Source organism: Oppia nitens, unplaced genomic scaffold (assembly GCF_028296485.1).
Source record: "Oppia nitens isolate AA-2021 unplaced genomic scaffold, nextdenovo-longstitch-racon4-pilon3 scaffold7_pilon_pilon_pilon, whole genome shotgun sequence".
NCBI lineage: Eukaryota > Metazoa > Arthropoda > Arachnida > Sarcoptiformes > Oppiidae > Oppia > Oppia nitens.
Genome location: NW_026533251.1, coordinates 1,756,807 through 1,821,821, shown reverse-complemented (window position 1 = coordinate 1,821,821; position 65,015 = coordinate 1,756,807). Strand labels below are relative to the sequence as shown.

General features: G+C 29.5%; 8 protein-coding genes and 1 long non-coding RNA gene across 9 annotated transcripts in view; 5 read left to right on the top strand and 4 right to left on the bottom strand.

Annotated features, from left to right (window-relative positions):
• LOC128963165 (uncharacterized) overlaps positions 1 to 410 on the top strand; it is a 1,349-nt gene extending 939 nt beyond the window's left edge. The window contains exon 2 of the mRNA XM_054309656.1: positions 1 to 410. This exon is cut by the window's left edge and continues 742 nt beyond it. Within this exon, the coding sequence (XP_054165631.1) occupies positions 1 to 407 (407 nt within the window). The 3' untranslated portion in view covers positions 408 to 410.
• Positions 411 to 4,919: 4,509 nt separating this feature from the next.
• LOC128963519 (uncharacterized) lies at positions 4,920 to 5,588 on the top strand. Its single transcript, XM_054310034.1, has one exon. It carries the CDS (start codon positions 4,920 to 4,922, stop codon positions 5,586 to 5,588), a length of 669 nt encoding a protein of 222 aa, XP_054166009.1.
• An 8,195-nt stretch (positions 5,589 to 13,783) lies between these two features.
• Positions 13,784 to 14,303, top strand: LOC128963399 (uncharacterized). The gene is made up of 3 exons (XR_008484658.1): positions 13,784 to 13,940; positions 14,021 to 14,185; positions 14,247 to 14,303. It is a non-coding gene; the product is annotated as an uncharacterized LOC128963399 (long non-coding RNA).
• Positions 14,304 to 17,912: 3,609 nt separating this feature from the next.
• LOC128963518 (cysteine dioxygenase 1-like) lies at positions 17,913 to 18,760 on the bottom strand. The gene is made up of 4 exons (XM_054310033.1): positions 18,576 to 18,760; positions 18,395 to 18,512; positions 18,189 to 18,312; positions 17,913 to 18,139 (listed from the first exon to the last, which is right to left on the bottom strand). Exons 1-4 carry the CDS (start codon positions 18,758 to 18,760, stop codon positions 17,913 to 17,915), a joined length of 654 nt encoding a protein of 217 aa, XP_054166008.1.
• Positions 18,761 to 20,121: 1,361 nt separating this feature from the next.
• On the bottom strand, positions 20,122 to 22,575 carry LOC128963517 (putative uncharacterized protein DDB_G0286901). Its single transcript, XM_054310032.1, has one exon. It carries the CDS (start codon positions 22,573 to 22,575, stop codon positions 20,122 to 20,124), a length of 2,454 nt encoding a protein of 817 aa, XP_054166007.1.
• Positions 22,576 to 22,612: 37 nt separating this feature from the next.
• On the top strand, positions 22,613 to 27,843 carry LOC128963516 (uncharacterized; the record flags this gene model as incomplete). The annotated part of the gene is given in 10 exon segments (XM_054310030.1): positions 22,613 to 22,970; positions 23,121 to 23,519; positions 23,580 to 24,140; positions 24,219 to 24,977; positions 25,064 to 25,357; positions 25,436 to 25,591; positions 25,637 to 26,070; positions 26,272 to 26,394; positions 26,449 to 26,994; positions 27,382 to 27,843. Coding segments are annotated over 10 exon segments (4,092 nt in total), but the record flags the coding sequence as incomplete, so codon positions are not given.
• A 147-nt stretch (positions 27,844 to 27,990) lies between these two features.
• Positions 27,991 to 28,443, bottom strand: LOC128963515 (basement membrane proteoglycan-like). Its single transcript, XM_054310029.1, has one exon. It carries the CDS (start codon positions 28,441 to 28,443, stop codon positions 27,991 to 27,993), a length of 453 nt encoding a protein of 150 aa, XP_054166004.1.
• Positions 28,444 to 28,513: 70 nt separating this feature from the next.
• Positions 28,514 to 32,458, bottom strand: LOC128963514 (mucin-4-like). The gene has a single exon (XM_054310028.1). The coding sequence runs from the start codon at positions 32,456 to 32,458 to the stop codon at positions 28,514 to 28,516; it is 3,945 nt and encodes a 1,314-aa protein (XP_054166003.1).
• A 23,299-nt stretch (positions 32,459 to 55,757) lies between these two features.
• Positions 55,758 to 56,509, top strand: LOC128963512 (uncharacterized). The gene is made up of 2 exons (XM_054310027.1): positions 55,758 to 56,345; positions 56,412 to 56,509. Exons 1-2 carry the CDS (start codon positions 55,760 to 55,762, stop codon positions 56,507 to 56,509), a joined length of 684 nt encoding a protein of 227 aa, XP_054166002.1. The 5' UTR covers positions 55,758 to 55,759.
• Positions 56,510 to 65,015: the final 8,506 nt, after the last annotated feature.

Sequence of the window (65,015 nt, the reverse complement as noted above, 5' to 3'; positions counted from 1 at the left end):
CAATATACCATAAGTCGTCACACGGACCGGGCTATCATTATGTTGAAGCCGACGGTTCAGTTATTTGGGATAAATACGGCATTTGTGGACCAAAACTCATACATTGTACTCAATTGAAATTAAATGCAAAATCCTATTTCCCGCACGCATACGCCGGGTATGGATATGGATTACAAGAGCATAGTTTAGGATATACTAGAAAATTGGATTATAAAATACCTGTTCCCGAACCCATTATTACAACTGTGACGACTACTATATCAAAAGATTATAATTCTGGACTGGCTTTAGGTGAAGATCATTGGAATCATTTAGGATGGGGTGGTGTTGGCTATGGATTGGGTGGTATTGGTGTCGGACACGACTCTTATGACTTGTATCTGAAGAAAAAGAAAAAGAAGAAATAAGTCTTTTCTATTGTTTTGTTAGTTTTTTATAATAATTATTATATTTTAAATAATTAATATTAGAAATACTGCCAACTGTTGTAAATACAGTGTCTTTGTATATAATAACAATAGTTTAATAGTATTTTAATTATAGCTATCCATCAAATAATATATTATTGTGACTTTATTTTTTAATGATTATATATATATTTCAACATTATGATCATTAAAAAATTATATGATCAATATATTTGTTTTAATGGCTCATTTAATAGTTATTTATTTAATAAGGAAATTATATCCCTCTGTATTAAATTATAATAATTAAAAAATAATAATTATTTTTTTTATCAATGTCTGGATTTTTGCCCATTTATTATAAATATATATAATATTGAAAATCGAAGGATTTTTATTGACGATGAATTAGTTTTTAATTCAAATTATTGGCTGTTATATATAATTTTTATTTTATAATATATTATTTTTTTATCCTTAAATATTTATTATAAAAATACTTAACCAAAAACTAAGTTATTATAATAATAAAACTATAATTATAATGCAGATCTATAATGAAATCATATATTTTTGTTTGTTTTTTCAATAGTTTTTTTTGCAAACAAAATGTTCTAAAATTTAGCTTAATATGAATACTACGTTAAGCTTATAATTAATTTTTAAGTATTACATTTAAAACAAAAATAATTGAAAAGATTTTTAATTTTCTATACACTAGAAGAAAAAAACATACTTTAGAAACAAAATCAAACTCTAGTGTAAACTAATAACTTATTTATAGAGTATTTATACTGAAGTCTAAGTGTTAAACAATTTTGTAAATAAAAATACAATAGAAATCTCGAAGTGAAAATCATATAAATTATATTTTTTAAAAATAAATGTATAAATATATTAGTATATCAAATATATTATCAACAATAACAATATGTAGAATAAATACTTATAACTATAATTAAATTAATAAAATAAATAATGAAATACGTATATTATATACATATTATATTTTATAATCAAAATAAAAGTAATAACTCCTAAATTAAATCTATAAAAAATCAGATAACATATACTATATACTGTATTAAGGAAATTACTTTAAAACTTTGAATATAATTTGTTTATAATTGACCTTGGTAGTGCAGTATAAATTATTTTACAAAAACAAAAAACAAATAAATAAAATATTTTATTAATTTCATTATTATTATAATTTATAAGATTAATGTTATTAAAGTTTTATTTTAAATTATTTACAGTATATCATAAAGTATTACAACAAATAATGTCTAAATTACTTTAATAAATTCATAATAAATTCATTTACACATATTATAAGCTAAATTATATTTATAATTCAAATAAAATAATAATATCATTAATTAGTCAACAAAACAATAATTCTATTATTAAAACACAATAAAGTTTATAATTTTTGTTTAATCAGTTTAACTAAACAAAGTTAACTAAAAAGTAAATTGTTATTACTGTATATTCAATTATTTTTAGAAATATTATTTATATTAGGTATGAGTTATTATATAATATATAAAATTAATTTATTAATATAAATCTCTTGTAATAATAATTAAAATTTTTAATTTTTGTTGTTGATTTGAACTATACTATGGAACTACTCAATCAACTACCTGTACGAATGAAAAAGAAAAATGCGATCCAAATACTAGTTGTGCGGATCAATAGCTCAGATGTTTGCCAACAAATACATCAGACCCGACATATGAGAGCTAATGTGTTATAATCTGCAAAACGGTGGGTCAGATGTGCGGTCCTATCGATGGATTCGAGTGCTGTAATCATTTGAATCTTAAAAATTTTAATGTAAAAAATGTTGCGATTTTGCCGGAAAATGTGTCAAAAATTATAAGTTATATACAGTATATAAAGGTTTTGAATAATAATTTCATTATTTTGCATCTACTCTAATAGTAAAATAATAAAGTATACATAATTTATATATTAAAATAAAGTTTAGTATAAAATAATATATAATTACAAAATTAATACATATATACTGTTTATGAAAATAAATAAATAATTAATTAATTTAATATTAAAGAGTATAAATTGATAAATAGTTCTCATTTTAAATAATAATTATATTATTTTATAAAATTTTGTGTTTTTAACTATAAAGTAGTGTTATACTTTTTAAAATATTGTTATTTACTGTATATGCAAACCAATAATAAATTACTTTTTATTTTGTCATTACTTTTGTGATGAAACACAAATCTTTTATTTATAAATATATATATCTAATTAATTAAATTAAAAAACATACTTACAATTAAATGTTTACATACATTCACATACACACACACATACATACAAACACATGTATACACTGTAAGCCGCCATTACAGGGGCGTTGACTCAATACGCTATAGCAGTGGAGAGTCAACAGTGCTTAACATTATATGTTGGGGTACACTGTACTATTAATGTGTACACTACTATATAGTGGTACAGTGCTCCCATTTATATAAGTATACAATACTTACCATATATAACTGATTGAAATTCTCTATTTGTTGTAAATCTTATTTAGTCAATAATTTAGTAATTTTTAATGTTTTTGTAGACTTTTTGTTATATTCGTGTTCTAGACTTCACACTTAACACAACTATGTAACACACAACACACAACTAATTATACTTTATTAATTATAACCAAATATTACATTTTACATTATAACTCCCATAGACCTGTCAATCATAGCATTCCTATGCTCTGGTTGCGTCACTGTATCTACAGTTGCGTAACTATAGAATATTCTGGAAGCATAGCCTTGACAGTACATTTATTGATTAGTAGAATCACTATATAATAATGCTTTGCATCCATTACTTGATCAGTTACTCGCTTGCTATCAAAGAGCACGCATCTCTTGCTTTTCATTATATAGTTATCCTATATTCTATATATTATATTGTAATGGAACACTATGTACTCCCTATCTATTTCAATGTGTTTTAACTTTAAATAAAATTCAGTTATATTTCAATGTTATTATATACACTTGTGACGGCACCTAATGAACATTCGCCTTAATTAATATTATTTATTAATTATTTTGATCTCATTCATCAACAACAACACTCAACATTGGCTTTTCATCACAGCTTCGCTTCAATGACGGGAAAGTCAACCCCACACCCGTCACATTTGGCGCAGTCGGCAGGATCCGTTTGAGTTAAGTGAGTAACCGTACTATTCATAATTTGGTTAAATCAGTATAGTCATACATTTGGTATATCGGTGATACATTCACGTATGTTATCGGACACATAGTTAATGATAAAACGCTAGTCTAAGGGACGTGAGGCATAGTTCTATTGCACTCCCAATATACTAAGCAAAGTAATCATAAGCTATAGAGCTCAATAGAGTGGCCGATAGCGCTGTGCATATATGTATCACTGCTTATATTAAATTCATTACGCTGTACTGATACGCCATTTTGTGTACTCACTGCTCACTTCAACGCATGAGTGGAGCATCGATTTGAAGCCAACACCTAGCAACGCATAGTAACGTCTAACAACGCATAGTTAAGTAATTATTTTAATAATGGCTGACGATAACGGCATCAATGGTCTGTCCACACCACCCGCCACGGGAACGGTAAATGCAAACACAAATACTACTACGCCATCTACTGGTACATCAACGCAAACGCATTTCAACACAACACCTGGTCATGGGCTACCTAAACTTGAGAAATTCAATGGTAGTGATAAATCAATTCGGGTTCAGACTTGGTTGAAATTATATTATGACCACACCGAGAACATGGAAGAACAAGACCGAATACGTAACCTCAAGTATTATTTGACTGGTCAAGCACTCGAATGGTATGGTGAAGAAGTCCTAACCTATAATTGGTCTACTATACCAAACCCACGTAACTTCTTAACTAGTCTTATGATACAGCGCTTTGGCGCAGACTCGTCTACACCATTGCTAGACGCGCAGAGGCGTTATCTAAGACGTGATGAGTCGGTACTTGACTACTATAGAGATAAACTTAGACTATTGCGCTATACTAGACTTACAGTTACCGATATAGTACAGCAGCTTACTGATGGTCTCCCGCAGCACTGGAAACCATACTTTATTACTTTAAGTTGTGCTACAACCAATCGTTGGTTAGAAGCGGCGCAATTAATTGAAACTAATATGAAAACTCAATTTAGATTCGGTAAACCGAAACCAAAGCTAACTCCTCGTACTATGAATGCTAATACTAGTACAGCACCGAAGTGTAGATTCTGCGAAAAGTTAGGAACTGTAGAATTTCATTGGCACCAAGATTGTCCGAACAATCCGAACCGTCGGTATGGTATGTCAACCACTACCGCACGTAACCATAGCACTGGTTACTCTCGTACCCCTCGTACATCAATTAACCGTAATTCGAAAACTCAAGTAGCAGTTCAAGATATGGTGGTCAGTGACCATCCCTCGCATGAGACTTTAAACTAAACATGCGATCGATACCCGATTTCATTGATCTTGTCGTCAAAGTCAACTCACATCCCGCGCGCGCATTTATCGATACTGGTAGTACAGTTAACATCATTTCTCAACGACTGGCCAGTCAATTAAAACTACCTATCGATACCCATCACCCTATCAATATACTTCAAGTTGACGGCAATATCAAAAGTATTGGTCGCGTATCTACTCAACTCTCAATGGGATCACAAACACATTTAATTACATTTCACGTACTGGCTAATTTCCGGTACCCGCTCTTACTTGGACTTGATGTTGGTAAACGTTTTGGTTTAACTGTAGACCTAAGCACTCGTAAAGTTACCGCTCGCATTGAACAGGTAAAGCCTAGCATTCTAAACATAGAAACAAGAGAAGACATTACGCTAAAGAAACTACTCGCAAGACATAGACAAGTTTTCGCACAACATGACACAGACATTGGACGAATTCAAGTTGTCAAACACAAGATTATTACGGTTCCGCATCCACCAATTCAACTACGTCCTTACCGCCGACCTCAACATGAATACGACGAGATTGTAAAAATTATACGAGAGGCGGAGGCCAAAGACTCGTACGCAAAAGCAAAGACAGCCAATGGGCATTCCCAGTTACTATGGTACCAAAGAAAGACGGTGGACAACGCTTATGCATAGACTACAGAAGACTTAACGCTATTACTATTGATGACAAAATGCCTATGCCGAGGATCACTGAAGTGTTAGACCGTCTACAGGGCGCTCGTTATTTCACAACACTTGACGTGGCCTGGGGTTACTGGCATATCGAGATGGACTCCGATTCAGTTGACAAAACAGCTTTTGTCACACATGAAAACCATTATGAATGGCTAGTCATGCCATTCGGTCTCAAGAACGCACCCGCAACATTTCAACGCATTATTCAACAAATATTGGGTCCTCTTCTCTACAATGGTGCAATTAATTATTTAGATGACATAATATTATACACAAAAACACACGAAGAACATATAACATTATTAGAAAAAGTATTTAACATTTTAAGACAACACAATATCAAGCTAAAACAAAGTAAATGCCACTTCGCTATGAATGAAGTAGCTTATCTTGGACATGTTGTTTCATATCAATCCGTCAAACCATCTGAAGACAAAATTAAGGCAGTGAAAGAGTTCCCGAAACCAACTACCCTACGACAAGTCAGAAGATTTCTAGGACTTACTGGTTATTACAGACGCTTTATTGCTAACTTTGCTAATAAGGCTAAACATCTTACAGCCTTAACAAAGAAAGGTGTTACATTTCATTGGGGCCCAGATCAGGAAAAAGCATTTAAGATATTAACAGATGACATAACTAAACCACCAGTGTTAACTTTATTTGACACTAATAAACCGTGTCGAGTATATACTGATGCCTCAGGTATTGGTATCGGAGCTACGTTAACTCAAATAGGTGATGACAATCAAGAACACGTAATTGAGTATTTTTCACGCAAACTCAATACAGCACAACAAAACTATAGTGCTACTGAACTTGAATGCCTGGCGGTCAAGGAAGCTATTGAACATTTTGAAGTTTATCTCAACCGAGAGTTTGAGGTCATCACTGATCATAAAGCTCTACAATGGCTTACTACTCTTAAGAAACCGAAGAAAAGATTACATATGTGGGCTGTTGAGCTATCAACCTATCCAATGAAGATCATACATAGAGAAGGCCGTAATCAACAACACGTTGACGCACTCTCAAGAGCACCTATAGCATTCCATCTATCAACTCGAGAAATAAAAGATGCACAAGAAAACACTGATTTATCTTATGTTAAATCACCTGTTATACGATTTGGCATTACAACAGTTCAACACAATGGTATACATAAAGCAGTTATACCGGAAGCGTTACGTACAAAGCTATTTGAAAAATTTCATGATAACCATGGACACCCTGGTAAAGCCAAGACAGTAAAACTCATTACTTCATACTACTGGTGGCCAAACATAATACACAACATAAAACAATATGTTGAATCATGTCGCACATGTCAGTTAACTAAACTTGACCATAGGCCAACTCCTGGGAAATATATTTGCCCTGAACCGGATCTAGAGCCTTTAGAATTGGTTGGTTTAGATACTATTGTCATGGGACCGGCATCCGACAAAACAAAGCACAAATATATTCAAGTATTTATAGATCATCACTCMCGATATATATGGGCATATCCTACACACAAGAATACTACAGAAACTATTATATCGCTATTTATTAATCTTATTAATTCTGGAATACAATTTAAACGTTTATTAACTGATTGTCACAAATCATTTACTTCAAAGACATTTAATGAATATTTATATCTTAATCATATTAAACATTCACTTTCAACTCCATATCATCCGCAAACTAATGGTATCGTTGAACGAGCTAACGGTATCATAATTGAGAAACTTAGAGCCGAACTAATAGACAAACCGAAACGTAAATGGAATACATTATTAAAGGACGTCATCCGAAATTACAACAGAACACCACATGACATCACTGGATTTACTCCACAGTTTCTAATATTTGGAATTGAAGAAACTCCGACATTTGCATCTCCCGCAATCTCAATAGATGACGCTAGAAAACTTGCAAATGAACGTACAAGACAAGCACAAGCAACTCGCAAGATTAGATTTGATGATAAACATAAACACATTGTTTATGAAACTGGTGAACGAGTCATTCGAATAACACCCGCTAATCATCCAACGGTACAAAAGACATCACCACGATGGACAGGACCGTATTACATCATCGCACGGTATGGTGAAGTCACATACGACATCGCGGACACTTTGTCTGGTCCAACCTTTCGCGCTCACGTCTCTCAACTAAAGAAATTTATTCTACGAGAATAAATTTTTGTCAGCGAGGGGAGAATGTGATGAAACACAAATCTTTTATTTATAAATATATATATCTAATTAATTAAATTAAAAAACATACTTACAATTAAATGTTTACATACATTCACATACACACACACATACATACAAACACATGTATACACTGTAAGCCGCCATTACAGGGGCGTTGACTCAATACGCTATAGCAGTGGAGAGTCAACAGTGCTTAACATTATATGTTGGGGTACACTGTACTATTAATGTGTACACTACTATATAGTGGTACAGTGCTCCCATTTATATAAGTATACAATACTTACCATATATAACTGATTGAAATTCTCTATTTGTTGTAAATCTTATTTAGTCAATAATTTAGTAATTTTTAATGTTTTTGTAGACTTTTTGTTATATTCGTGTTCTAGACTTCACACTTAACACAACTATGTAACACACAACACACAACTAATTATACTTTATTAATTATAACCAAATATTACATTTTACATTATAACTCCCATAGACCTGTCAATCATAGCATTCCTATGCTCTGGTTGCGTCACTGTATCTACAGTTGCGTAACTATAGAATATTCTGGAAGCATAGCCTTGACAGTACATTTATTGATTAGTAGAATCACTATATAATAATGCTTTGCATCCATTACTTGATCAGTTACTCGCTTGCTATCAAAGAGCACGCATCTCTTGCTTTTCATTATATAGTTATCCTATATTCTATATATTATATTGTAATGGAACACTATGTACTCCCTATCTATTTCAATGTGTTTTAACTTTAAATAAAATTCAGTTATATTTCAATGTTATTATATACACTTGTGACGGCACCTAATGAACATTCGCCTTAATTAATATTATTTATTAATTATTTTGATCTCATTCATCAACAACAACACTCAACATTGGCTTTTCATCACAGCTTCGCTTCAATGACGGGAAAGTCAACCCCACACCCGTCACACTTTTATTACATTGTTTTTCATAAAATTCTATTAAGTTTTTAGATTAAATTTAATAAATACTATCAAACAAAATATTTGAATAATATATAAGTTATAAGTTATATATATATATTGTATTTTATGACTTTGTTGTAGTCATTGCAATAATTGTTTTAAAATATTTAATTAATGTAATATTTATCAATGTAATATTAGTAACCAGATAACACTAACTAAATTATATTATAAATTTCATTGCCAATATGAGAACCATTGTATAATATTGTATAAAAATAATTTATTTATTTAAATAATTTATTTTTTAGTTTTCATATTTTGCGCTTTAATTGATTAAAATAATTGTCATAATTATAAATAATACTTTAAAGAAGAAATGTTTTTTAAATATATAATTCTTTATACAAGTGTTGTTCAAGTATTTTGATATATGGGGTACTTATGGGATTAACTGACAAAAATCTAAAAAAAATCTTAGGATGGGGTACTGGGTGTTGATTTTATTACATTTTAAACAATAATTTTTCAAAAATTCCCAAAAAAATCTAGCAAATTCCCATTAAAATAGGAATAAATTCTTTTAATTTTGGCAAATTTTCTCAAAATTATTAATTAATTTAAATTTAACTTAAATTTCAAAAAATAAAAAATAGTTTTAAACAAAACAAATATTAATAAATCTTTTAATTTTGATAAATTTCAAAAAATTTTAGGTGGGTCAGTTTCTCTTAGTTTTTAAACGACAATATTTCAAATTTCCAAAAAAAATCTGGGGGTAAAATCACCAAAAATTTGATTTCTGGTGGTAAGCCTGTCTGACCCCTTACCCCCAGATCGCAAACCTGATTAACTGATAAGTAAAAAATACACTTACAATAAGTATAATTGATTTAGTTATAATATAAAGAAATTACTATATTATTAATATTAATTATTATTCTTTTGTAACGGGTATAGGTGGGTGTTTTACCCGTCAAATGCCCGTAAAGTAAGACTTTACGAAGCAATAAGCAATGCGGGGTATGTTTGATAGGGAACTGTGACGTAATTTATGAATGGGATACTATTAGAAGACTATTTAAGCGTTACGGCATATTTGAAGGTATATTTACTACGTCACAGTATATATGAATAGCCCATTCGGGGCTCTGGTCACTGCGCTTATATATCGGTAGTAGTATCGGAAGTCCTTATATCGGAACTAGGGATGACTCGTCCGGGAAACCGGAATTATAGCCAAACTTTGTTACACCTAAGGTTTACTATTAATAAGTAGTCAATGTTTGTGAGAGCCTGGAAGCCCCTCCTAGACTAGCTATTGCTAGCCTGAGCTCCTCCTTGAGCTTGAGCTTCGATTTTATTGATAAATATAATGAGATAGTCATTGAAATACATGTATTTCTTAATTACAGTATTTTAAACATAATAATAATTAATTTAACTTATTTACAGTATTAATAATAAATTATAATGCATTTTAAATAACAAAGCATAATATTAATAAACATATAATTAATACGAAATTAGAAAATAATATCAAATATAATTAAATATAATATAATTTTAATAAATTTAAATGTGTTTAATATCGCACATAACAAAATCGACTTTGTTATGTGCTATTGGTAACGGTAGGAGCGCTGATGATATTTGTCCCGTTATATTAATATTAATTATTATTCTTTATTTATCGTTTTGTTTTGAATAACAAAATGAAGTTTTATATAATTTTTATTGTTATTTCATTTGGTAATTATCAATGCTATTGAAACTTCATAATTTATATTGATTTTAATTTTGTTAAAAACTATTAATATATTATATGTACAGGATTTACATAATTTTTTATTTAATAGTTTTAATTGAATTGAGCTATGGATTCATTTGGACTACCTGTGCAAATGAGGGACAGATATGTGGAGGAATTGTCGGATTTGAGTGCTTTTGTGTACTGAATCTCAGGTGTAATATAACGCAAGATTGTTGCGATAGAAGTGGTCAATGTATTCATATGTAAAAAGTTATAAAATCTTTAATACTTTATGATTTTTATATGCGTTTTATAAAATTTTATGTCTAAAACTTAAATGTACTAAAATTTAGTTTACATTTAATATGTATTAATACTGTATATATGACATATATGTATAAAATGTTATTTTCTAAATAAAATTACTTAAATTTTGAATAAACTGTAACTTTATATTATAATAATATTTATGAAGTTTTTATAATTGACTACTTTAAGTTATAAACTAATATTATAAAAATCTTATTATAATTAAAATATTTAAAAGTTATTGGAAAACTAAAGGTACAGAACTTGTAATATTATAAATGTATTTATTTCAAGAATAATAATTAAGTTTTGCAAAATCATAGATATTGCTTAAATTGTTAATAAACTAACAAATAAATTTTCACAATAGTTTTTCATAATTTTTTCTGATAATGCACTTAAAATTTTGTACTATCATTAAATTGTAATTTAATATTATTGGTTACTTTATTAATATTATTAATATTATCTATATGATTTCAGCATATAAAATATTTTTATACTATAAAATTATTGTTTAAATCAAAATTGAATCATTTTATTATTTATAACACATTTTATTAAATATTAAAATATGAAATTTTATATATTTATATTCGGTAAGTATTTAAAATCTAGAAAACTAAACATTAAAGTTAAACTTACATTATATGATATCAAAAAATAGTTTTGTTTAGTTTTAAAGTAGTATTTGGTAATACCTGTGCCAATGAAGGTGAACAATGCGGAACAGTTAATCATATTACTTGTTGTCCGAGCCGTCGACAGTTGATATGTAGTCAAACAAATCCGTCATCTGTGGGCATATGTATCAACCCGTGCCGTCAAATTGGTCAAAGATGTGGTGGACTTTCAGGTTATAGTTGCTGTGAAAATATGAATTTGAAATGTTACGCCCCTCGGGAGTACATCGATGAACCGGGAGTTTGTATTCAAAAATTATAGTTACAATATTTATAATTTTATGTTATCTAAATAATGATTGTATTAATTTTTTATGAATTATTTTAATATTTAATTAATAAACTTTGATTTATTAATTAAAATTATTGATAACTAGTCTCAAGTTTAACAACTCAAACACTCAAAGTTTTAAATTAGTTTGAGTTTTGATATGTATTGAGTATTTTAGGTTTTTAGGTGAATTTTGTGCGAAAATAGGCATAATTTGTATAATAAAATAAGACAATAATTAATTTAGTAGAGTAGGTATATGTGTAATTGTTATTTTTTAATATTTTATATTATAATTAAATAATCACCAGGAGCATTTTCATATATGAATTGATATTGTGCTTAGCAATTAAGTTTTACATATTATAATTAGTTAAACTTTGCTAATCATATATTTATTTAGACACAATTGTCTACAATCGTATACTAAACTATATCATTAAATTATTATTTAATTTGTATATTATTTTTATTGTTTATTAACATTAAATTTTATATAAATAAAAACTGATATAAAGTCAAATTATTAAAAACACAAAAATAAAATAATTAATTATTTTATTAAATATATTTCAATGATTATAAAGTATTGTAGAAACTATAATACTTATATCAGTAATATATTTTGTAAAAATAAATAAATTGAGATTTATAAAATAAATATTATTATAATAATTGATAAATTTATTTTTACTATTTTTATTTTTCTTATATGAAATACAGTATATTGTAATAAATTATTTACTAATAATATATAAATCTGTAAAATGTATTAGTAATATACTAAATTTTAGTAATATATTATATAGTATATAAAAATATAATATATACTGTAATTAATAATTATCAAACATCTAAATTAAATTAATCTTTTAACAATCTGTAAAAAAATAAAAAATATAATAAATATTAGTATTACTTTATTAGAATATTTGCATTTACTATTAATTGTAGTAATTGTATAACTAAAAGATCATATAAATTATATGATATAATAACATTTATTCAGTTTTTACTTATACTTTACTTTACTTATACAGTATTGAAAATTATTTTAAAATGTCAATCTAAGTACTGGAATATAAAAATTATAAATGTATTATTTTATTTTATTTTTATATTTCCAGATATATGGGATTATAATGATTTTATTTTGGTCAGTATTACACAGTTGTAGTGTATTTACTTTAATACCATCGCTTACTGTAATCTAAATGAGTATATTTATACTATACTTGTTATTGACACTCGGTTTATATCCCATTATCAATAATAGTCTGAGATATATATGAAATCTGATAGAGATCTTGAAAAAAGATATTTTTTATTTTGATATTTACTTAATTTATTTATAAATACTACACAGTAAATGTTGTTAATACCAATTAAAGTATTATTTTTATTTAAAAAAAATAGTTATAATATGATTGCACATACATTATGACTACAGTACTCTCCAAGCAATACAATCCCGATAACCCTCGACAACCTCCTACGTATGTGTCAATGTCATCCACAGTTCATACCACCAGTGCTGCTGAACGCAAGTATACACTGTATTATATTATTATTATTATTATTTAAACTCAGAAAATCAAAGTTATTAAATCTCGGATAATAAAAAAGTGAATACAGAAAACAAAATCCCTGTTTTTTATGTCATACCAACCAATAAAACTATAACTTTTTAATAGAAAATGTTTTTGATTTTAAACTGATTTTTTCGCTCCTGTCGTCAGTAAAACTTCAATATCCCAGACCATACCTTAGCTATATAAAGGTGAGACGACATTGTATATGAAAATATTTTTGTAAAAGTGAATTAAATGATATTTTAATATAATTATTTTTTGTGATAATTAAAATACATATATTTATTTAATATTAAAAAATGAATAGTCGGGTGTTATCGACAATGTTATTAAGTTATATAATTATTTTATCAATTATATTGATCACAAAAACCACTGCATTTCGCAGTCCAAACACATATTTATCAATTAATGGTTTTCCATACGAGTCTCATCGTGTGGACACCCGATCTGCCCGACGGTATTGCGGCAGTGAAATCACCCGAACTCTCAACTTTCTTTGCGAGAGTTATAATAAAAGGAGTTCAATCAATAAAGTGATTAACGGTAAAAATACATTAAATATTTTGTAAATTACTTAAAATTTACAAAATTTATTAAATATTTTTATTAAATACATTTATCAGATCAAGACTTGGAAACCAATTCAGTAGAAGAGACTAACGATACACCAAAATATTCATTAGCTTTGGTTCAGTTACTCAGAAACAACAATGATTTAAGACATTTCAGACGACAAATTCGTGGTGTTGTCGATGACTGTTGTAAGAGATCGTGTACTACAACTCAATGTATGTATTTTATAAGAATATTCTTTATTAAAAAACAATAATAATATTAATTATTATTTAGTGTCTCAATATTGTGATGTCGTCAGACTCGCCACCACCACAACTACCAGTCCTAGTGATTAATATAACAATACATTACTTACTGTGATTATTAAAAAATATATTTATAAATTATTTTTATTTTAAAAATGTCAAATTAATGGCAGTTTGATATAAATATGATAAGCAGATAAAAATTAAATTATAATTTTAAAAATGTGAGCTTTAAATAATATCTAAGTGTCTTTGAGTTGTTAATATTTTGCTAAATATTGTTGTATTGTATTAATAATAATATTGTACATTAAAATGACTAAATATATAACATAATTATTTTTAAAAAAAACTGCGAAACATTGATATAGTTAAGAAAAAAAACAAATTTTACAATTTATGTAATATCTATAAAATAAATTATTTTATGTTAAAAATAAAATTATTTTCATATAAAAATTAAATAAAAACTAATTAATTTTAGTAATACGACAAATATAATAATTATTTTTGAAAATATGATAATTATATGGATTATCAGTTGTTTTGATTGAACAGATGTTTGTTTGTTATTATGACCAACCATTTAGAGGTGACAAACGGATAACAAACAACAATGTCATCGTTGAAAAGCAATGATTTTAAACTTTAAAAACAAATAAATGATATCAAAGACATAGTTAGTCAATGATATGGTTATACCGATTAACAACAAGTAAAATGAATCACTGAATTCATAAAGCATTAGCACTGAAAACTCATAGATCTTATCCTTAATGTGAATGTCGACTATATTGCGATCAAAGCGTAAATATCTCAATGTATTGTCAATCCATTGGCTATAGAGACCCGACTCTCTTGACCTCAAAATACTAAATCAGGAAAACATAGTATAGTTTCGTTATTCAAAGTATATAATATGCACTTTATATATACAGTATGTGTATATAGTATGCATATATATATACTAAATGACTGTATATATGAGCACAAGTTATAATAAAAATAAACTTTTTGTTTTGATATAAACGACAAACAAATGTTTCAATGATCAAAAAATTAATAAACTTACATATCATTCAATTGTTTGAAAACATGTTTATCAGTGAACTCATTGATGGCCAAAAAATATGGCAAATTTTCGCCACCATTTATGGAGATATGCATACTATCCAAAAGTTTGGTATTGGTTTTATTACTGAGCTCTAGTAAAAAGGCTATTAACGATAACTTATTGGCAACTAATCCGTGTGAACCCGACATCAAGTTTGTGGCCAATTGTTTCAGAAAATCAATATTAAATGTCTGTTGTTTATCATAAACTTGAATACGTTTTCTCAAATTTGTGGCCAAATCAGTGCATTCATTATTGGCATAAACATATAGATTACTGTCTTTTCTTGAATAAAATTTCATGTCATCTGTTTTAGCCATATCTTCAATTGAGTCTACTTTTATGATTGTCTCAGCCCTTATCATGTAATCCAATAGATAAGTAGCAAATTGTATGGTCAGTATGTTTGCACTGAGTAACCAAAGACCGTATAGAAAATATTGTTTGCTATTAAACTTATTGACAAAATTTTGAAATGATTTGCATATTGTAATGATAGCTAAGTTCCAGTGATACTCAATATATTGTCTTATATTATCTGTCATTACAGCTATAATTGCCGATACTATTGTCGAAGTCATTATTAAAGTAATCCAAACGGATAGTTGAAAACAATTGAAATAACTAAATAATATAGTGTTATCACGTTTAACAATATATGCTATGTTTCCCAATTCAACTTAATCAATGCAATGGCTATTTTTAAATGATATATTGAGAAATTTATTTGAATAAAGATTATTAAGTATTTTAAAATGACTGACTATTATTGGCATTAGCAATATATCTGTATTATTTTGTGCTAATTTTGCCACTAAATCAATCTCTGATTTTGGGTGAGCATTAAATACCAGACTAATAATAATAATAATAAATAATAATAAATAATAATATATTTAATTAATATCTAAACATTAATTACCTGACATTCAATCGCTTAGGCGTTGTTCACATATTACGTTCGCACTTGAGGGGAGGGGGGGGGTTTAGCCAAAGCGAACTTTTGCGAACGAGGGGGGGTAGAGACTTTAAGAACGTTCGCATTTAGATAATATCTTATTTCTTGTGGTGGGGGGGGGGTAGCGGTTAAGGATAAGCGAACGTAATTTTTTTAAATGACTACATGCGAACAATTGCGAACATAGGGGAGGGAGGGGGTCTAGATTTCTTAAAAAGTGCGAACGTAATATGTGAACCACGCCTTAGTTCAACTGCTAATAATATAAGTGGACCGCAAATCTTTCTATAGTTGGACTTTATTGATAAGTTATCTCTAATTAATCAAAAAGTAAATTTAATAAAAAGTAAATTTTTAACAATTATTTATATTTTGAAAATATCTTATACATTGTATAATATATATTAATGAAATTAATTTTTGCGTCATATAAATATTAAATTTGATATATTATATTTGAAAATAAGAAATTTGGCAAAAATTGATTTCATAATTAATACTTTGAAAAAATATATGGCGTTTCTTTAACGGCAAGCATTTTAATTGTTTGGTTTGCAATAATATTATTTGTAAATTGAATTTGTTGACCATCTTTATATGAAATACATAGCTTATCATTAAGTAATTGTTCATAATTTCTAAAAATTAAATAAATTATAAATTAATAAATACTTACTATAAAAAAATTTACAAATAAGTAAATCATATATCAGTTATTTTAGCCTAATTTTATATACAGTAGAATAAGTAATACAAACTACAACAATACTTACAACATTTGAGCCAATTTATAAATATTAATAATTATTTTAATAAATTATAACAATTTATATTATATAAATCTAAGAAAATTTACAGATTATTTTGAAATAAAACATTAAAATATAAGAGCATAAACTTGATATTGATTTACAGTACAGTATAAGTAAATGTTATTTATACATCTAAATAAACTGTTACTTTAATATAGTTTATTACAAGCAATACATAAAAATAATGATTTTTATTAAAACATAACTTTATGCATAAGAAATCTATAGTATTTAATTTATTTAAATGATTTGGATTTATATTTAAGATATGCATAAAATAATATTTTTATATACAGTATGAATATTATGAAAATATTAATAAATATTAAACTTTATTTTGATATGTTTTATATACAATATATATCAGTGATTGAAAACTAGTGTTATTAAAGATAACTTTTTGATTTAAAAGTTAATGTTATTTATTCAACAACATTAGTAAATATTTTTAAAAAATAAACAAATTGTACTGTATATTAATAACAAATAAAAATATTATTGAGAATAATAATTATATAAATTATAATGAAAATGATTTTTTTGCATTTTCACTTTTCAATTACTGGTATATTACAAAAACATATCAAAATAAAGTTAAAAATTTATTAATATTTTCATAACACAGTTTCAATAAAGTAATACTTGGAAGGGAAGGGCATGATTTAAATTATTTATTAAATAATGTTATTTTATTTGATTTATTTAATTATTTGATTGATTATTTAATTTATTTGATTATTTACTGTTTTAATAATCATTACAATAAAAAAACAATATTTATAATAATTTAAATATTAATTATAATAATTATTAAAATGATTGCCAATCGATTCCAAATTCATGTATTTGTTTAAACTGTTTGTAGAAATAAGTTTCACAATTACCATATTTGCTATAATAATTAACAGTTGCCTCATCTCGTCTACCGGTGCTCTCATCAAACACTTGACATTTTGAATACGGAGGACAATAGAGATGAAGGGATACGGCTTTGCATTGTTTGTTAGGATTACATACACGATGTAAACCAATTGAATCTATTAATAACTATTAATAAGTAAAATAAACAAAATATAAAATAATTACCGTTCATATAAGTGACGTCATTTAGTTTAAGATAAGTTTGATTAATCACTTTCATTGAATCGTTAATGTTTTCGGGTATATCTGGCCAATCATATCGAGTCTCAGATAAACTTCCCCAAAGCATCTAATAATTCAATCAAATTATTTTAATAATATATATTGTTTTAATTGAAAAAAAACAAACTGTTCAAATAATTAGTAATTACTTTCATAAAACAGTGAGAATCTGAATGATCGTGAATCACAGATCCCTGTCCTTCAGACCAACACAACAACATTAAGTTATACCTACCGTTACCTTTATCAACCAAATTACGGGTATATCTATAAAAAATAATAATATCAATAACCAGACTAATAAATCATTTACATATCAGTTTCACATACTTTTGTTCATCAAAATAAGCAAATTTGATCCAATCATTTACATTACTTTTATAAGATAACAAAATCTTTTGCACATAATTCACATCAATGTATTTGTTTTGATCAAAGAGTTGCCGTAATATAGCAATCAATTCAGTAATGCTGTTGATTGTCGGCAAAGTTTCATTGATGTTATATAAATCCATTATTATAACAAAATCTTAATATTTATTTATACTATTTTAGCTCAATTTACTTAAATGATTGAATCTCTATAAAGTATATGAGTTTTATAAAAACTTTCTTATAAAATACTGTATATAGTATAGTATAAAATATTATTTAACTATTAAAGATTACAAAGCAAATTTTTTAAATTATTAATTATTACTTTTACTTAATGATTACAAATAATAAACAATTTTTCATGCAATACCACACGCTTTCTACAGATTAATTTAACACAATTAGGGTTGTACTGTAAATTAGTCTATTATTTCTATGTTGTTCTTTTTATATTGCTAATTTTTATAATTAAAGTAATTTATTTCTTAAAAATATAATTATATAATAAATTTTCAATTTTATATAACATAATTTCAATAATTTTTAAAAATAATTTTGTTATAGCTTTTTAAAAAAATTTTCTATCTTTATTTTTATAAAGTTCGTTATAAATCTATATATGTAACTGTAATTTATAATTTAAATGTATGTTTAAAAATTTTAAATTTAGTATTTTCTAATTAACATTTATATATAACTTATTATAGATTTATGCATAATTTATATAAAGTTTACATTGATTATTAATATTATATTATTAAGTTATCCAACCTTCATAATAATATTTGAAATAATAGATAAAACATAATTTTTAAAAGATTCTGAAATGTCACTGAAAATGTCTAATGATAAACAAAATTGCATTTAAACATAATGTAGAAAATCAAATAAATAATTAAAATTTTTAAAATTATATTTAGTCTAAGATATTACATTAAATAAAAATATACTACACTAAATTAATTATATAAAAAGCAATTAACTAAAAACATATAATAATTTTATATAAACAAAAATTAAATTAATAGATATTGGATATGATTTATTATTGGATATTATTATAAATATGATTTAGAACTATTAAAATAAATTTGATAGTATTAAATAAAAAAATATCTTTTACTTTTATTATTTTTTTGTCAAAATATAATATATATTTTTTTTATCCATAAAATAAGTCATAATTTGATTTCTATTATCATTTTCAAAATTAATAAAACAAAGAAATTAAATATTAATTTATTGTATTATTTATTAGACATGAAAATTGTAAATAAATGTTATAAATCTTGAGTGACTCATGAAATAAATGAAATAAATGAATAATTAAAATATTTAGGAATTATTGATTGTTTACTAATTGTTTAATTATTGACAAATTAATGTTAATAAATATATAATACTTATATAATTAAAATTTGGAAAAATTTTCAATTAGGAAGAGATGTTTTCAAATAAAATCCCTTCATTTTGACAGAAAAATTCAAATAAATATTTCTTCTTAAGTGACAACTTCTGGCGACAATTCACTGCTTGTAGTGATTGCATCTTCAGTTAATACTTCTGTGAGAATTTCATTGTCTATCTTCTCTTCATTAGAAAAATCTTCATCAGTGTTGGTCTGGTCAATGGTCTGATCACTTGTCTGGTCAATGGTCTGATCACTTGTCTGGTCAATGGTCTGATCACTTGTCTGGTCATTAGTTTCATTGGAATTGTTTGTATCTTCAAGATTATTGTATTGTTCATCATTGTGTACATTATTATTATCATCTGAACCATCATTTGGTAAAATATTAGAATTGTTTTCCTGAGACTCGGCATTTGTATCAGTATTTTCTGCATTTTCCTCCGGATTTGATTCATTTTCTTCATTTAGTTGTTCATTGTTTTCGGTGATTATTTCTTCTATTTCTTCTAATTTTTCTTCATTTTCTTCAATAATTTCACTAATATTTTGTTCGCTATTTTCGTTTAAATTATTTTCATTATTGTTATTTTCATCGCTATTATCTTCATTTGTTTGATCATTGATTTGCTCACTAGTTTGATCAATGGTTTGATCATTGATCTGATCACTTGTTTGATCACTCGTTTGATCATTTGTTTGATCACTTGTTTGATCACTTGTTTGATCACTTGTCTGATCATTTGTCTGGTCACTGATCTGGTCACTAGTCTGATCAATGGCTTGATCATTGATCTGATCACTTGTTTGATCACTTGTTTGATCATTTGTTTGATCACTTGTTTGATCACTTGTTTGATCACTTGTCTGATCATTTGTCTGGTCACTGATCTGGTCACTAGTCTGATCAATGGCTTGATCATTGATCTGATCACTTGTTTGATCACTTGTTTGATCATTGGTTTGATCACTAGTTTGATCATTTGTTTGATCACTTGTCTGATCATTTGTCTGATCTATGTTCTGGTCATTGGTTTGTTCAATCCAATTGGTTTCATCAGAATTGATTATAACATCAATATTATTGTATTGTTCATCATTGAGTACATTATTATTATCATCTGATCCATCGTTTTGCAAAATATTAGAGTTATTTTCTTGAGATTCAACATTTGTTTCGACATTTTCTGCATTTTCCTCCGGATTTGATTCATTTTCTTCATTTAGTTGTTCATTGTTTTCGGTGATTATTTCTTCTATTTCTTCTAATTTTTCTTCATTTTCTTCAATAATATCACTAATATTTTGTTCGCTATTTTCGTTTAAATTGTTTTCATTATTGTTATTATTATCGCCATTATCTTCATTAACGACATTAATTTCCACATTATTTTGTTCATTATTATCACCAGAAATTGTTTCACTAATGTTTTCATCTGAAATGTGTTCAGAAATATTTGTGTCTGAATTTTGTTCATTATTTTCATTATCATTATTTTCTTCGTTATGTTCTTCGGAATTGTTGTTAATTTCATCAGAACTTTGTTCAGAATTGTGTTCATTATTTTCAAGAGATAATTGATTTTCATCAGAATTATTATTATTTATTTGTTCTTCATTTTGGTTTTCTGCAAATTGTGAAGATTCTAGAGTTTGTGATTCACTTATTTCTTCTATTAATTCATCGAAAGATTCTGTAAAATCGTCAGAATTACTACTATTTATTCTATTTTTATTTGGTTTGTTAACCACTTCTATAGGTATTTCTTGAGATATCAATTCTATTACTTTTTCATTGTTTAATTCTGTTGACATTTCACTGCTTATCAATTGTTCTTCAGTTTCAACTTCTATCGGTAATTCACTGTTTGTTATCAGTTCTTCTTCAGTGACCGCATGTGTGAACAATTCATTACTTGTTGCTATTTCTTCGTCAGTTAACACTTCTGTGGGAACTTTACTACTCGTAAATATCTCTTGATTTACTTCTTCTAGGGGTAATTCACTACTTGTCAGTTCTTCTTCAGTGACCACTTCTGTCGACAATTCATTGCTTGTTATTTCTTCTTCATTTGCCAATTCTGTCAGCAATTCATTAAATGTTGTCAGTTCTTCTTCAGTTACCACTTCTGTCGGAATTTTACTACTTGTTATTTCTTCGTCAGTTACCGCATCTGTCATCAATTCATCAATTGTTGTTATTTTTTCTTCAGTTACCAAATCTGTCGTCAATTCACGACTTGTTGTCATTTCTTCTTGAGTTACCACTTCTGTCGATTTTTCACTGCTTGTAGATATCTCTTGATTTACGACTTCTATCGACAATTCACTGCTTGTTGTTATTTCTTCTTCAGTTTCCACTTCTGATGGCAATTCACTGCTTGTTATTTCTTTTTCAGTTACCACTTCTGTCGGAATTTTACTACTTGTTATTTCTTCGACAGTTACCGCATCTGTCATCAATTCATCAATTGTTGTTATTTCTTCTTCATTTACCACTTCTGTCTCAAATTCACTACTTGTTGTCAGTTCTTCTTCAGTTGTCATTTCTGATGGCATTTCACTGCTTGTAAATATCTCCTGATTTACGACTTCTATAGGCAATTCACTGCTTGTTATTATTTCTTCTTCTGTTACCACTTCTGTTGGCATTTCACTGCTTGTTATTTCTTCTTCAGTTACCAAATCTGTCGCCAATTCACTGCTTGTTATTTCTTCTTCAGTTACCACTTCTGTCGCCAATTCACTACTCGTTGTCAGTTCTTCTTCAGTTACCACTTCAGTTGGCATTTCACTGTTTTTTATTTTTTCTTCAGTTACCACTTCAGTCGCCAATTCACTGCTTGTTATTTCTTTTTCAGTTACCACTTCTGTTGGCATTTCACTGCTTGTTATTTCTTCTTCAGTTACCAAATCTGTCGCCAATTCACTACTTGTTGTCAGTTCTTCTTCAGTTACCACTTCAGTCGCCAATTCACTACTAGTTGTAAATTCTTCATAAGTTACCACTTCTGTCGGCATTTCACTGCTTGTAAATATCTCCTGATTTACGACTTCTGTTGGCATTTCACTACTTGTTATTTCTTCTTCAGTTACCACTTCTATCGGCAATTCACTACTTGTTGTTATTTCTTCTTCTGTTAACAAATCTGTCGCCAATTTACTGCTTGTTATTTCTTCTTCAGTTACCACTTCTGTCGCCAATTCACTACTCGTTGTCAGTTCTTCTTCAGTTACCACTTCAGTTGGCATTTCACTGTTTTTTATTTTTTCTTCAGTTACCACTTCATTCGCCAATTCACTGCTTGTTATTTCTTCTTCAGTAACCACTTCTGTTGGCATTTCACTACTTGTTATTTTTTCTTCAGTTACCAAATCTGTCGCCAATTCACTACTTATCAGTTCTTCTTCAGTTACCACTTCTGTAGGCATTTCACTACTTGTTATTTCTTCTTCAGTTACCACTTCTGTCGGCATTTCACTGCTTGTAAATATCTCTTGATTTACAACTTCTATCGGCAATTCACTGCTTGTTGTTATTTCTTCTTCAGTAACCAAATCTGTCGTTAATTCACTACTTGTCGTCAATTCTTCTTCAGTTACCACTTCTGTCGCCAACTCACTACTTGTCGTCAATTCTTCTTCAGTAACCAAATCTGTCGCCAATTCACTACTTGTCGTCAATTCTTCTCCAGTTACCACTTCTGTTGGCATTTCACTACTTGTTATTTCTTCTTCAGTAACCAAATCTGTCGCCAATTCTTCTTCAGTTACCAAATCTGTCGTCAATTCACTACTTGTCGTCAATTCTTCTTCAGTTACCACTTCTGTTGGCATTTCACTACTTGTTATTTCTTCTTCAGTTACCATTTCTGTCGCCAACTCACTACTTGTCGTCAATTCTTCTTCAGTTACCACTTCTGTTGGCATTTCACTACTTGTTATTTCTTCTTCAGTTACCACTTCTATAGGCATTTCACTGCTTGTTATTTCTTCATCAGATACCACTTCTGTTGGCATTTCACTACTTGTCATCAATTCTTGTTCACTTACCAAATCTGTCGCCAATTCACTACTTGTCGTCAATTCTTCATCAGATACCACTTCTGTCGGCATTTCACTGCTTGTAAATATCTCTTGATTTACAACTTCTATCGGCAATTCACTGCTTGTTGTTATTTCTTCTTCAGTAACCAAATCTGTCGTTAATTCACTACTTGTCGTCAATTCTTCTTCAGTTACCACTTCTGTCGCCAACTCACTACTTGTCGTCAATTCTTCTTCAGTTACCAAATCTGTCGTCAATTCACTAGTTGTTGTCAGTACTTCTTCAGTTACCATTTCTGTTGGCATTTCACTACTTGTTATTTCTTCTTCAGTTACCACTTCTATCGGCATTTCACTGCTTGTTATTTCTTCTTCAGTAACCAAATCTGTCGCCAATTCTTCTTCAGTTACCAAATCTGTCGTTAATTCACTACTTGTCGTCAATTCTTCTTCAGTTACCAAATCTGTCGTCAATTCACTACTTGTCGTCAATTCTTCATCAGATACCACTTCTATCGGCATTTCACTGCTTGTTATTTCTTCTTCAGTTACCATTTCTGTCGCCAACTCACTACTTGTCGTCAATTCTTCTTCAGTTACCACTTCTGTTGGCATTTCACTACTTGTTATTTCTTCTTCAGTTACCACTTCTATAGGCATTTCACTGCTTGTTATTTCTTCATCAGATACCACTTCTGTTGGCATTTCACTACTTGTCGTCAATTCTTCTTCAGTAACCAAATCTGTCGCCAATTCACTACTTGTCGTCAATTCTTCTCCAGTTACCACTTCTGTTGGCATTTCACTACTTGTTATTTCTTCTTCAGTAACCAAATCTTCTTCCAAATCTGTCGTCAATTCACTACTTGTCGTCAATTCTTCTTCAGTTACCACTTCTGTTGGCATTCAGTAACCAAATCTGTCGCCAATTCTTCTTCAGTTACCAAATCTGTCGTCAATTCACTACTTGTCGTCAATTCTTCTTCAGTTACCACTTCTGTTGGCATTTCACTACTTGTTATTTCTTCTTCAGTTACCATTTCTGTCGCCAACTCACTACTTGTCGTCAATTCTTCTTCAGTTACCACTTCTGTTGGCATTTCACTACTTGTTATTTCTTCTTCAGTTACCACTTCTATAGGCATTTCACTGCTTGTTATTTCTTCATCAGATACCACTTCTGTTGGCATTTCACTACTTGTCATCAATTCTTGTTCACTTACCAAATCTGTCGCCAATTCACTACTTGTCGTCAATTCTTCATCAGATACCACTTCTGTCGGCATTTCACTGCTTGTAAATATCTCTTGATTTACAACTTCTATCGGCAATTCACTGCTTGTTGTTATTTCTTCTTCAGTAACCAAATCTGTCGTTAATTCACTACTTGTCGTCAATTCTTCTTCAGTAACCAAATCTGTCGCCAATTCACTACTTGTCGTCAATTCTTCTCCAGTTACCACTTCTGTTGGCATTTCACTACTTGTTATTTCTTCTTCAGTTACCACTTCTGTCGGCATTTCACTGCTTGTAAATATCTCTTGATTTACGACTTCTATAGGCAATTCACTGCTTGTTGTTATTTCTTCTTCAGTAACCAAATCTGTTGTTAATTCACTACTTGTCGTCAATTCTTCTTCAGTTACCATTTCTGTCGCCAACTCACTACTTGTCGTCAATTCTTCTTCAGTTACCACTTCTGTTGGCATTTCACTACTTGTTATTTCTTCTTCAGTTACCATTTCTGTCGCCAACTCACTACTTGTCGTCAATTCTTCTTCAGTTACCACTTCTATCGGCATTTCACTGCTTGTTATTTCTTCTTCAGTTACCACTTCTATCGGCATTTCACTGCTTGTAAATATCTCTTGATTTACGACTTCTATCGGCAATTCACTGCTTGTTGTTATTTCTTCTTCTGTTACCACTTCTGTTGGCATTTCACTGCTTGTTATTTCTTCTTCAGTTACCACTTCTGTCGGCATTTCACTGCTTGTAAATATCTCTTGATTTACGACTTCTATCGGCAATTCACTGCTTGTTGTTATTTCTTCTTCAGTAACCAAATCTGTCGCCAATTCACTACTTGTCGTCAATTCTTCATCAGATACCACTTCTGTTGGCATTTCACTACTTGTTATTTCTTCTTCAGTTACCACTTCTGTCGGCATTTCACTGCTTGTAAATATCTCTTGATTTACGACTTCTATCGGCAATTCACTGCTTGTTGTTATTTCTTCTTCTGTTACCACTTCTGTTGGCATTTCACTGCTTGTTATTTCTTCTTCAGTTACCACTTCTGTCGGCATTTCACTGCTTGTAAATATCTCTTGATTTACGACTTCTATCGGCAATTCACTGCTTGTTGTTATTTCTTCTTCAGTAACCAAATCTGTCGCCAATTCACTACTTGTCGTCAATTCTTCATCAGATACCACTTCGGTTGGTATTTCACTACTTGTTATTTCTTCTACAGTTACCACTTCTATCGGCATTTCACTGCTTGTTATTTCTTCTTCAGTTACCATTTCTGTCGCCAACTCACTACTTGTCGTCAATTCTTCTTCAGTTACCAATTCTGTTGGCATTTCACTACTTGTTATTTCTTCTTCAGTTACCACTTCTGTCGGCATTTCACTGCTTGTAAATATCTCTTGATTTACGACTTCTATCGGCAATTCACTGCTTGTTGTTATTTCTTCTTCTGTTACCACTTCTGTTGGCATTTCACTGCTTGTTATTTCTTCTTCAGTTACCACTTCTGTCGGCATTTCACTGCTTGTAAATATCTCTTGATTTACGACTTCTATCGGCAATTCACTGCTTGTTGTTATTTCTTCTTCTGTTACCACTTCTGTTGGCATTTCACTGCTTGTTATTTCTTCTTCAGTTACCACTTCTGTCGGCATTTCACTGCTTGTAAATATCTCTTGATTTACGACTTCTATCGGCAATTCACTGCTTGTTGTTATTTCTTCTTCAGTAACCAAATCTGTCGCCAATTCACTACTTGTCGTCAATTCTTCATCAGATACCACTTCGGTTGGTATTTCACTACTTGTTATTTCTTCTACAGTTACCACTTCTGTCGGCATTTCACTGCTTGTAAATATCTCTTGATTTACGACTTCTATCGGCAATTCACTGCTTGTTGTTATTTCTTCTTCAGTAACCAAATCTGTCGCCAATTCACTACTTGTCGTCAATTCTTCATCAGATACCACTTCTGTTGGCATTTCACTACTTGTTATTTCTTCTTCAGTTACCACTTCTGTCGGCATTTCACTGCTTGTAAATATCTCTTGATTTACGACTTCTATCGGCAATTCACTGCTTGTTGTTATTTCTTCTTCTGTTACCACTTCTGTTGGCATTTCACTGCTTGTTATTTCTTCTTCAGTTACCACTTCTGTCGGCATTTCACTGCTTGTAAATATCTCTTGATTTACGACTTCTATCGGCAATTCACTGCTTGTTGTTATTTCTTCTTCAGTAACCAAATCTGTCGCCAATTCACTACTTGTCGTCAATTCTTCATCAGATACCACTTCGGTTGGTATTTCACTACTTGTTATTTCTTCTACAGTTACCACTTCTATCGGCATTTCACTGCTTGTTATTTCTTCTTCAGTTACCATTTCTGTCGCCAACTCACTACTTGTCGTCAATTCTTCTTCAGTTACCAATTCTGTTGGCATTTCACTACTTGTTATTTCTTCTTCAGTTACCACTTCTGTCGGCATTTCACTGCTTGTAAATATCTCTTGATTTACGACTTCTATCGGCAATTCACTGCTTGTTGTTATTTCTTCTTCTGTTACCACTTCTGTTGGCATTTCACTGCTTGTTATTTCTTCTTCAGTTACCACTTCTGTCGGCATTTCACTGCTTGTTATTTCTGCTTGATCTTCTATATTATTCTATCTCTTGATTTACGACTTCTATCGGCAATTCACTGCTTGTTGTTATTTCTTCTTCTGTTACCACTTCTGTTAGCATTTCACTGCTTGTTATTTCTTCTTCAGTTACCACTTCTGTCGGCATTTCACTGCTTGTAAATATCTCTTGATTTACGACTTCTATCGGCAATTCACTGCTTGTTGTTATTTCTTCTTCAGTAACCAAATCTGTCGCCAATTCACTACTTGTCGTCAATTCTTCATCAGATACCACTTCGGTTGGTATTTCACTACTTGTTATTTCTTCTACAGTTACCACTTCTGTCGGCATTTCACTGCTTGTAAATATCTCTTGATTTACGACTTCTATCGGCAATTCACTGCTTGTTGTTATTTCTTTTTCTGTTACCACTTCTGTTGGCATTTCACTGCTTGTTATTTCTTCTTCAGTTACCACTTCTATCGGCATTTCACTGCTTGTAAATATCTCTTGATTTACGACTTCTATCGGCAATTCACTGCTTGTTGTTATTTCTTCTTCAGTTACCACTTCTGCTTGTTGTTATTTCTTCTTCTGTTACCACTTCTGTTGGCATTTCACTGCTTGTTATTTCTTCTTCAGTTACCACTTCTGTCGGCATTTCACTGCTTGTAAATATCTCTTGATTTACGACTTCTATCGGCAATTCACTGCTTGTTGTTATTTCTTCTTCAGTAACCAAATCTGTCGCCAATTCACTACTTGTCGTCAATTCTTCATCAGATACCACTTCGGTTGGTATTTCACTACTTGTTATTTCTTCTACAGTTACCACTTCTATCGGCATTTCACTGCTTGTAAATATCTCTTGATTTACGACTTCTATCGGCAATTCACTGCTTGTTGTTATTTCTTCTTCTGTTACCACTTCTGTTGGCATTTCACTGCTTGTTATTTCTTCTTCAGTTACCACTTCTGTCGGCATTTCACTGCTTGTAAATATCTCTTGATTTACGACTTCTATCGGCAATTCACTGCTTGTTGTTATTTCTTCTTCAGTAACCAAATCTGTCGCCAATTCACTACTTGTCGTCAATTCTTCATCAGATACCACTTCGGTTGGTATTTCACTACTTGTTATTTCTTCTACAGTTACCACTTCTATCGGCATTTCACTGCTTGTAAATATCTCTTGATTTACAACTTCTATAGGCATTTCACTGCTTGTTATTTCTTCATCAGATACCACTTCTGTTGGCATTTCACTACTTGTTATTTCTTCTTCAGTAACCAAATCTGTCGCCAATTCACTACTTGTCGTCAATTCTTCATCAGATACCACTTCTGTTGGTATTTCACTACTTTTTATTTCTTCTACAGTTACCACTTCTATCGGCATTTCACTGCTTGTTATTTCTTCTTCAGTTACCATTTCTGTCGCCAACTCACTACTTGTCGTCAATTCTTCTTCAGTTATCACTTCTATCGGCATTTCACTGCTTGTTATTTCTTCTTCAGTTACCACTTCTATCGGCATTTCACTGCTTGTAAATATCTCTTGATTTACAACTTCTATAGGCATTTCACTGCTTGTTATTTCTTCATCAGATACCACTTCTGTTGGCATTTCACTRCTTGTTATTTCTTCTTCAGTTACCACTTCTGTCGGCATTTCACTGCTTGTAAATATCTCTTGATTTACGACTTCTATCGGCATTTCACTGCTTGTTATTTCTTCTTCAGTAACCAAATCTGTCGCCAATTCACTACTTGTCGTCAATTCTTCTTCAGTAACCAAATCTGTCGCCAATTCACTACTTGTCGTCAATTCTTCTTCAGTAACCAAATCTGTCGCCAATTCACTACTTGTCGTCAATTCTTCTCCAGTTACCACTTTTGTTGGGATTTCACTACTTGTTATTTCTTCTTCAGTTACCACTTCTGTCGTCAATTCACTACTTGTTGTCAATTCTTCTTTAGTTACAACTACTGTCGGCATTTCACTGCTTGTAAATATCTCTTGATTTACGACTTCTATAGGCATTTCACTGCTTGTTATTTCTTCTTCAGTTACCAAATCGTTCGCCAACTCACTACTTGTCGTGAATTCTTCTTCAGTTACCAAATCTGTCGTTAATTCACTACTTGTTGTCAGTTCTTCAGTTATAACTTCTGTCGGCATTTCACTTGCTATTTCTTCTTTAGTTACCACTTCTGTTGACATTTCACTGTTTGTTATTTCTTCTTCAGTTACCACTTCTGTCTTCAATTCACTACTTGTTGTCAGCTCTTCAGTTATAACTTCTGTCGGAACTTTACTACTTGTAAATATCTCTTGATTTACGACTTCTATCGGCAATTCACTGCTTGTTGTTATTAGTTCTTCAGTTACCACTTCTGTTTGTATTTCATTTGACGCAATAGTTATATCATTAGTTATGATTGGTTTACTATTTGTGCTAAATATACTATATATTGTGGACAATGTTGTCACTGGCTTTTCAGTAATTTGTGTTTTATTCTCTGATATCATAGATTCAGTTGATTTTATTGTTGTTGCAACTGTTTCCGTAATATTTGGTGCAATTGTCACCAAAACTGGTTTAGTTACTGTGGGAAGCGGTCGACCGACTGGTTTTATGATCACCCAAAAAGGTCGACGAGATTTAGTTGGTTCGGGTTTATGTGTGGTTGTCATCGGAATATTCATTGGTTTTGTAATTCTTATTGGAATCCAATCGAATGGAAACCTTTTGGTGGCTTTTGATACTTCTTTCGGGAAAATAATTGATGTTTGAGTTGTCGTCGTATCAGACAATTCTGATTTTCTATTGTTTTCATTATCTTTACTAACATTTGTTGACAATTCAGACAATATATCACTTGTGGTAATCTCTTTCTCTTTTGTAACATCTTTTAGTATTTGACTATTTGTTGTTTTTTCTTCTTGAGTGACAATTACTGATGATTGTGTTTCAGACACCAATTTAATTGGTAGTTCAGTGTTTATTGTTGTGAATACTTCTGATACTATTTCTGTATTTATATCACTATTTGTGATCATTTCTTCAGTTATATCATTATTTGGTAATTTACTGGTCTTTTGTATCTCTTTCTCAATGATTTCTGTTAGAGAATTAGTGTAAGTGATAGTCTCCTCACTGCTTGTATTTATTGTCTCTTCATTTATAACTTCACTTTCATTTACAGATTCAATTGGCAGTTCACTACTGGTTATGAGTTCGTCTTCAGGAACAAAATCTGCTGGTATTTTGTTTTCTGTTGTCATTTTACTGCTTGAAATAATCTCTTCTGTTACCACTTCTGTCGGCATTTTACTGCTTATTGTCAGCTCTTCTTCATTAACTAATTCTTTTGGTAATTCAGTACTTGTAGTCAGTTCTTCTTCAGCTTCCACTCCTGTCGGCAATTTACTGCTTGTTTTTATTTCTTCTTTAGTCACCACTTCTGTCAGCATTTCACTGATTGTTATTTCTTTGTCAGTGACTAATATTGTCGGCAATTCACTGCTTGTTGTTATTTCTTCTTCAGTTACCACTTCTGTTGGCATTTCACTACTTGTTATTTCTTCTTCAGTTACTACTTCTGTTGGCATTTCACTGTTTGTTATTTCTTCTTCAGTTACTACTTCTGTTGGCATTTTACTGCTTGTCATTTCTTCTTCAGTTACCACTTCTGTTGGCATTTCACTACTTGTTATTTCTTCTTCAGTTACCACTTCTGTTGGCATTTCACTGATTGCTATTTCTTCTTCAGTTACCAAATCTGTCGCCAATTCACTACTTGTTGTCAGTTCTTCTTCAGTTACCACTTCTGTTGGCATTTCACTGCTTGTTATTTCTTCTTCAGTTACCACTTCAGTCGCCAACTCACTACTTGTCGTCAATTCTTCTTCAGTTACCAAATCTGTCGTCAATTCACTACTTGTTGTCAGTTCTTCTTCAGTTACAACTACTGTCGGGATTTCACTGCTTGTAAATATCTCTTGATTTACAACTTCTATAGGCATTTCACTGCTTGTTATTTCTTCTTCAGTTACAACTTCTGTCGGCATTTCACTGATTGCTATTTCTTCTTCAGTTACCACTTCTGTCTCCAATTCACTACTTGTTGTCAGTTCTTCAGTTACAACTTCTGTCGGAACTTTACTACTTGTAAATATCTCTTGATTCTTGATTGTTATTTTTTCTTCAGTTGCCTTTTCTGTTGGCATTTCACTATTTGTTGTCATTACTTCTTCAGTTACCACTTCTTTCGGTAAATCAGTTTCAGTTATAGTGTTAGTAATTTTTGTTGTTTTTTGATTATTTATTGTCTGAATCGGTAAATTGGAAGACAAGACCATTGCTTCAGTCGTTGACTTTCCTTCTTCTTTAACTTCAGTTTTATTTAGTGTACTCTTAATACTCTCTGATATGTTATTAATAAAAGAATCATTTTTCAAGACATTTGTTTGAATAATTGTGGCAAATGTGGGAACCATTGACGTTAAGCGAGTACTTTGTGATACAGTTACTGATTTTAGTTTTGGTTTAGTAGTAGTCGTAATTAATTTTGGTTTATTTGTTATTTTTGTCGTTGTCTTAATTTTTTGTTTTGTTATTGTCATTGCAGAAGTCGTTGGTGAAGTCGTTGGTGAAGTCGTTGGTGAAGTCGTTGGTGAAGTCGTTGGTGAAGTCGTTGGTGAAGTCGTTGGTGAAGTCGTTGGTGWAGTCGTTGGTGAAGTCGTTGGTGAAGTCGTTGGTGAAGTCGTTGGTGAAGTCGTTGGTGAAGTCGTTGGTGAAGTCGTTGGTGAAGTCGTTGGTGAAATCATTGGTCTCATTGTTGTTACCTTAATAGATGTCATCGCTTTTGGTAATGTGGTTTGTGTTGATATGATTTTAATATCTTTAGATGTCGTATTAAAAATTGTTTTTGTTGTTGTCATTGCATTAATTGCAGTTTTTGTTGAATTAGTCTTAACTGATGACTTAGCCGTACTCTTGGAAATGAATACTTTTGGCGTAACAGTTGTTCTTACAGTTGAATTCGTTACAGACATTACTTTCTGTTTACTTGTAATTGGTTTCAAAGTGAATGATGTGTTATATGTTATCTGTGTTAGCGATACATTTGTCGCCAATTTTACCGGTTTTGATGAACTAGTTTTGATAGACGGCTTAGATGTTGTAGTTTTTGTTATCTTTTGGTTTTCTCTTATATTTCCCGTTATTTTTATTGTTGTTTTTGGATGACTAGTCATTGTTGTCTTTGTCGTTGAAGTTGTTGGTGTTGTTGTTGTATTGTTTAGCATTTTTGTTGTTTTCTGTAAACTTGTCTTAACTGACGATTGTTTTGTTTTTTCAGTTGTTATATTTTTTAATGGATTTACTGTTTGTCTTGTATTTGATGGTAATTTTGTTGTGGTCTTCATAACATTGATTGTCGATTTGATTGATGGACTTATTGTTTTCTGTGAAGATTTTTGAGTCGATGAGACATTGCTTATGGTTTTCGGTGATTTCGTTGTATTTGTTTTTAATGATTGTTTGGCTGTCGTCACGTTACTGATCACTGGTTTCACAGATTTAACTGTAGACTTAAGTGAAAATGATTTTGTCGTAGTTTTGGTATTACTGATGGTATCATTTGATGTTTTTGTTACTATTTGTTTTAAAGTAGTTTTTGGCATTTCTTTGACTTTTGTTGTACCGATTTTCGGTGAAATGGTGGTCGCATTTAATTGAGCAGTTGTTTTGCTATTTATTTTATTAGTTTTTTCTGTCATCACTTTTGATGAAGTGGTTGTCGATGGAGAAGGTGTTGAATTTCTATTGATTTCAGATATTTTACGTGTTGTTGCTTTAGCCGGTCGATGCATAGCAGCACTGATTACAGGACGGATTACAGGACGGACGACAGGACGGACATCCGGATGTTTATGTAAGTCGGGTCTAACAGTTGTACGGTTCGGCAATAATAACATACTTTCAATTTTTGTAATTTTTGTGGTCAATGATTGCTGTGAAGTTGTTTTTGGCAGAGATGTTGTACTGCTTTCAGATTTAGTTACCTTTGCTTTTGTTACCGCTGTTGGTCTTATAGATTTGGTTTCATTTGTTTCTACTTTAGAAATATTTATTGTTGTTGTTTTTGGTGATGTTGTCTTCATTGTTGACATTTTTGATGTTGTCTTAATAATGTCATTAAATTTTGCAGTTTTTGTATATTTTGTTGAACTACTTGTTGGTATATTTTTCTTTGAAGTTTGTTTTGTAATTGGTTTGGTTGTCATTAATTTTAATTGTGTCGTCAGGTGTGTAATGTCTGTTGCTTTGGTGCTCTTGGATGACGTTATCTTTGGTGGCAATGTTGTTGTTATACTTTGACTCTTTGATTTTGTTTTTGAAGTCTTGGCAGTAGTTGTTGTCATTGTTGACATTATTGGTGTAGTCGTTACACTTTGTCTTTGATTTGATAGTAGAATATTGAATGATGTCTTATTGACCAAACTTTTTGGTGTTGTAATCGCACTGATATTAGTCGTTGATAGCGAAGTTAATTTAGACTTTGTTGTTGTGTCGGTTGATCTGTTCTGTGGTGACCTCATAGGACTGGTAACAGTTTTTAATGAAGATTTGGTATCTGTCGTTGATTTTGATGTAGATTTAGTAACATTTGTCTTGAGTGTAGTTGAAGTTAGCGATGGTTTTGTCAGTTTTATTGTATTACTTGCGGTACTTTTTATTGGTGTACTCTTAGGTGTAATAGTAGTGCTAACTATTTTTGGTGATGTCTTTGTCATAACCTTTTGAGTGATTGACTCAAGTTTTTGCTTATTTGTCGAATTAGATGTTATCGATGTTTTTGAAGTACTTTTGTTGCCATTAATTGTGGGTTTGTTAACAACTTTTGTTTTTGTTGGCAATGTTTTTACTGTTGACAATGCTTTAGGTGTTGCTCTTACTGTCGATGTCTTAGACGTTGTTGTTATTATCGATGTCTTAGCCTTTCCTTTTGTTGTTGATGTCTTAGGCGTTGATTTTGTTGTCGATGTTTGAGACATTGCTTTTGTTGTTAATTGTGTAGTTGTCTCGTCAGACATTAATGTAAATTCAATGGGAATCCACTCTTTTGTTGGTTTTGGTCTGTCAGTGGAGGTTTGTATTGGCAATGTTTTGGTAACAGTTGTAAGAGGACTTTCCACTTTACTAACAGTTTTTATTGTTTGTGAAATAGTGGATCCATTAATAGCTATTTGATTGACTGTTGTTCCTTTGGTGGATGAAATTATCGTAAATAACGGTTTGTTTGTTGTTGTGGTCATAGGTTTAATAACTTCAAAAGGGTTTACTAATAAAGGATTTACTGTCGACTCATTTGGTGTGGATTGAGGAAGACTAGGAAATGGTCTACTATTATATGGTTTATTGGGATATATGGGTTCTCTATGAATAATAGGCCTGGGTCGACGAACTGGTTTTACCGTTATTTTAGGTACTTTTGGTGCTTCAGTTACAATTGGTTCATCAGTTTGTAATTCAATTGGTAGTGTTGGTGAGTCAGGTATTTCATGAATATCAATAATTGATGGCAATGTAAGCAATTGGTTATTTGAAATAACATCAATGTTTGGCAATAAATCCAAACTAATAGTGTGCGGCAATTCTCCGATCTCTGATAGTATTGGCACTAATGTTGGTTTAACTGTCGGTGGTTTACGAATCGGTTTATTAACGGTTGGTTTTCGTTGTGGTTTAGGATTATGATTGGGAAACGGCTTACGAATTGGTTTCTCTGGTTCTTTCAATTCATTATTAACTGATTGAATATTGTGTATTGGTATTAGCTGTATATCTAAATCATCAAATTGGTTTGTTTGGTCATAAGAGGGCTTATTATTATTATTATCGATGGGTCGGTTCGGACGTCTATTATGATTGTTTAATGGTTTTGATGGATATGGTCTATGAATGACACCATTGTTATTATTGCCATTTTGAAGTGTTTGGTTTTGCATTTGATTTATATTACTATTAGGATAATCAAGCAGTTGATCAGCAATGCCATTGACTGATGGTGTGGGTGGGGACTCAATCTCATTGAATGTATTGACACCATTAGATAGTTGTTCATTGTTTGGCCTTTTAGCCCATTCCTGATTTACAGATGATTGAGGACTCCAATTATTTAATTGATTTTCAAAACCATTATTCAATTCAAGATTATTGAGATGAGGTATTGCCTGATGTGAAAAGTCATCGTTGGTGTCGACGTCAATATCTAAACCATTGATTGAATTAATGTGAATATCTGGCGTTTGGCCAATCATTGTGTTGATTGGGTTCAACACCTCATTGTTGAGCGCATGATTGTTGGGCACCAGTAGATGCTCTGAGTCAGAGATGTGTGGAATAGCCATTTCATTGTCATCCAACTCTTCGTCGTCAAAACCAAACCATTTAGACATCGAATCCGTTGTATTCATAACCAATTTTTCGGTCTCATTGCTTGAAGTAGTGTCTGCGGTGTGATTGGTCCCCGGTTTCCAACCGATGTCATCAATCAATATATGTCTGGACTGTGGAATTGATTCAAAAATTGTTGTCTCGTTTGTGAAGATGTCATTTTGATGAAGATTATCACCGCATGAGTGCTCCAGTAATGGAATTATTAATATAAATACTATTAATTTATTTCTAATAAACATTATTTGAATTATAAAACTTATTCAAAATAAATTTAACTATGTTTTAAAACTTGAGTCCAGATTTATTTCAAATATATACCTTGATGCTTTTTTACTAAATACTGATGAGATGTACTTTTAATAATATATATATTTTTAATATTTTTATCCTAGAAATTATTGATATTTTGAATTATGTTTGCGCAGCTTATTACTTATAACCTATGTAGTTTTATATATTAAATATTTTACCTAGCTTCATTTTAGTTAATAATATAATAATTTAGTATATATTAATATATAGATAATATAATGTATCATTGAACTCCAAAAAAATATGCAGTAATTGGTTTGTTGATCTCATAATTAACAAAAATTACACTTTTCAATAATTAAATATTAAAGACCATATTGAAAATGTGCTGCAAATGTGACATTGATAATAATTATTAAATAATAGTTAATAAGAAAATAATAACAGTTTATATATTCAGCTAAATGTTACTAAATAAAATAATATAAAAATATTATTCATCATAAATATAATATATAATACAGTATATAAATATTTTAGTATTAATAATTAGTAGTATAAGTACTGAATATATTATTTATCACTAATTAAAAGATCATTGGAAGACATGAATAAATGACTTTATTAAACATATAACAAATGCAACAAAATGTACAAAAATTTAGGATAATAGTCTTAATTAATATTAATGATGTGATTTCTTAGGCCGACCTCTTAGTCTTAAAGGAATTCCTATCGGTTGCCAAACAAGTGATTGTTCACTCAGTCCATCGCTTTTATAAAGCGCTTCACTAGAAGAGCTTTCGTCACTAATAGTCTGATCACTGGTTTGATCATTGGTTTGATCATTGGTTTGATCATTGGTTTGATCATTGGTCTGATCATTGGTCTGATCATTGGTCTGATCATTGGTCTGATCATTGGTCTGATCATTGGTTTGATCATTGGTTTGATCATTGGTTTGATCATTGGTTTGATCATTGGTTTGATCATTGGTTTGATCATTGGTTTGATCATTGGTCTGATCATTGATCTGATCATTGGTCTGATCATTGGTCTGATCATAGGTTTGGTCATTGGTCTGATCATTGATCTGATCATTGGTCTGATCATTGGTCTGATCATAGGTTTGGTCATTGGTTTGTTCAGTTATGCTGTTTTCATCGGAATTGTTTGTATTTTCAAGATTATTGTATTGTTCATCATTGTGTTGATCATTATTATCATCTGATACCTCATTTTGCACATTATTAGTATTTTCCTGAGACTCTGCATTTGTTTCGACATTTTCTGCATTTTCCTCCGGATTTGATTCATTTTCTCCATTTAGTTGTTCATTGTTTTCGGTGATTATTTCTTCTGAGTTTTCTTCGTTTGTTTCACTGATTTCGTTAACATTTTGTTCGCTATTTTCGTTTAAATTGTTTTCATTATTGTTATTATTATCGCCATTATCTTCATTAACGACATTAATTTCCACATTATTTTGTTCATTATTATCACCAGAAATTGTTTCACTAATGTTTTCATCTGAAATGTGTTCAGAAATATTTGTGTCTGAATTTTGTTCATTATTTTCATTATTTTCATTATTATTAGTTTCTTCGTTATGTTCTTCGGAATCGTTTTTAATTTCATCAGAACTTTGTTCAGAATTGTGTTCATTATTTTCAAGAGATAATTGATTTTCATCAGAATTATTACTATTTATTTGTTCTTCATTTTGATTGTCTGCAGAATCTTGAGTTTGCAATTCAGTAATTTCTTCGATTATTTCTTCAGCAGATTCTGTAATTACTGATTGTTCTTCAATTGTGACATTATCTGTGATGACTTCATTGTCTGCTTCTGTAGACACCTCAGACTCTGTTGTTGTCGTCGTTGAAGAGGATGTACTCACTGCTGTTGTAAATGGTTTCTCTAAAATTTATTTAAAGTTTTATTGAAATAATAAAAAATAAGTGACATATAATATAGTGAACAGTAATACCAGTTTGTTTTGTTGTTGTTGTCTGACCAGAGAAGTCGGGTATTGTAGGCAAAACCCATTTAATTGTAGAATCTTTATTACTCTCATAAGGTCCTAATACAGGCTTCCAAGCTTCTCCAACTGCTGGCGGAACCGTTGGATACTCGACTATAGGAACAGGAGTTTGGATTCGTTTGCCTAACGTTACGGGTCTCCAAATATCATTGTCTATAACTGGTTTAATTGGATTTTGAGCGTAATTGGGATTGTAAGCAATACCCAGTATATGTCCACTATTGACAGTACTGGGAAATGATTGTGTCGTTGTGTCCAAAATGCTCTGTTGGGGAAAATGGAGAGGTGGTAACATACCATTAACTGGAAGGTATGGATTGTTGGGGTAATTAGGATACATTGGATTGTTAGGTGCGGTTGGATATAATGGAAATTGTGGTCTTAATGTTGTAGATGTTTGTTGAAGTGGTGTTGTTTGACCTTTTGGTTTTTTATTTGGATTTTTGTGGGGTTTTTTAATAGATTGAGTGTCCATGTCTTGATCATTAAGAGCTCCCGGTCCCAGTTCTATGATATCATCCGGATTAACAGTTGTTCCTTTTTTTGGTGGTTTAGCCGTCGGACCTTTCTTTGTGGGAATAGGTTTCAGTGTGACATTGACTTCACTAATGTCCTCTTGTGGTAGATTTACGGTCACTCTTATAGGCCGTCGACCTCTATTATTATGATTTGGTTTTCTTGTCTTATCGTTTGAATTAGTAATCGGTTGCAAATCATTGTCTTCAAAGTACGGTTCAATATCATCTGGAGAAGTGGTCGGTAATGTTGTTGTTGTTAATATTGGCATTTTTGGTCCTTTAGGACCGCGTCTACGTCCCGGTCTATATGGTCGACCAGTCGGTATTGGTCTTTGAGGCATTTGTTGGCCAGTATTTCCGGGTAGTGATGGATATCCTGGTCCACCAGGAATAGGAAAATATTGTGATATATTAACCAAATGCTGCCATGAAGTTTCTTTATAGTTATCTTCGTGTCCATCTTCATCACCATAGTTATCAAATCCTGAAGTCGGTGCAGGCATTGGACCATATATTACTTCCCGACTTGGATAATGTCCGTAATTACTATTTGATCCATTAGAAGAATCGTCGTCGTTATCATTACTATGACTTGTCTGATGTCCAGAATTTGGATAATTTGCTGGATATTGAGGACCATAGATATAACTGCCGCCACTGTTAGACTGATCTATGTCAACATCTTCGTCATCCTTTACATTTTGATGGCCAGGTTTGTTGAATAAACCGGAAAATATATTAGGAAACGGTTCATCAAACTCGTCGTCATCGCGATCGCCATCAACTCCAACACTATTGTGATGTTGATTGTCTTCATAGGTGTCTATATTAAGTCCGTTAACATTGTTTGTCTCGTAATGATCGGGCAGATGAAGCCACTCACCGCTGGTCTCATCAAAGATCCATTTGTTTCCATTGACGTCGACTTTTACATTGAATTTAATGTCCGTTTGTCTGATTAACTGTGACTTCTGTGCGTCGAGTTGTTTGGTATTTGCGCCTAACTTATCCATTTCCGACGGCACAGACCTATTGGCCGATTTTAGCACCGATTCGCTATCATTTGCATTAATTAAATAATTACAATAAATCAAAAATATAAAAATTAATAATTTCATATTTTTTAGATAATTTGTTTTTAATAATTAATTAATTAAAATGATGCCTAAATTAGGCTTTGTGTCTGAATATTAAAGCAATTAATTTAAGTTTATTTTTATTTATTTAATTTTTTAACAAAATATTAATATTACATATCATTGGCCCTAATTTTAGAGCTGTTGTTAATTTAGGTATAAAACTACCAGTTTTTAGGAAATTAGACTCAAATTAACAGCTGGTTTCTGGTCCTCACTATTCAACACATTTGCTTTACTTTTAATACATTTATAATCATTGAAAATAATTTAAAACATTAATCATAATAGTAATTATAATACATAGTAATAAATAAATAGTAATTAATAAAACAGTTACATAAATGAATGTTAATTTTTATTATTTAAATAGTTATTAAAATATTTTTAATTTATTTATGTCAAGAATTATTGTATACTAAACTATTAAACAAAAGCAACTGAAAATAATGTTATGATATTATAAAGTAATACTATACTTATATTGACATCAAACTAGTAATTGGTTTAATATATTAAATTAAAATACAATGATATTATATTAATATTATAAAAATAGCCAAAAAAAACTAATTAATACAATATTTAAATTATTTTATCTAATTTAATTAGTTACTATAAGTACATTATAAAATAATTACACTATATTAATATATACTATAATTTATAGTCTATAAACTATAAAATAAATGTAAATATAATTTATCACATTTAATGTATTATACTATAAATTTAATAATATTAATTTTATCTTTTGATAGATATTCTTAGTTTTTATTTTTAAAAAAATAAATTAATAACAGATTTTGTTATTTAAAAATATTAAATTAATAATTATATAAATAACATGTGCGATGTATTTTATATATTATCAAATGAGATTATCACATAAAAATGTTTTTATACTATAAATTATTATCACAGAAAATTATCATATAACAATTTGCTATCACCAAATTCACCATCATCATCAATGATCTGATTGGTCGATCTATTATGTGAACCGCCCAATCCATTGCCAGAATTTATACCAATATTTAGACCTCCATTTCCATTATGACTACCTTCTCCTCCATAACCTATTTAATACATATCAATAAACAATATATCAATAATATATATAAACTTTATATGAATAAATAAGTAATATTTTATACATTATATACTTTCAAAAAATTACTGTACAAACCATTTCCTGAATTAGGTCCTGAATTATTGCCACCTTTTCCATTGTTATTACCAATACCTCCGAATCCATTACCTGAATTGCTTCCTATATTTCCGCCTCCATTTCCATTATTTAAACCTTTTCCACCTCTTATAAAAATTAATATATATATATATATATTGTGTATTCATATAAAATATTTGTTAACTGTATAATAATAATTTTTACCGAGCATTATATGAGTTATCTGAACCGTTATTACCTCCGATACCGTTTTCAGCTCCAAGACCTCCGAAACCATTACCCGAATTGAAACCAATATTTCCTCCGCCATTGCCATTCATATCACCAAAACCTCCAATTGAATTACTTGAATTTTTGCCTACAATATTGCCACCTATTCCATTATGATCGCCCTCACCACCCATACCTCAAATGTTATATAAATATTAAGTGTGTATTAAATGTGTATTAATATACTGTATTACCATTTCCAGACCACTCTCCAATATTTGAACCTCCATTACCGTTAGCCATTCCCATACCTCCCATAGAATTTCCACTATTTTCTTCAATACCATTGCCTCCTAACCCATTCCAATTACCAGAACCTCCAATACCATTACCTGAACAATAATTAATATTTTAGTATTTGCAATATTTTGTATTAAAAGCATACCACAATTATCATTACCTGAATTTGATCCTACATTAATTCCTCCATTACCATTGATGCTACCAATTCCACCAAAAGCATTACCAATATTATTAGCATCAGGACGTGTCCAAATGCCATTACCACCCATACCATTATTTTCACCATCACCTCCATATCCATTACCTGAATGTGCGCCTATATTACTGCCACCGACGCCATTGTTGTCTCCAATACCACCTTTAGAATTGCCAACATTGTAACCATAATTATTACCACCGATACCGTTCCAGTTTCCTGTATTGCCCCTACCATTACCCGAATTATCAAGTACATTTCCACCACCGTTTCCATTATTTAATCCAATTCCACCCCTTATTAGATAAAACAATAACTTTTGAATCTCATAATACAAAATAAAAAGATATTTGCAAACCAAGAATTTCCCACAAAATCACCCAAATTGTTGCCCCCAATGCCACTCCAATCGCCTTCTCTACCTCCGTGACCATTACCAGAATCAGCTCCAATACTTGCACCTCCATTGCCATTGTTATCTCCAATACCACCCCATGCGTTGCCACCAAACTGTCCGGCATTATTACCTCCCACACCATTCTCTGGAAACTTAACCATTTCTTTAGGTCTGACATAAGGTTTTCGTTGATTCCAATTCCAGACATCGGCTTCAGTCGATGGCTTAATGTGTATACCTATTGGATGTATTGTAGATAATCGTAAAGGTTTTCGTTTAGGAAATCGTGTACTTCTAGTAGATTGTCGTAGAGTTGGTTTTAGTCGAGGTCTTCGAGACGGCCTATTCTTCTTTGTAAACGCTTTTCCCTCCGCATCCATGAAGTCGTCATCTAAATTGTCATTTAGCTCATCAATGTCTTCATTAGTGTCAATATTTAAATTTGAGTTTAATTGTTGGTGACTATTGTCTGAAACCAAATTAATTAAAGAATTGGATTCAATGTCATTATTGATGGAGACATCGGATAAATCATTTGCTTTATTGTCGTCCACTTCTTTTCTGACATCAGATGAGGTGCTAATACTTGTATTAAATAAAATAAATAAAATTATTGTATTTTTTTTCATTGTTGAAACTTATAAGTTGTTTGTCAAACAAATATATAAAAATTTAATTAATATTATATTATAAAATTTATATTGTATTATAAAAATGAGATTACCTTTAAGTAAATATTTATGTTCAAAATAAAAGTTATGTTAAAAAATATATTAGACTTTGACCCATATTTCATATTATTTTAAAAATAGAGCAAATTATAATTCAGTAAATTAAGGGATACAAAGATTATATTTTTTAAAACCAATTTAATAATTTATTTGAATTATTTTTATGATAAAATGTAAATTAGTAAAATACAATTCAGATATAATGTGTATTTTGTTTATTTTTATTGAATTTATTTTCTATATTATGTTTGTTATTAATGTTTTTATCTAAATATTTGTTTAATTTATTAAATGGATAATTATCACCTAAATTCGGTATAAATTTATAATAATAATTATTATTATTACTAATTTGATTATTATTTGTAGTTAATCCAAATGATTTACTTTTCAAAAATGGTTTATAATTAAAATTAGTCAACAGATGATTGTGTGGTAATATATCATAATCATTGCCATCAAACATAAATTGATCATTCAGTCTATTGAGTCCATCAGTTGTTAACAATGAAACTGTATTATCAAATTGAAAAAATGTTGGTTCCGATGGATCACCGCTTATATAAGCATTAGATATACTGGACATCCATAATCTTCGTCCATATTTACTATCCATCACTTGGTCTATAGCTTGTATTGGTCTTCGAGTTGATGTCTTTGATATATCATAATTAACCTTTGATTGAGACCAACTCAGAGAAGATGTAATTCTTGAGTCGACATTAGATGTAATAGTGGTATCATTTTCTTCATTTAATAAACTGTTATTACATATATAGGAGTTTATTAAAATATTAATAAAAATGACATTTTTTAATACATGTAGTTTATTATTAAATTTAATCATTTTTATACAAAAAATATTAAATATATATATCTTTATTATATATAATTACAGTATTACAGTATAAAAGATATATAATGAAAATATTACAGTATTTTATTCATATTTATTATTTTATTTATGTTTAATAAAGAGAGTTTTGGCCAAAAAAGGGAAATTTCTATAATAGGAGGGAAGTCTTCCAAATTTTCTGGAGACTAAAATTTATTAAAGGTTATCTAATCCAATGAAAAAATATAAATATTTTATAAAATTACAATAAAAATTACTAAAACTCAAATACTAATCAGAAAATTTCATTAAAAATTTAAAAATTCAATAAATTTAGTCATTATTTGACAATACTAATTAATATACAATTTGTTATAACATATGTTTTGAAAACATTATCAGTAAAATAAATAATTTGAGATAAGGTTCAATACTGTAGTAATATAATATAATACATGTAATATAATACCACAAATAAATAGATTCCCTAAATTCCCAGATAACAGAAAAATGTTGAATTTTTGTAAATAAAACTAGTGATGCAATTTATCACAACTCTAATTATATTATATACTGGAAAATATCAGATTTTGTTGACAGAGGAGAGATCGTCCAAATACTCAATAAAGTTTGGACGTCTTTATTCAGATAATACTATATAATACTTAATAATAATACAATTATTTTTACAAATACTTTTTATTTAATTTGATATAATTTAAATTTAATTTAAATAAACAAAAATATATATTTTTACATTGAATTACATTAAAACATTACACCGAAGTATTTTCAACCACATCTTCTTCAACATCTCTCTTCATTTCTTCAGAGGTATCTATTTGTGGCACTTCTGTCGCATCTTCAGCAGAAAGTGATGTCATATCATTTGGTTGACCACTGTCTCCATTATCTATCGGTTCATCTAATTTAGATGAATCTCTAGGATTTTGTTGCCACGGTTTCCATGAATTGTGATTAATTGGTGGTTTATACGAGGGTTTGTTAGGTTGTCTCTGTGGCGGTCTATTATGTGATGGTTTATTAAAATCATTAAACTCTTGATAATCTAAATCGTCGTTAAATGAAGAATCAGGTACTGGTCTCGGCTTTTGCTTCCATGGCTTATATGAATCAGGCTTTGAGTGCCAGGAGTCGGGTTTATTGCTAGTGTCAGGTTTTATAGCACCGGAAGGTTTCGATGGAAACCATGAGTTATCGACATCGGGTGGTGAGTTTGGGTCTCCCATTACATCACCAATACTTTGAGGCTTATTGTGAGAGTTCCAGGGTTGTTGTGGTTTAGAGTTTGTGTGCCAGTGATCAGGTTTACTATCTGGTCTCGGTTTGGACTCATAATTAGGAGGTGTCCAGTCTGTATCAGGTTTAGGTTTGTTGTCGGGATACCAATTCTCTTCAATGTTGGGCTTCCAGTGAGAATCAGGTTTTGAATTTGAATGTCCTTCGGGTTTCCAAGAGTTCCATGAATCTGGTTTTGGTTTATTATTCCACGGCTTATTATCGTGCGGTGGAGTCCACTCATGTGCTGTTTCCGGTTCATCTGTATTCCAAGGAGTGTCTACATCTGGTTCACGATGTGTGTCCCAGGGTTTGCTCACATCAGCTTCAAATGGCGGTGACCACGGCTTCTTTGTTTTGGATGTTTGTTCCGATTCCCAGTGATTGTTAGGCTTTGAATGGTCTGACTGTGTCCAGGGTCTGACAGGTTTGTCATCATTCCAGGGTTTTTCCTCACTTGGTTGAGACCATTGATGTTTTGCCGGTTCATTCCATGTGCCCTCACTATGAGGTTTGCCACTTCCGTGTGCAGTCCAGGGAAACTCAGAACCGGCCGGTTTGTTCCACGGATGCTGACCGCCAAACTCAGTATCTGGTTTTTCAACCGGTTGAACACCGGGATACCATTCCGATTCATTTTCATCAGTTTCCGGCTCCATATCGGAAAATTGTGAGCCTATAGGTCGCGGCCATTGTCTGATTCCAACTTTATTTTTTCTGTCTTTAGCTTTGGACGGATCTAATTCTTGTAAAATATGGATCTTAAGATCTGTGCTATCGGTGCTGACCACCACTGGTTCGACAACATGTGACTCATTTACCAATTCATTACTACCAGCGGTAGCATCACTGTCCTCGCAAACAATAATATTTAATAAAATTAGTGGAAATATAATAAATATTATTTTTCCCATAATTTTATTGTTAAAAATGAGTGCAATATTGACTTTGAATGCTATTCTATAATATCTTTATTGTATATCAATTTATTTTCACATTTAATTTACCTATTTTACGGCTAATGACCCACAGTTTTAATCTTTGTTTTAATTTGTTAATTAATGATAAATTTAATGATAATTTGTTAATAAATGTGTTATCTTGGGTGAGATTTTAAACATATTTTATTATTATGTAATATTAAAATGTGTAGTAAATACATTAATAATGTATAGCATATGTATTTTAAATATTTTTATTTAGATTTTTTGTGTAAAATATGTTATTTTGTTAATTATTACAATAATTATTCTTTATTTCTTTTTAAATTTAATTAAATTTTTAATAATATTAATAATTTGAGTAATGATACTGTTTTTATTGTAATGAAATTTTATAAAAAGTTAGATTGCTTATTTTATCTTTTTTAATCTGTTTAAATTTTATAATAATTTTATATTATAATAAATACAATATTTATTTATTATGATTATAATAAAATACAGTTAGATATTAAATATTCATTAGCGCATTTATATACTTATTTTAATCATATCTTTTATCAATATTTAACTATAAAAATAATTACTATACTATTACTAATAGTCTATTAGTCATTGCATTGCTCTACTGTTATAATGGGTTTGATTGACTTTATCGGCTAATATCCTGTTGACTGACGATAAGTCAACATTAATATAACTGATTGAACCCCAGGGAGTCCTCCGTGACTTAGACGGTAAAACTGGTTTTACTGTTGTTGTTGTAGTTTCGATAGTAGTCAAAGTTGTTTCAATTTTATTGATAACTATACTGATAGTAGATGTGGTGATATCGTCAGAAATATCGGCATCAATTGGTTCCTTCTCTTGAGTTATAATTTCTTTTTCAGATTCCGTTTCTTCGGGTTCTTCTTCCTCTTCTTCGCCTTCATTTTCATTTTCATCTACATTACTAATATTGACTGAAATGTGAGTCCATTGATCATCGGAGGCCATAGCAATTGATGGCAATACAGATGAATCAATTTGATTAACATTTGATGATTGCTTAGAATTTTCTATACTTTTATTAATTTTCAGTTCATGTAATAAATTTTCAATTTGTGACAAATCTGGAATTTTTGAAAAATCAAACCCAAAACCGCTTAAATTCATAATATTTGGTGTATGTTGTGATTGAATGTCCAATTCAGGTAATATGATCGGTGGTAACGGAGAGCCAACCTTTTGTGTTAAATTAGAAGTTTTATGTTCAGTAGTTGTCATCTGATTCTCTTTTTCAGTATTTATTGGCATTAAAAGTGAATTTATTGACGAACTGTCCATTTCGATGATATTATTATTATTTTGAGTTTCATTTGATATCAATTGAGTTGTCTTTTTGTCGATGTCTTCAATTATATCTATATTTGGTTCACTGTAGTCGTTAATATCAAATTCAGTCTCTATCAGAGGTAACGGCAGTAAACTTGGATTAAATGTCTTTTGATTGTTATTTGAAACTTTGCTTTCGCTGTTATTTTTGGACGAATTGTTGACATTGAGGTCTATTGGTTTGAAATCATTAAATTTAGGATTTTTCATAGAATTATGTTCCGTATAATCGATTCCGTGTGGAACTATTGCATGACTTAAATGATTACCAAAGTTAGACATTCCCGGTAAAGGTAGTAACTGGTGTTGATTGACTGCACCGAACGCATTAGGATTAAGCACCGGTAGTGTTTCGAGTGACATATCTTGATGTATAGCTGGCAATCGTTGTATTGGTTTCGGTGGGTTTCTCTGATAATTAAATGAAGGTCTTGAGCCGCCCTTCTGAAAGTTTGGTACAACAAAACTATTATAACCGCTATTATGCTCTAAAACTCTTGGAGGCAGTGGTAGTGTGTCATCGAAGTCATTAGCATCTGATGAATCCAAGTCGTCATCGAAGTCGTCGATCCAGTGTTTCTCCAGTTTTTTGGATCTAACGCTCACATTATAGTTAATATAACTAAAAATTAAAAACAAAATAATTTTATTTTTGACTTTACTTGTAATTAGTCGCATATTTGAAGTGTGTTTTTTATTTTTTGTTTTTCAGTTTATCATATAGTTTTGACTAAAAAATTAAAATGACCTATTTTTACAATTTGTTAGTTTGTTGACTCATTTTGTTAATATAATGACATTTAATTATAGGTTAATTGAAATGTTTTAATCAATTAAATTTGTAATAATTTTAATTAATTAAATTTTGTAAATTTTTAAATAGATTTTAGTTATTTGAATAATTTTTTAATTTGTATGATTTAAAAAATTACTTTTAATAAAATAAATTAATAGGTTATAGTTTAAGTATTACATTAAATGTAAAATTATTGTCAACAAGCTTTTGAAAAAATAAAGACATGCTTTCCTCTAAACTTTTATTTTTTATAGATTTGTCATTTGAGTTGAGATCTAATTTTTGGTCCTTATTTGGCTTCAAATTAATTGGTTGCCATTGATTGTCATTTAAATTAATTTTTTCATTTGATTTATTATTACTATTAGTATTATTGTTATACGATGTCAATTGATTGAGCTTTGATTGGTTCTTATCTGATAACCACAGATCAAATACAGTATAATTAATATAGTCTTTAGCCGATAGTGTCACCAATAGTTCTGTTGTTGTTTCTGACTGCCACTCGTTAGACTGTGTTGTCTTTGAAGTTGTATTATCAATAAAAAATGTTGTCGTATCGGAACTGTTGTTATCAGTGGATGAAGTGGTTTCTGTTTCTATTGTGGGATGTCTTTGTGGTTTTGGTCTAAACGATAGAGTGGGCAAAACGATTAATGGTTTCCATGGGGTAAAGGATTTTGGTGTTATACTAATCGGTGATTTTGATTTACTATAGCTTTGAGGACTTGTTGTTAGTTTAAGCTCAGGTATGTTTTGTAAATTCCAATTAACATATAAATCATTAGTTTGTTTTTTATTATCCATAAAATAACTTTTTGGTGTTGTTGTTGTTAACATTGTTGTTAACATCATTGTCATTGATTCAGTTGTTTGCGTTGTCATTGTTTCTACAAAATCCATATAAGGTTTTAAGTTCATTGGTTTCCACGGAATAATAGGAAAGTTAGAGCTTTTAGTTAAAAGTTCTTCGATATTAAAATTTTTGGTTATGGATGGTATCGGACGGGCAGTACTTTTAATAGGTTTCCACGGACTTTGTGATGTCCACTGATTAGACCATAGACTAAGCTGATCCAAATCATCTGATAATACATTTGTAACAGGTTTTACAATATTTTCTCTTATCGGTCTCCATATGGGAACCGGTATAATGGAAATGGGTGTTGTCGTCTTGATTATGAATGATTTACTTGATTTAGTAATAGGCTTATCATATTTTGTATCTTTATTTATTTTAATAGTATTAATATCAGTAGATTTGGTTTTAAACTTTTTCAGTCTTATTGGTTGTTTTGTTGCTAACAATGATGACTCCGTTATATTACTCGTATCCCAAATGTCATTACCAGTCAGTGTAGACTCCGTTTGGTTTTTAACAACAAGTTTATACAAATTATCGTCCGATAAATAATCAATGATTTGTTGATTTGAATTACCAGTATATCCATCAATATTATGTAAAAATGCCAATTTTTGGCTATAAGTTTCTATATCATCCGGTAATGACTTCGAGATATAATTATTTTCATTTTTATTTTCAGTCATCAATTTGTCGATAGGTTTGTCAACAAAAATATCATTTGTAGTATTAAACTCCAACTTAACTAAGTTTTTAGACTCATTATTATTATTAGTAGTATTTTCTACAGTGTTTTGGATATCATTTATTAATTTGTCGCACAAACAATGTGTCAAACTTAGTAATATTATGAAAATTATCTTAATATTAAAGATTAAAAACATAGTTATATTAAATTTATAAATTATTACAAACATAGTTAACCGTTATTCGCATATTAAATATTACTCTAATTAACCTAAAAATTGAATGTAGAAAAAATAGGATTTTATGTTTTTATTAAATAATTTATAAATATTTTGTTGTTAAGTTTAAAATATTTAATAATATTATATGTAAATTTTTATATAATACAGTAAATTATATCAAGTTTTATAATAATATAGAGTATTGTTTATGTTTGAAAGTGTCTCATAATTTACTGTATATTTGATTCAATTAGACGGTTAGTCTGTACTTTGAATGGGTCTAATGATAATCATTTTATCCTTGAACTCACGTTCTGACTGTAAATCTACAATATAATCAAATATACAATAAATTGCTAAAATTATTTTTAACTAAAATATAAATCATTTTAAAACTCATTTTTTCAAATGATTAATATTTTCATAATTTACCTCTCATTTCCTTACATTGAGACAAATGATAACTTATTTGCTTATTTAACTCATAGAAGGACCTGTAATCAAAAAATAACAAATTTTTAAAAACTATACACTTTTCAGTAGTAACTAATATCAAATATTATTATCAGACTCCCGTTCATGAATTTTTTTTTAAATATTTAGTAAACGATATTTTTAATATAAAATGACCACAATTGGCAATGTTATAAACAATTTTATACTGAATATATTTATAATTAATCATTTTTTGTTTACTCTTATGATTAACCATATAATAGCATCAGACCCGTTAAAAGTGGTAATTATAATTATATTCAGTATAAAATTATCTATAACATTGCCACTTGTGGTCATTTTTATATTAAAAATATCGTTTACTAGATAGTCAAAAAAAATCATGAGTCGGGATGAGTCATGATTTGGGTCTAATTTTAAGATAGAGCCTAATTTCTAACAAACCAAATAAGAGTTGACGTAACAATAAATATAAATATAACGGCTATCACTAAAAGTCCATTAATTGGTTTATTATAAATACTACTTATAGTAGAAGTTATCTCTGTTGTGGACATTTGACTATTTGTTTATTACATTAACTTTAGACTTAACATTGGGCTTAACTTTAAAACTACTGTTAATTAAATAATTTGGATTAAAGTTTAATCTTTAGGTTTAGTAAAATCTCAAAAGTAGTTATTTTAAATAATTGAATTTAACTTTATTTACACGTGATTTATATATACAGTAATTATATTGATATTTTTTACAAATTAACAAATCTAGTCTAAAGTTTTTACTTCTCTTAATTGTAATTATTATGAGTAATTAATAATAAAATAATCACTAATTATTTTATTATATTAGCATTATTATCGTTATTATTATTATAGTAATAGTTAGTATTATTGAGAATAAGATAATAGTACTGGATTAAAATATATTTTAAAAATAAAATAATGATTACGTAACAAATACAGTATACATATTTTTATTATATACTTTAAAATGAATTTTAATAATGTAAATGATTAGCAAATATTGTATTAATTTAGGATTGAGCGTAAAGTTTCGTAATTTTAGACAATTTAGTATAGTTTAGTCAGTTATTATTTAAGGAGTTGTTTATTGAAGGAGTTGTCATCAATTGAGTTGTTCTCTTAATTTTTGGTGTTTTAGTCACCCGTTTGGTTGGTTTTGTCGTATTATTTGTTGTTTTATATTTTGTTGGTTTACTGTATGGCGTTGTCTTTCTATGTGTTTGATCGACCGGTTTATAGTGATTTTGCATAAAACTATTGTACCCGTCTTCACCATTTGCACCGTTGTAACCATTGGTAGCATTTCCATCATGACTTAATGATAAACTGGAATTGTTAGACTTATGTTTTGAGGTCTCGTAATGTGGATGTCTACCATTACCGCCATATTCATGATGTCCCGGATAACTGTCCACTTGGATTTGACCATTACTATTCAAATAATCTTCAATCCACTGTTGAATATACTGTTGTCGTGCAATATCTCTTATGGTTTGTTGTTTGTCGACATTATCATTGATACTATTGATATTTTCATTATTAGGACTTTGCTTTATTTGCTCGGATTGTTTACTGAGATGTCTATCATATAAATTTTTTCTGATTGTTGTGGATGTACTACACAATGTCAAATATATGCAAAAATTTGTTAAATTAAAAATAGTTAATATAAACTTCATTTTATAATAATAAAGACAAACTAATCTGAAAATTTGTTCAGTTTTTTTCGCAAGCAATTAAACTAAAATATTTCTAAAAATATAATTAATTTAGAGTTTCTGACTAATAGCACCTATCACATATTTTTAAAAAATACAAATTAGGAATAGACTATATAACAACATTTTTGTCAATAATTTTGCAATCAACCAGTTTTATATAAACAAAAATCATTAAATATTATTATAAGTTTAAATGTTTATTAGACTTACAAATTAGTATTAATTTAATAAAATTTAATAAAATGTGTATTTATATTAAAATAGCTTAATTTTTCAAATAAAATTATTATGAAATAATGGGCTTTTGTCGGGTCTGGTTGACGGCCATATAAAACTTGGATGAGCTGAGGGTCTGTGCGCTGGTTTAAGCCATGGTCTTTGGATAGGATTTATTGGTTTACTATGAGTTTCAACAGAATCTTCAGGAATGGTCTCTTCAGAAGTACTAAAAGTTATTGCATTAGTCGTCGTTTCCAATTGAATAGTAGGCCTTACAGTAGTTTCAGATATTTTTTGCGTGTTTGCCTTAATTGGTTTGTTTGTCTTACTTACGATCCACGATATAATTGTTTTTCTTGTTGTCTTTGTTTGTCCATCAGCTTTGGTACTGTACTGAGCGTACATGAGGTCAGTAGTTGGTGTCGTTGGTGTCGTTGGTCTCATAGAATTATCATTAAGTTTATTTTGTCTTGAAGTTACTGTTGTGTTGTTTTCAGATGGTGGAGGTGTCCCAATCATTACATTTCCCCCATTTCCACCATCACCTCCATTACCACCCGGACCGCCGTTTCCATCACCTGTTGCATTACCTCCAGGTCCACCAAAACCGCCATCACCTCCATTGGCTATATGTCCAGTTACAATAGGAAATAAACTATTGCCATAACTTAGTTGTAGAAATAAAATTACTTCAATAAAAACTATTAAAAAACTATTTAAAAATAACATTTTTTTTATATCTAACTTATATATACATATAATTGATAGTTATTTGCTGCTAAAAATTGAAGCGTTTTAGTAAATCATATTAATTTTACTAACTTATTTTTATGCCACATTACATGTTTTTAACTCAACAAATTATATATTTATAGTCAATGTTGTATAGTTAATGTGCATTGACTGCACCAAACTGTACATATAATTTTAAATATAAAATTATAGATTTATTAATTAAATTATAATTATATTTTTAATATTTAGATATTATATATATATTTATGAAAAACAACAATAATTTGATTTGTACTATGTTTTTATTATTAAATAACATGAGATTAGATTGAAATTTGATATAAATTAAAAATATATATAAGACTACTATACATATGTACTAAACAAATACATTATCAGACAAGACTGGAATGTTGTCACTGTTGTCAACATTATGTCTATCGCTGACAATGTTTGGCCGTTCCTGTGATTCATTGTTTTGCTCGGATTTATTGATGACCTCTTCAACTGTGCTTTCAGTATCACTGCCTTTGAGTGCATTTTTATCTTTAGACCCCTTTTCAAAATTGCTCCAGGGCAAATTGTCAAAGTGGTTCCAAGTGTGCTGTTTGCTCTGCTTATTAGGCCTTATCGGTGCATAACTGGGCGGCGAATCATATAATGGATAGTTAACAGGTGGTGGCGGCTGATTGTATGATTCAAATGTGTTGTGATTGTTTGAATCTTTAGGACAATTGCATGGTTTGCCCTCATGTGAGCTCCACGATGGTGACTCCCAATTTAATTCTCGGGGCTCATTATCCCGTGCAGTGTTCGAGTGGGACAACCATGAGTTGTCATTACCCCAACCTTGTGATTGTTCGGCATCCGAAATATGTGATGGCGACAATTGGTCTGATCTGTCCCGATCTCTATCTCTTTCGGGCCAATTGTTTGAACTGTCAAAATCGGAAAGACTACTGCTCCACGGTCTATGACCACTATGTCCTTCATTATTTCCCCATTTGTTTGGTAGTGGTAATACTGCCGGCTCTGACCACTGAGAGTCGCCATCATTTGACCAGTCGTTATCTGGTTCACCCCATTGAGGACTACCCCAATTATGCCATCCCCTCTCTTTTGACTTTTCTTTAGAAGGCAGTACTACTCTATCTTTAGCGGAAATCAGGACAGAGTCCACTGACTTTGACTTATTGTTTGTGTTGGCCGTCAGGTCTACGGCCTCTATCGGATATAACACTAGTATAGACACAAAAGGCAATAATAAACTAAACATTATTTGTAAATAAAAATTAAAATTTATTGCCAAACAAGTTAAACGATATGTGATTTTATGACATTCACACTTATATACGGCACTTAACTGAATCATTGAATTTTCATGACGTCTACCCCATTATAAACACATCTGCTTTATATAAAATGTTTAAAAATAAAAAAGTTTCACAATTTTTTTAACTAAGGGGTCAATGCTTTATAAGTTTAAGATTTAAGTATTAAGTTTCTATATTAAGTAATTATTTATAATTTAATTATAAAATAAAACTTTTCCAAAGACATTAAAATTATCAATTTCAATTAAAAATAACAAATAAATAATAATAATTTTATAACAATTAATAAGAGAAAAATTTCTAATTATGCTAAATGTATACCTAATCTGCAACAAATAAATTGTTAGATAAATTCCTATTAAATATTATTAATTATGGAGTTATTGTTTGAGAATAAATTAGCAAAAAATCATTTCCTATCTTTTTTTAATCAACACATTAAATCCATAACTATTAAGTATTTATTTCTATAATTTTCTAAAATATGAGTCAATTGAACAAAAAGTTTTTAATAATAAACTGCAAATATAATATATTTTTGTAAATTTCAATTTTCGATGTAACTTATGTTTTTAAATCAATATAATATAAACATATTTTTTGAAACTAAAAGCTAATTAATTTTTACTCAACCAAATCAAAGGTTAAATACCCTATTTATTATTAGATGTATTTGTGTGTGTTTTTAGATGGATAGCCCTGTAATGGTACAACACATGCAATACAATTGGTCCATTAGGTTATAAAAGCGATGACTATGTGCAACAAGTTTGCCAGATTGTCATTAAATTTGTTGGCATATTATATATATATATAGCCTTATGATATAATAATAATAATAATAATCAAAACATGAAATTTTCCATTTTATTCATCACATTATTAGCCATTTGGCGCACGAATGCCATTCCCGTCGAAAGCAAAGAAGTGGCAGAAAATAGCAAAGAGGTTGTCGATGATAAAGACATTGATGAAAATCTTGATGTCGAGTCATTAGTTGAATGGGATATACCGGTCGATGCCATCAACTTTGATCTTATTAGCGATAGAGTCCTCGAAACCGATGAGTTGAATGAAAAATTTTTCGAAGAAAAGAACGGAACGGATGTCGATGATGTCATACACATTGATGAACATGACTTCAGAGAGGCACCAGTGGAGGGCCCACCACTTGACCAAAGTGAACAACCAGTACTGCAGTCACTTCCAGGTGTTGCCGAAATTAATTTAACGCAAAATCTGACGGGTTATGCACAGTTCGACACCGAAGACGAGGCTAAGGAGGTGGAGGGTGCGAACCGGGAGATTCGTATAGAACTCAGTGATTTACTTTCACCCGAAGAACTTGATTGGTCTAAACCACAGGTGGGCGCACCCGAACATCACGATGAATATCAACCGTCACATGTCGTCCAGTTCCCACACGAAGCTCTGATAGGTTAGTCATGGATTGCATTTGTTTGTATATATTGATTGATATAAAGTGTCATTAATTTATTTATAGAAAACATACAACTCTTTCCAGTGGAAGACGTCGAGAAAAAAACTGACGAAACGCTAACAACCAATGAAGTCAACACTGGAAACGTTGTTAAACATTAAATTTAATTATATCTGATGTTTGTGTTGTTTTTATATATTATTTAAATTATTTCAAACTATTTTAAATTATTTTTCTTACATTTTAATAAATAAACAAATCTTTAAACAAATATTTAAACAAATCTTAAATATAATCATTAATAATAATTACTGTATATTGTTACTAATAATGATGTTTAAAAAACTTAGTATTAATTAATATTGATATCTTTAATTGTGTAATTGTAATTTGTACTGTATAATATGTAATTAAACCGTTTGTAATATTTTATTATTATAATAACATTTAGTTATTGTTTTTTTTTTTGAAAAACAAACTAATAATATATTTAAATTAAATTTTGTTTTTATTATTAAGTTCATTAAACTATTCACAATTATGTGATTCATATTTTTACTGTTTATTAAATTATTGAAAAACTAAATTAAAATATAATTTTTAACTATTATTATATTAATTATAAAAAATTAACATCAAATAAGAAATACAGGTTTAAACATAACTCAAATGAACACATATTTATTATTTTATATTATTGAATGAATGATTTCAAATGAATTTATTCTATGGTTTATGAATAGGTTTTGCACCTCCGGGTAAATTTTGGTTGACTCCACCGATTCCATTACCAGAATGACTTCCGACAATTAAACCACCCTTTCCGTTATTATTGCCAACACCTCCCGTACCATTGGCTGAGTTTTTACCACCTTTGTTACCACCAATGCCGTTATTATCACCTACACCTCCCTTTCCGTTTCCTATAGTATTAGATTGATAGTGAGATAATTGATTGATTGATTGATAATTATCTAAATGTTTGCTAGAATATTAACTAACCAGAGTCATGGCCAACAATAAAACCTCCCAATCCATTATCAGTGCCAACACCGCCAACACCATTAGCGCCATTACTTTGAATAACATTACCGCCCAAACCATTTAATTTTCCTACACCTCCTTCTCCATTACCTGAACTATTACCAACCATAGCACCTCCCAGTCCATTAGTATCACCTACACCACCGATTCCATTACCAGTATTTTCACCAAAATGATTGCCACCAATTCCATTTAGGTCATCATCGGGTTCGGGATGGGGTGGTTCAGGTTTAGATGGTCGTTCATCCCACCAACTGGGTAAATTTGGATTACCAGTCCACGCAGTGGCTGGGATTTCAGGTTTACTCGGTTTATGCGGGTATGCGGGCGGTCTATAATCGAACTCTGGTTCGGGTTTTGGATTATATGAAGGGTTACTGTGTATCGGTGGCCATTGAGGTTGGGATTCTGGCTTAACTGCAGGCGATTGAGGCCACCAATCATTGTCATTAATAGATGGATTTTGCGACTGAAGAATGGGTGGTTTGCGTTTATGACTTTCGCTATCATCTGTATCATCCCATTCATCATAGACGGCATCAAATGGTGAGTTTGGTTTAGTTGATTTTGGTGTAGTTGGTTTGTTCCACCATTCATTGTCTTCATCTTCGAAACTCGGTTTAGAAGTGGGTTTATATTCAATAGATGGTGATTGTTCCCATGGAGGGGGTTGATAGGAGGGCTTTATTGGTTGGGGTCGAGAGTCAGGTTTTGAATAAATAATGCTGGGTTTTATTTCGTCCTGATTGTCATCCCAGGGAGGTCTGGGATATTCATTGATAGGTGGATTAGCTTCATGTGATTCGTTTGGTATTTGTGGTCTGATTTGGCTAATCGGTCGGTTCTCATTCATCCACTCTTGTATGGTATTTGGTTCTCTATTAGGAACTTTGACAGGTTCTACGGGAACATCATCTTCCCAAGGATCGGTTGTATATCCCATAGACATATGATTGTTAGACCATTGTGTTTGTGGGCCGTCCAATATTGGTGGTTTCTGAGCAGCCCAGGGAGGGTTCGAATCAATAGGTTTAAGCATAGGTTTAACATCATTGTCCCATTCATTATCCATATCATCATCAGGTTTGGGATAACTCATTGGTTGCTTATTGACAACATTTCCTTCATTATCATTATTGATTGGACTTCCATTAGGACTGCCCGGTCGTGATTTAGTTGGTCTAATTTGTGGCATTTTTTGTTCCTGTTTATGATCTATTATACTTGGTTTTGTTGGTCTCAAAATATCCTGAATCTCTGATATAATGGGCACTCGTAGACCCCTTTCCTCACGCAAACCTTTTTCAACCGGATGGACATCAATACTTCGAGCAACTGATTCAACTTCATGATTAAAACCGGACTTAGTTTGTAAAGTACTGGTAATAGTAGTAGTAATTTCATCGGTAGTGGCCAACTGTTGTTCACCCGATGTCAATGTGACTGTAATTAACAAAATAATAGTTAAAACATTCATAACTTTTTGTTGGTTTGTCTATTAAGAAACAAATGATTTTACCGTTTAATGAATTACCTGTTTTTTAAGTCATTTCTATACCACATATGTGTTAATTAGGATTTTAAAGTGTCATTTTTGTGTACAACTATTGATCTCATTTTCTAAACTAACAAATAATTTATTCATTTGTGTTAAAAACGTACAATAATTTTTTATAATTATATAATTCATGACACATTTATTAAAAAAATAAAGCTTGAATCACTTAGTTTTACAGATTTTTAATATTAATATTTTATTTCTCACTAAAATAAAATAAAATAATGTTTTTTATAGAACTATACAACATTTTAGAAAATAATAGATATTTAATAAGAAAATGAATTAAAATTACTTTTATTATTACAAAAATAATTACAATCATAATTTTAATAATTACGTGAAATTTATTAATTAATAGACAATAAGTTATTTACAATTATTGACAAAAATTTTATATAAGTAATGCTATATTGGCTTAAATGGTTTAAAAGGTTTCAAAATTGAAAAAATTTGATTCCAGTCTTTTCCTTGATTTAATGTCTGTCCCGCGTCTCCGTTACCAGAATTAGCACCGTTATTATTACCACCTTTCCCACTATTATTACCATTACCACCCTTTCCATTGCCTAAAATTAATTTTAAAAAACATTAGAAATAAAATATAAATTATTGTTAATAACTGAGTACCTGATGAATGACCCACATTGTTGCCACCATTGCCAACATTGTTGCCAATACCTCCTCTAGCATTAGCAGAGTTTGGACCGCTATTATTGCCTCCCAAACCACTGTTATCTCCTTTACCACCAAAACCATTACCAGAATCATTACCGACATTTCCTCCACCATTTCCATTATTTTTGCCTTTCAATTTATTGTATTAATAATTTATAAATAAAAATAGTTTATATATATATCTAACCATTTCCACCGTAGCCATTGCTTGAGTTGGAGGCAATATTATTACCACCGATGCCATTCCAATGTCCAATATCGCCCACTCCTGTACCCGACATATTTCCTATGTTTCTGCCTCCGTTTCCATTATTATCTCCAGTTCCTCCAACTAAAAAATAAAATAAAAATTATTTATCGTTATAATAATAAGTTTTAAAAAACTAACATCCGTTTGATGAGTTTTCGCTGATTATGTTTCCTCCAATTCCGCTATTGTTTCCAACGCCTAACAATTTTTGAAGAAATTTATATTAAATTTATTTTTAGATTATATAATATATTAATTTAAATTTGCCTCCAATTCCGTTGCCATTTAACTGTCCCCCGTTTGCGCCTCCGTTTCCATTATTGAAACCTCTGCCACCTTTACCATTGCCCACATGATTGCCAATAATGTCACCTCCGATACCATTGTTATCTCCAATGCCTCCAAAACCATTGCCCGAGTCATCACCAAAATTTCCTCCTTTTTTATAAATATTTTTATTATTAAATGTGAAAATAACAAAATAAATACTAATAGACCTCCGTTTCCATTTCCATTGTTATGAATTCCCGCTGGTCTTTCAAAACTATACGGCTTATGTATTGTTGGCTTAATAATAGGCACATAGTCTTTATAAAACAAATTATCAGTTTTTTTATTATCTATGAATGGATTTAAATTTTTATTGTTTTCATTGACTTTAGGCTTTAAAATATTTTGTATATTAATTTTATGAATTTGACTTTTATCATCATTATTATAACTATGAGTGAATTGTTTTAAATCAATGGGAATTATTATTGAATTCAAATTAGTTTGAGTCAATTGAGTCCATTTTTGCACCGGTGAGTGAAATCCTGGCGAAACATCTAATGTATCCAATTGTTGCCAAAAGTTATTCAATTTAGACACTCTCTCACTAAATACTCTATCACTGATTAATGTCAATAAAATAAATAAATATAATTTTACCATTGTCAATTAATTTATTTAATGTAATATATAATTTTACACTAAATATAAATACTTAATGCCTATATTTGTTTATATTTGTTTGTATTATCAATGCTAATATTAATAAAAATATTTAGGTCACTATATTTTAGTAAATGTATTGTAATAATTAAATAATGTTAGTTAATTTTTTTAACTTTAATTATTATTTATTAACAACATTTTATTGTTTTATTATATTTTAATTAAAATATTGTTTTATTATTAAGATTAAAAAAATAAAATTATCCTAAATAAAAATTTATTAATTAAAACTAATCATTATTACAAATAGTATATTATTTGTTTTAAATATATTAGTTTGATTAAAAATTTTATAAATTTTTTTACTTCAATTAAGTATTTGAAATATTTGAATATATTAATAGAAAACATATAATCAATTTGTATGACTTTAGAGTGGAAGAGGTGGTCGACACTAAACTAAACATTTTTCTCACAATTGATTATAACATTGACCTTTAATTTATACATTTTAGTGGCAATACTTACAAATCAACTTTTCATAAACTTATTTAATACATGTAATATTATAAAAACATGTTTGATGTAATAATATTATATAATAATTTAATAGATAATAGTTTAACATTTTATAATAATAATATAAAAATAAATAAATAAAATGTGATATTAATAAATTATATACATATTATTTTAATTGTAAGATAATGTATTGTTTATAATGAATTTTATTTATTTCTTAATAATAGTTTGTATTTTAATATGCATTAAAAGTGAATCACTACCGATATTACCTATACTAACAGCAATTGCTGGCAAATCTAGTAATATATTAAATGTTAGTATTGATACATTGGGTTTAGCAAAATGGATGAGTGAATCAGCAAAAATAGGTAAGATTTACAATAATAATCGATATTTAAATGTCAATTTAGAAGTTAAAATAATTATAAAAATAATAAATTTTCATTTCTATAACTATTGTTAGAAAAAAATCGATCCGGTTTTGTAAAGGATTTAATGTATACCGCGTTTTATAAATCAGATCAGAAATACAATGTTATTGTATTTAATTTAAACGAAGAGCATCGGCACCGACTGATAGGCATACAATTTTATGCCAGCGCTGACTATACGGATGGCACTAAGTATGCTATTTGGGTGTTTGAAAGTGGGTTTTTCATCAATAAGGGGGCCAGAGGTTGGAATAACTGGGCTATGATTGGTACTTTCAATAGAAATAAACAAGGTCATATTGTGACTTTTAGAAAAAGATTTAATAATAACAAATTCAATACAAATAAATATAATAATACTATTAATGATAGACTAAATTTTAATAATGAATTTTGTGATATTACAGATTAAATCTAAACTATCTTTAATACATATTATACTTAATTTATAAAATTTATTATCCTATTTGTCATATTTTTACATTTTATTACAATATTATAATTTACACGTATTAGTTTGAATTTATAAATTCAAACGAATACGTGTAGTGAATATTTGATATTTTATGATTAAGTGATTATACTGCAGATTAACTTTTTATTAAATTAATAAATATCAAACAATAATAATAAATGTAAAACAGCTATATTTGCATAATTTACCCTAAATTATAATATTTAAAAAATAGATTAAATTTATTTATTTTCATAATATATATTTTATAAATAAAATAATTATATTAATGTATAATATAAAATGCAAATAAAATAATTATTTATATAATAATTTTCATTAAAAATATATTTGTTTAAATGTACAATTAATTAAATTAATACAAATGAAGTTTATGTTGCTTTTATGGCTAACATTATTTCTTATGAGACAATTTGTAATATTTTGCAATGAAGTTACTGAACCAATATTACCATTAATATCATTGCACGACAACATTGATAATAATGATATTATTGATAACAATGCACTCAATGATATTCAACTAACAATAAATTCAGACAACAAATTTTGGAGTAGCAATTGGTTGTCACCACATCCACCTCCCGTTCCTCCATATATATCAACAAATGAAAATCAAAAGCCAATGTCATCACAAATAAACGCAACTCTTCAACATTCAAATCAATCAGTTATTTTAAAAGACAAACCCAAGATTCATCCTAAACCAGATCCCGAATCATATAATGAATTTAATAATGATTTTGATGATTATGACAGTACTCCTAATAATGATCACATTTATAATCTGAATATAGAAGATGTTGAGCCCAATAAAGATCACGTCTACGAGCCGTTACATAAACCTAGTTTTGATGTCAATTTTGATATCAATTATCAGCCAAACTTTGATTTACATCACAAACCAGAACAAGAGTTTTCGTCAACCATTAAATTAAAAGTAAGTACTTTGAGACCACAACCGATGAGTACAAATAGACCACAAACTGTATCTACAAGAGGAGTCTCTTCAACTACTTTTAGAGTAACCCAACCGCCAACTGATCTAACAATAACTTCTAACAGACCTCTGAAAACTACAAGCAAAACGTCAACAATTTCTGTTGCAATGACTGACACCAGCACTCAGACTATTACTACAACTAGTAGTCCAACTCTTATATCACAAACCAATAAAACTGAAGAAGAAGACCAACAATGGAACCCAATTATCATAAATATGGAAACAGTAGACAAACCGACGACACCGGCAAACATTGATACCATTAGTTCAATATTGGCCTCAGTTTTAGGCAATTCTGGATTTGCATCAATTAATGGCTTAAATCACAAACAAAATGTAAGCGCAAATCCACGTCAAATTCAATCAACTTTATCGCCAAAATTGAAAGATAAAGATAAGTGGCAAAAGATACCGATCAAGACATTAATCCCGACTGCCATACATCCAGATCTACCGATTTAATTATTTTACTAAAATATTGCAATTTATTATTTTATATAAAATAAGAAATTCTAATAATTTAAATAATCTATAAAAGTTAAGATATTTTTTTTAAATATAAAATTATTATTACTTCAAAATTATAATATAGATTTTAAATTTATTAACTATAAGAATCTATTATATAAAATATAAAAATTAATCTAAAAATAACATACACTATAAATTGACAATATTTTTTAAACAATATTTAATAAAAACATATGTTAAATTATTATAAAAAATTAAATATTATGTATTGTACAACTAAATTACTTGAAGTAAATGACATATAAAAACTATACCTTTTTTAAAAAAAAAATATTAAGTAACTTTTAAAAAACTGTAATTTAAAAAATACTAACTTTAAATAATGTGTTTATTGAGTAATATTAAATTACTTGTTTTTACATTACTATTGGTCATTGAACTGACAGTTATATCTGGTTTGCCAAAGAAGAGACCAAACACTGCAAACAATGTGCACAAGGATTGGGCGATTGCTGAGGGAATACCACCACATAGTCATCCAGAATATGAAGAGCCACCATATCTACCGTTTCCCGAATCAGTACGTTTAGTATTTCCTAACCCAAAATTTCCAAATCATTGGATTCCCGAAAGTGAATTAACAACAACAACAACAAAACCAGCTCCGGGATTATAATGATTTTTAATATTGTATTTTTAAAATAACAATATGATTATATAAAAATTTTCATTTAGTTTATTATTAATAATATTATTTTGTTTCAATTAGAATATCATATGAATTAAGTTAAAATATCTTTTGTAAATTATTACGAATATCAAATTGCATTATTAATAAATTTGTAAAAATAAAAATAAATTTTATATTTTAAAACTAACTTTTTTTGTATAAAAATAAAATTAATATATCAAAATAAACATTTAGAATAAATTTTAATAAAAATGTAAAATAAATAATGTATAAATATAATTTTATAGATTTAGTATTACAATTAATTAATTAAATTTATTAAAATCTATAACAATTTCAAAAATTTATAACAATTCTTTTAGATTTTTATTATTAATATTATTTTTCTATAATGAAAATTTATGTTAAATTGTTTTATGTTTGTAAAAATATACAGTATATTATTATTTATTCTATAAACCACAAAAATTGATATTTGACTATTAATAAAAGTAATTTATTTTTTTAGTTTAATTAAACATTTACACACATATACAGTATTATATATATATATATATATATAACTTTATATAACTCAGATGTTTTGAGAAAATATGCTTAAAAAT

What these genes read in the sequence shown, in the direction of transcription:
- LOC128963515 (XM_054310029.1), bottom strand. Translation starts at nt 28,443, where the DNA reads ATGCCGATAGAAGTGGTAACTGAAGAAGAAATAACAAGCAGTGAAATG.
- LOC128963517 (XM_054310032.1), bottom strand. Translation starts at nt 22,575, where the DNA reads ATGACAACTGAAGAAGAACTGACAACAAGTAGTGAATTTGAGACAGAA.
- LOC128963518 (XM_054310033.1), bottom strand. Translation starts at nt 18,760, where the DNA reads ATGGATTTATATAACATCAATGAAACTTTGCCGACAATCAACAGCATT. An exon ending in GCTTATTTTGATGAACAAAA is followed by an intron (nt 18,513 to 18,575) that starts GTATGTGAAACT and finishes TATTTTTTATAG; the next exon opens with ATATACCCGTAATTTGGTTG. An exon ending in ATTCTCACTGTTTTATGAAA is followed by an intron (nt 18,313 to 18,394) that starts GTAATTACTAAT and finishes TTGAATTATTAG; the next exon opens with ATGCTTTGGGGAAGTTTATC.
- LOC128963519 (XM_054310034.1), top strand. Translation starts at nt 4,920, where the DNA reads ATGCGATCGATACCCGATTTCATTGATCTTGTCGTCAAAGTCAACTCA.
- LOC128963512 (XM_054310027.1), top strand. Translation starts at nt 55,760, where the DNA reads ATGAAATTTTCCATTTTATTCATCACATTATTAGCCATTTGGCGCACG. An exon ending in CCCACACGAAGCTCTGATAG is followed by an intron (nt 56,346 to 56,411) that starts GTTAGTCATGGA and finishes ATTTATTTATAG; the next exon opens with AAAACATACAACTCTTTCCA.